Here is a 72089-nt window from a genome sequence, read left to right on the forward strand (position 1 = left end):
AGTTAATTACATAGATTTAACAAACTTGACTTAATTCATTTGTAATTAATTACTTAGATTTATTAAATTTGTCTTATTACATTTACAATTAGTTACATACATTTAATAAATGTTTATGATTACATTTATATTTTTCATAAATGGTGGCAAATGATGATCCCAATAATCCTTGAAATAATGGACGAAAATATTGTGTTTTTCATCGAAGGTGTATGTGTTGGTCATATTACGGTAGCGGCAGCGGTTCGTTGTTTCGCCTTAAAATTAAATTCCACGCAAGTGTGTGTCCTTGTATGAGTGTGACCCCGCTTGTTGGGTGCACACAATCAACGTAACATAAAGGGTAGGGTTTTTTTTGTGTGTGTATTTGTTGTTGGACAAGCGTGCGTGTATAGTGACGTGTAGATCCGTGCCTGTTTGTTTTGTTATTTACAGACAGTTTGTTTGCTTTTATATTTGAAGGAATGAGGTTCGGAAGAGAGCAACGGAAAAAAATGTGGATAAATGTAACATATTAACACAAAAAATAAAAGAACAAATTGCTGTTTTGTGAAAACTGTGCCAATATAATAGCTTAAGATATAGAAGGAAAATGAATAAATCATTGTAGCAGTCTGCTTTGGGTTTTTAAAGGTGAACAATTCGAACAGAAATGTTATTATTTTACTAACAAATAGCATTTAATTTTCACACAAATTTACAAATTGGACGGAAGTATAAATATATTTCCATAACGACTTTTATCAAAAAACATCTAACTTCTTTTAAGACTTTTGGCGTACCGAATGCAACTAAAACCAGGAATCGTCATTTCAGATAAATTCTACAATATTTAAATTACTTTTATTATTTTATAGTTATTTCAATCAGTTATTATACCCACCACCGAAGGATGGGGGTATATTCATTTTGTCATTCCGTTTGCAACACATCGAAATACCCATTTCCGACCCTATAAGGTATATATATTCTTGATCAGCGTAATAATCTAAGACGATCTAGACATGTCCGTCTGTCTGTCTGTTGAAATCACGCTACAGTCTTTAAAAATAGAGATATTGAGCTGAAATATGGCACAGATTCTTTTTTTGTCCATAAGCAGGTTAAGTTCGAAGATGGGCTATATCGGACTATATCTTGATATAGCCCCCATATAGACCGATCCGCCGATTTAGGGTCTTAGGCCCATAATAGCCACATTTATTATCCGATTTTGCTGAATTTTGGGAATGTGAGTTGCGTTGGGCCCTTCGACATCCTCCGTCAATTTGGCTCAGATCGATCCAAATTTGGATATAGCTGCCATATAGACTGATACTCCGATTTAGGGTCTTAGGCCCATAAAAGCCACATTTATTATCCGATTTTGCTGAAATTTGGGACAGTGAGTAATGTTAGGCCCTTCGACACTCTTCGTCAATTTGGCCCAGATCGGTCCAGATTTGGATATAGCTGCCATATAGACCGATCCTCATATTTAGGGTCCTAGGCCCATAAAAGCCACATTTATTATCCGATTTTGCTGAAATTTGGGATAGTGAGTCGCGTTGGGCCCTTCGACATCTTCCGTCATTTTAGCCCAGATCGGTCCAGATTTGGATATAGCTGCCATATATACCGAACCACCGATTTAAGGTCTTGGGCCCATAAAAGCCACATTTATTACCCGATTTTGCTGAAATTTGGGACAGTCAGTTATGTTTGACCCTTCGACACTCTTCGTCAATTTGGCCCAGATCGGTCCAGATTTGGATATAGCTGCCATATAGACCGATCCTCAGATTTAGGGTCCTAGGCCCATAAAAGCCGCATTTATTATCCAATTTTGTTGAAATTTGGTTCAGTGAGTTGCCTTAGTCCGTTCGACATCGTTCTTCAATTTGGTTGGATCGGTTCAGATTTGGATATAGCTGCCATATAGACCGATCTCTAGATTTAAGGTTTTGGGCCTATAAAAAGTGCATTAATTGTCCAATGTCGCCGAAATTTGGGACATTGAGTTGTATTGGGCCCTTCGATGTTTGTCTTCAATTTGGCTCAGATCGAACCAGATTTGGATATAGCTACCATATACACCGATCTCTCGGTTGAACAATGGCTTGTACTTATAAGCATTTGGTCTAAATCGGATGATATGTCTATATAGCTGCTATGGGGCATAAGGCATGAATTTTTCACTGGATTTTGACGAAAGGTTGTTCACATATATACCCGAGGTGGTGGGTATCCAAAGTTCGGCCCAGCCAAACTTAACGCCTTTTTACTTGTTTTGTTTTCATTTTAGATATTTTGCCTGGCAAATAAAAACTGCGGCTAATATTTTTGAAACCTTATGCAGCCATTGCTTTTTGCAGCACAAAAATATCTAAAGCAGCAGGTAAATCTCTACTTCAGGTAAGCCCTGTTTAAATTATTTTAACTATTTTACAATGACTTGAACTAATTGATTTTTTTTTTGTTTTCACTTTGAACATTCGAGGCAGCAAGTCAAAACTACAAGTAATGGATGGATTTTGCATGAAGTTTGCAGTATATATATCCAAATTGCCTAGAAGAATGGTCAAAATGTGTTAAAGGATATGGATAATAACTCTTCCGTACAATAAACTAGCTGGACCCGGCTCGCTCCGCTGCTCCTTCTTTAACTTTATATAGACCAAAATTAGCCTTTGAATATTTATTTTCGACAATTAAATAGCTTTTAGTGAAATACCATGCTACGAAAGTAGTATATGTATGTATATCGCTTGACTAACAGTTTAACAATATAACCGCCTTTATCTAAATCTCATGTGACCTTTATTGGTCTATGAATTCGCTCGGAGGGATATGGGTCATTCAAGTTTGGGTGTTAGTTGCACTCCACTCTTAAATTTTTTTATTAGAGTGGTAAGGCCCCCAGGGTGTTGATTGGAGGGTTTAAGGATGGTGTGGACGCCTAGAAACATGATACCGAAAGTGGGTATGAATTTCCTGCTCTACTCCCAAATACCTCTCATTTGAGCCCCATATTGCCATGATCGCCAAATATGTATGTCCGATTTGGGGGTGGTTTTCGGGGTGAGGTGATCCCCAGACACTTAGCCCTGAAAAATATATCAGGATCGTGCTCTACTCTCAAATATAATTTGTTTAAACCTTATATTGCCATTGGTTTAAGAAGAGTCTATGGGATGAGGCGTCCCACAAAAACATGGTCCGAAAGTTGGTTATCAAATTCATTTTCTAATCTCAAATACTTTTCATTTGAGCTACATATTGTCATGGTCGGTAAATTTATACTCTTTGGGAGTGTATTGGGGAAGGTGCGGTGCCCCAAATACATGCTCCCATATTTGGATATCACATTAGTATTCTACTACCAAAAACGTTTATTTTAGTCCCATATTGCAATGGTCAGGACGGGGTAGACCCCAGGAAAATTGGTCCCGAAAGTGGGTATCAATTTCGTGCTCTACTCCCTAATACCTTTCAAGTGAGAACGACCTTAACATGGTCGGTAAATATGTCCGATTTAGGGATGAGCCCTAAAAACTATTAATATCGACCCTTGAAGACCCAAATTGTCTTGGTGAGCAAATACGTCTTATTTGGAGGTTGTTATGGTAGTGGGACGGCCCCTAGACAGTTGCTCTCGAATGCTGATGTCAGATTCATGGTCTACTCCCAAATACCCTTCATTTGAGCTCCATTTTTTCATAGTCGGCCAACATGACCGGTTTGGGGAATGGGGCGGCCACTCAGTGACTTGGCCTTGAAAATATATATCAGTTTCTTGTTGTACTCTAAAATACCTGTCATTTGAGCTCCACAAATAATACTTCCTGGTGTATGGGGCTGGGGTGGCCCATAGACACTTCTTCCCGAATGTTGATATCAGATACGTGCTTTACTCCCAAAGACCTTTCATTTGAGCCCCATATTGCTATGGCTGTAAATTTGTCCTCTTTGGGAAATGTTTTTGGAGAGGGGCGGGCCCCCTAACACTTGGTCCCACATTTGGATATCAGATAAGTATTCTACACTCAAATTCATTTTATTTAAGCCCCATATTACCATTGTCAGTATATTAGTCCTGTTTGGGGGGTGTTTTAGCGAAGGGGTGGACCCCCAGAAACTTTGTCCCACAATCGGATATCAGATTTGTATTCTACTCGCAAATACCTTCACTTGAGTCCCATATAGCCATGGTGGGTAACTATGTCCGATTTAAGAGTGCTTTGGGGGGTTGGGGTGGTCCCCCAAACACTTGGTCCCACATTTTGGTATCAGATTCGAATTCTACTCGCAAATACCTTTCATTTGAGTCCCATGTTGTCGTAATAGGTCCATAAATATATTTCGTTGGTTTTGGGGGTGGGGCGGCCCCCTTAGGTACCCCATCGGAAATTTGGATACCAAATTTTTTGTTTTAGTTTACTAAAACAAGGGCCGCCCCCCTTAGATATCGAACCAGATTAAACCTTCAGATATTATGCACCATCTGTGAAATTTCAAGAAAATCGGTACAGCCGTGTTTGTTTCTATAAGGAACTCTAACTTTTATTTATTCTCCTTACACCTCATACGTTGAAATTAATTATTATAAAACCGGAAAAAGGAATAGAATTTTAAGGAAAACATCACTATTTCCAAATTTATCTTCTTATATACAAAAATCAATTTGTGTTTGTTTTTTGTTTGTGTGTTCCTTATAGACTCAGAAGCGGCTGTACCGATTTTCTTGAAATTTTCACAGATGGTGCATAATGATCCCGTGGTAAAAATTGGGTACTGCAATTTTTGATATCTGAAGGGGGGCGGATCCTCCCCCTTACCCTAATTTTCAGAAACGCCAGATCTCGGAGATGGGTGGTGCGATTTAAGGGAAATTTTGTATGCTCTCATATAGTACCCTAAAAATAAAAATTTGGTATCCAAGTATGGATGGGATACCTATTTAGACCAATCACGACAATATGGGACTCAAGTGAAAGGTATTTAGGATAAGAAAACGTATCTGATATCCAATTGTCGGACCAAGTGTTAGGGGGACCACCCCAATCCTCAAAACACCCCTAAATCGGACATATTTACCGACCATGGCAATATGGGACTCAAATGAAAGGTACATGGTCCTCCAAATGTGGGACCACGTTTCTGGGGGTTCATCCCTTTCCCAAAACAACCCCCAAACAGGACTTATTTACTGACCATGGGAATATGGGGCTTAAATAAAAGGTATTTTAATGTAGAATACGAATCTGATATCCAAATTTGGGACCAAGTGTTTGGGGGGCCGTCTCTCACCAAAAACATCCCCCAAAGGGGACAAATTTACGACCATAGCAATATGGGGCTCAAATGAAAGGTCTTTGGAAATAAAGCACGAATCTGATATTAATATTCGGGAAAAGTGTCTATTGGGGCCACCCCACCCCCACAACCACACCCAAATAGGAAGTATTGGCTGACTATTGTAATATGCGGCTCAAATAATAGGGCTTTTAGAGTAGAACGCGAATCCGATATATATATTCAAGGCCAACTCACTGAGCCCATCCCACAAAACACCCCCCAAGCCGGTCATGTTTGCTGACTAGTAGTAGTAGTAGTAGTAGTAGTATTTATTTTCATAATTCTTTATGTATACAATGTGTGGTAAGATTTTGTACAATATATAAATAAATACTTAATATTAATCTCTAAGACATGACATATTGTCGTTAGTCTGCATATGGGGTTTTGCTATTGTTATACATATATATACAGATAATATTCAGTTTAATAGTTGAATTCATTTATCAGATTTAGCCTGTATCTCATAGCCATTTTGGTGTATTTTGCAAGCCGTGTCCATTCTACAACTGCGCCATCAAGAAGACTTATTACTTCGTTTTCTGTTAATATTTCCTTGTTAAAATATATTTTCCTAATTTCTTTTAACACCGGGCACCGGCCTATGAAGTGTTCCACGTTTTCTATCTCCATTGTGTTGCAGAGCGAACATATTTCGGATCCATTGTTCCTGTATATATTACCATTTAGAATCGTTGTTTCTGTTCTGATCTGTAGTATGCATCTTATGTCTTCGATCTTATATGATGTTTTTAAATAGTTTGCTCCTTGCATAGGATCTAAATTTCTGTATATCCTACTTGTGCTCTGCTTTCTCGACATATATATATTATAATTCTTTACTCTTAGTGCTTGTAGCAGTTTAGTTCCGTTTTCTTTCCAAGTTGTTTTGTTCAGATTGTTTATTGACCACTCAATATCATGTTCCGCTCCCATTTCATTTAGGCGTTTTACCCAGGATAATTTGTTCTGCAGTATTTTCTTTGAAAGAAGAAATGGTAGACGAGATTCGTCGTACTCAAATAGAGTTTTAAACACATATCTTATGTTTAAATCTAGTGTAAATATATGTCCATTTTCGATGGAAGTTTCTAGCATTATGGCGTATGTTGGTATGCAATCTGGGAGATTAAGCATTCTCTTGATGAAATATGTCTGCAGCTTGTCAACTTCCTCAAAGTGTTTGTAACCCCATACTTGCGCAGCGTATGATTGTATTGATCTGCTAACGGCTAGAAAGAGTTTCCTGACTATGGAAAAATGGGGCTCAAATTAAAGGTATGTGGGAGTAGACCACGTATCTGATATCAACATTGGGGACCTATAACATATTTGCTCACCAAGACAATTTGGGTCTTAAAGAGAGTGGAACTTAATATTCATAGTTTTTAGTGCCAATACCCCAAAACGGACATATTTGCTGACTTTTGCAATAAGGAGTTTACATGAGATTAAAAAACGAATTTGATGTCCAATTTTGAGGCCAATGGCAATATGAGGTTCAAATAAATGATATATAGTGATATGAGAATAGAGCACGTTGCTGACATATTTTCAGGGCTTAGAATTTGGGGGACCACTCCAACCACCCATAAATCGGACATATTTACCGACCATGACAATATGGAGCTTAAATGAAAGGAATTAGGGGGTAAAGCAATAATTGATACCCATTTTCGGTACCAATTTTCAGGGGGTCTACCCCTTTCCCAAAATACCCCACAAACAGCAATTTTTTACTGACCATCGCATTATGGGGCTCAAATAAAGGTATTTGGGAGTAGAATACGAATTTGATATCCAAATGTAGGACCATGTATTTAGGGCATCACCCCTTTCTCAAAACACCCCCAAAGGGAAAAAATTTTTCGATCATGCCAATATGTGGCTCAAATGAAAAGTATTTGAGATTAGAAAACGAATTAGATAACCTTTTTTGAGCCTTGTGTTTGGGGGACGCCTCATCCTGTAAACTCCTCTTAAGCCAATGGCAATATGGGGTTTAAATAAATGGTATTTGAGAGAAGAGCACGATGCTGATATTTTTTCAGGGCCAAGTATCTGGGGGACCACCTCTCTCCCGGAAACACCACTAAACCAGACATCATGAGAATATCGGGCTGAAATGAAGTATTTTAAGAATGGAGTACACCTTACATCCTTAAATTCGTATACCAATAAAGATCATATGGGATTCGGACAAAGGCACTTATATTGTTAAACAATTAGTCTAGCGATATACCATTTTCGTAGCATGGTATTTCACTAAAAGCTCTTTAATTGTTGAAAATAAATATTCCAAGGAAACTTTTGTTCCATATAAAGTAAAAGAAGGCGCAGCGGAGCATGAGTTTTATAATGGGCGTCCACCTCACCACAGCAGTATAAGGCTCAGTATAGGACTCAGATAAAATAAGAGAGTGAAAGAAGGTGCAGCGGAGAGGGCCCTGTCCAGCTTGTCTTATATACAAAAATCAATTTGCGTATATTTGTTTGTTCCGGGTTTTGGGCAGGTGCCTCGGGAACTGCCCAAAACCCGAAAAATGGATATATAGCCTTATGACGACAATTTCGAATTCAAACAAAAGGTGCTTGAGAAAAAAAAAACTCATTTGGTATCCAATTGAAGGGCCTTGTGGTTGGAGAGCCGCCCCACCCCAAAATATCTCCCTATTATATAAAAGCAATTTGGGTGGAAATTGATTGATTTTCGGAAAATTGATACTGATCAAACAGAACCGACAAAATGAAGCACGGCGTTGACAAAAGGAACCACATTCGTTAATAAAAGTGAATCAACGCACAGATGTTATCAGTTTGTACACAAATCTTCATCAATCCACAACAGTATATGTGAATGAAACGTTTACACAAACGTTTCACATCTGACAACGTCTAGTGCATAGTTTTTTAAAGATTGCAAAAAGATTTTGCTGGTCTTGAGTATCGAACCTGCGATCCATTCATTCCATTGAATATTTACAAATGCTTTACCACATTGCACCACAGCCGGCTATGTACATACAATATTTTGAATGTCATTTAAACTTAGAGTTGGTATACATACACATTTTGTAGGGATGATGTTCACAACTCTCGGGGAGTATGAAACAACAAAGGGTGTTCACAGAATCATCCCCGCTTGTTAACAATATTGCAACAACGTCTGTGTATGATAATGAGAACATTGGTGTATGATTTTGCAACGTCTTTTTTCTATCAGTGCGTGCCAATATGGGGCTCACATAAAATGTATTTGAAAGTAAAGCACGAAGCTTACATTTACTTTAAGTGCCAAGTGTCTGGATGGCCACCCCACCCCCGAAATACAGCCTAAACCGGAAATATTTACCAATATGGTAATATAGGACTCAAGAGAAATGCATTAGGGGGTACAGTAAAAATTTTCCCAGGAACCGTCTTGAAATTTTCACGGATGGTGCATAATGATCCCGTGTTGAAAATAGGGTACTACATTTTTTGATATCTGAAGGGGGGGCGGACCCTCCCCCTTACCCTAATTTTCATAAACGCCAGATCTCGGAGGTGGGTGATGCGATGTAAGCGACAGTTTGTGGGCACTCATATAGTACTCTAAAAATAAAAATTTGGTATCCAAATTTCGTATAGGGTACGCCTAAATCGGACATATTTACCGCACATGGAACTCAAATGAAAGGTATTTGCGACTCAAATACGAATCCAATATCTAAATGTGGGACCACGTTTCTGACTGTCAACCTCTTCCCCAAAACACCCCCCAAACAGGACTTATTTACTGACCATAGGAATATGGGGCTTAAATAAAAGGTATTTAAGTATAGAATTCGAATCTGATATCCAAATATGGGACCAAGTGTTTGGGCGGCCGCCTCTCCCCAAAAACATTCCACAAGGGGATAAATTTACGACCATAGTAATATGGGGCTCAAATGAAAGATATTTGGGAGTAAAGCACGAATCTAATATCAATATTCGGGAAAAGTGTCCATGGGGCCACCCCACCCCCACAACACCACCCTAATAGGAAGTATTCGCTGACTATTGCAATATGGAAATGGAAATAGAGCACGTTTCTGATATATTTTCCGGGCTTAGAATTTGAGGGTCCCCAAATTTTCGATCATGGCTATATGTGGCTCAAATAAAAGGTATTTAAGATTAGAAAACGAATTTGCTAACCTATTTTGGTGCCATGTGTTTGGGGACGCCTCATCGTGTTACCTCCCCTAAACTAATGGTAATATGAGTTTTAAATAAATGGTATTTAAAGAAGAGCACGATGCTGATATTTTTTCAGGGCCAAGTGCCTGGGGGACCACCTCACCCCCAAAAACACCCCTTAATCAAATATCATGAGAATATCGGGCTGACATGAAATATTTTAAGAATGGAGTACACCTTACATCCAAACTTAAATTCGTAGACCAATAAAGATCATATGGGATTCAGATAAAGGCACTTATATTGTTAAACTGTTAGTCAAGCAATATACTATTTTCGTAGCATGGTATTTCACTAAAAGCTCTTTAATTGTCGAAAATAAATATTCGAAGGACAATTTTGTTCCATATAAAGTAAAAGAAGGCGCAGCGGAGCGGGCCCGGGTCAGCTAGTAATTATTAAAAATTAAAAAAGGAATAAATTTAGGTTTTAAAATGAAATTGATTAAAAAGCAAAATACTTCTTACATATGCATCATAAGGGCTTGGAACCACCAAAGCGCAGGGGTTAACATGTCCGCCTATGACGATGAGCAAATGGGTTCGTATCCTGGCGAGAACATTTGAAAATTTTTTAGCGGTGGTTATCCCCTATTAACTTTGGCGACATTTGTGAGTTTCTATGCCCTCCCCAAAGAGATGTCGCTCTGCGGCACTCCGTTCGGACTCGCAGTTCCCTTAACATTGAACTTAAACTTGAATCGGACAGCACTCATTGATATGTGAGATGTTTGGCCCTGTTTTTTAGGGGAATATTCATGGGCAAATTTGCGTTTTCATCATAAGGGCTTACAGCATTCATGCCAGGCCTCACATATATTTATATGTACACATATATGTATTTAAAAAGAACTTTTAATAGAATAATTACTATTTTATCTACTAATTTATTGGATTATGTTCTTGAAAATACACATACATTGATATATCATAATAAAATAAAAAATAAAAAAATATACTTTCAGCCATATTCGTAGTATACTCTGGAATAACTTGCATTGATTCCCATATTGTCAAGATCGGGAGAAAGTACGTAAACCTGGATTTCAGACACTTAATCCGCACGTCCGTCTATACGGAAGCCATACGGCAATCGGCATATAAGTCTATGTATCGGTTATATCCAAATAATATCCGATTTGATCTGTTCAAAAACTTAACGTGCGCATCAAAAAAAAAAGTAAGAGCGTGATAAGTTCGGCCGGGCCGAATCCTATATATACCCTTCACTATGGATCGCATTGGTCGAGTTCTATGCGCAGAATCTCTTTTTAGACAAACAAAGAATATTGAATAAGAACTGTTGTGCTATTGGAGCTAAATATATCAAGTTATAGTCCGATTCGGACCATAAATGAATGCTGAACATTGTAGAAGTCATTGTGTAACATTTCCGTTCATTTGGATAAGAATTGAGTCTTGTAGGGGCTCAAGAAGCAAAATCGGGACATAGGTTTATATGGGAGCTGTATCAAACTATTGATCGATTCAGACCATATTAGACACGTATGTTGAAGGTAATGAGAGAAGCCGTTGTACAAACAAATAAACAAACAAATTTATTTATTGGAAGTCATAACAAAACACTTCATGCAAAATTTCTGCCACATCGGATGAGATTTGGGCGCTGTATGGGCTCAAGAAGTCAAGATCCAAGAACGATTTGATTCATACTTTACACAGTTATTGGAAGTGACAACAAAACACTACATGCAAAATGTCAGTCTAATCGGACGAGAATTGCGCCCTCTAGAGGCTCAAGAAGTCAAGACCCAAGATCGGTTTATATGGCAGCTATATCAAAACATGGACCGATTTGGCCCATTTACAATCCCAACCGACCTACACTAATAAAAACTCCTTCGAAAGTTAGCGTGCTTTCGACAGACAGACGCACGGACGGACGGATATGGCTAAATTGACTTAAAATGACATGACGATCAAGAATACTTATATTTTATGAGGTCTCAGACGCATATTTCGAGGTGTTACAAATGGAATGACGAAATTAGTATATGCCCATCCTATGTCAGAGGGTATAAAAGACACATCTGTGCAAAAAAAAAAAACAAATTCAAAAATGTTCAAAATTCCTATTAGCTCCAGGCAAAATCATCAAGATGGTAGGTTTAAATAGTTTTCACTAGGTTGTTGTAGCGGTAAACTAGCCACCAGTAGCTACTAAGAATGCATTTAACCTTCCACGGTATGGGATTGATTCCAACATCATAGTCGTTTGTCTCTACACAACATGTGTAAAATGCATGACTCTCTGGTGGATATGAGGATACCTCCTGAATTTAGTTCGTACAATGTCGATGGGCAGAATAATTAGTGTACCACTAGCAAAGGGCTGCAATAGGAATATTGCGACTAAAGCTCAAAGACAGTTTTTGTAACCCTTTTTGGGTTTCTTGAATAATTGTGGGATTTTTAGGTTATTTGAAAAGTAGGTGGCAAAAGTTTGTTGGCTACGAGGATGACGTTTTCATCTTGGTGTGTGGTTGTTCAGAGAGCATATAGTATGCTGCCAAGATTGGCAAATGGGCTTGACGTAAACCCCCGAAAGAAAAATTGGTGCTATTCAACAATATGAAGTAATTTGGTATGTTCAGGGGACCTCTCCGAGATGGGGTGGAGCTATCGCTCTCACTACTGATAGGGCTTCTAACAAGCAATTGCAATGTCAGGTAAAACACGGCGGACATACGCTTTATAGACGGTTGAGCACCTATTGTGGCACTGCCTGAATTGGTTCGGGAGAATAGCTAAGTGAACACCTTTTTTCCAGTCTAAATTATTTTCAGGCACATAGTCTTTTCGCTATTTTTGACTGCAATAGGGGCTTGAAATGGCAGATGGGAGGAAACTTCTTCAGCCGCCTGACCGCCATTATTGTCATGCATCTTGGCTCCTTATCTTCTTCATTCTTATATCTGGCATTGTACCGCCGTAAATTTTGTCTTTGTTCTTCAGCGCTTTTTGAGTCTATTTCGGGGGCGACGCAATAAACCCAAGTTTCCTGAGTGAAGCTGATAGCGATTGAGGTTGTTAGACGATTACTATTATATAACCAAAGTTTAAGAACCAAAATAGCAGCAAACACAAAAATCAATTTATAAAATATTTATTTTGGAGTTAAATTTTTATAAGGCGAATTCAAAAATGATTTGACATATCAAATTCCATCCGCTGTGCTGATGCGGCCACCTTAATAAATACGCCTTGATATGCATAATAACTAGTGAATTTTAATAGTTTTTCTTTCATTTCTACCGTGAAATAATAACAAATATTCATTTTAAAAGGAAAACAGAAAAAAGCTTGGCAACCCGTAAACATGATCACTCGTTGCCTCTACAACGACTGAAGTGACGAGCATAAGTGTACCTGTGATATGAGCACAAACCGCTGCGTAAAGGAAACTTTAGTTTTGTGCACTACTGGATTAATGATTTTCTCAAGTGTTATGAACGAAAAGCTTTAATGAAATTTGACTAGTCAAATTCTATGTTTACAACAAATTCCAAACTCCCTAAGTAAGGAAATCTGTTATATAGGAAAGTTTTTTATTGAATCCTATTAGTCATCAGAATTTTTTGTGAAAGCCAGTTTGTGGACATATTGCACCCTGAAAAATAAGTTTGCAAATGTCAGCAAACATTGTCTGCTGATTTTCTATAAAAATTTGTCACCTTTTTATACCCACCACCGAAGAATGGGGGTATATTCATTTTGTCATTCCGTTTGCAACACATCGGAATATCCATTTCCGACCCTATAAAGTTTATATATTCTTGATCAGCGTAAAAATCTAAGACGATCTAGACATGTCTGTCCGTCTGTCTGTTGAAATCACGCTACAGTCTTTAAAAATAGAGATATTGAGCTGAAATTTTGCACAGATTCTTTTTTTGTCCATAAGCAGGTTAAGTTCGAAGATGGGCTATATCGGACTATATCTTGATATAGCCCCCATATAGACCGATCCGCCGATTTGGGGTCTTAGGCCCATAATAGCCACATTTATTATCCGATTTTGCTGAATTTTGGGAATGTGAGTTGCGTTGGGCCCTTCGACATCCTCCGTCAATTTGGCTCAGATCGATCCAAATTTGGATATAGCTGCCATATAGACTGATACTCCGATTTAGGGTCTTAGGCCCATAAAAGCCACATTTATTATCCGATTTTGCTGAAATTTGGGACAGTGAGTTATGTTAGGCCCTTCGACATCCTTCGCCAGGATATAGCTGCCATATAAACCGATCCTCCAATTTAGGGTCTTAGGCCCATAAAAGCCACATTTATTATCCGATTTTGCTGAAATTTGGGACAGTCAGTTATGTTAGACCCTTCGACACTCTTCGTCAATTTGGCCCAGATCGGTCCAGATTTGGATATAGCTGCCATATAGACCGATCCTCAGATTTAGGGTCCTAGGCCCATAAAAGCCGCATTTATTATCCAATTTTGTTGAAATTTGGTTCAGTGAGTTGCCTTAGTCCGTTCGACATCGTTCTTCAATTTGGTTGGATCGGTTCAGATTTGGATATAGCTGCCATATAGACCGATCTCTAGATTTAAGGTTTTGGGCCTATAAAAAGCGCATTAATTGTCCAATGTCGCCGAAATTTGGGACATTGAGTTGTATTGGGCCCTTCGATGTTTGTCTTCAATTTGGCTCAGATCGAACCAGATTTGGATATAGCTACCATATAGACCGATCTCTCGGTTGAACAATGGCTTGTACTTATAAGCATTTGGTCTAAATCGGATGATATGTCTATATAGCTGCTATGGGGCATAATACATGCATTTTTCACTGGATTTTGACGAAAGGTTGTTCACATATATACCCGAGGTGGTGGGTATTCCAAGTTCGGCCCGGCCGAACTTAACGCCTTTTTACTTGTTTATAATTTTTTTTTTATAAAATTGTACTTTTTGAAGTATTTTTGACATTTTGAGGCTTATGGAAATAAAACTAATTCAAAACCAATAGACCGGCACAAACAATAGTCGGTTTAAATCATAAAACTAATTTGTGAGAAAATAAAAATGAGCGCAGATGAAAAAAATTTCATCAAAATTCTGAAGCTGATTCGCCGAAACTGTCGCTATAAAGCTAAGATATTAACAAAGACAAGCACATTTGAAGGATTTGAAAGACTAGGACCCTATAAATAGCTGTACAAAATTTAGCTCTGACTTTATGACCAAATGTCGCCGCTGATGGTTACGTCCCTGGCTCCCAATTTTTTCCCAACTTGGCTGAAATTTTGAATGGAGTGTTTCATTATGACTTGCAACATCAAAAAAGTATAGGCCAATTTGGTGTATAAACTGTACAGCTTCCATATAAATCGATCTATCCATTTGTCATATTTGGTTTCTGCCACGCGTGCTGTGTGGCATATGGCTTGTTGAAACCACATGTCATGCAAGCCAATCTCTTGCATTTTGCGCAAAAAAAAGTTGGATATCATCTCACGATAGCGCTCACCATTCACAGTTACGTTGCGATTTGCATCATATTTGAAGAAGTTCGGTCTAATGATGCACCAAACTGTGACTTTTTGCGGATGCATTGGAAGCTCTTGCAATGCTTCATGCTGATCTTCATTCCAAAATCGACAATTCTGCGTATTTACGTACCCATTGAGCCAAAAGTGGCGTTTTTTGCAAGCGTTGTTCGTTTGTAAGACGATTCATGGTTAAATTATAGACTTAACTGAAGATGTTTGACAGTGAAACAAAACACGAAACGTGTGTGGCCGGTTTACCCAAATATTGCCATAAAGATAATAGCTAAAAAATCACCCTTTATATACAATTTGTTGAGATTACAGACTTTTACTATTTTGCTGCGTATAATATGTGGACTAAATCTTACAAAAATTATTTGTATAATATGTTACGAGTGCTTCACTTATGTGGTCTATATGCAAAAACGGACTATATCGCTAATGGACCATATAAAAAATGACTCGAAAACGAATCATATTGGACTATATCTTGAATTCTACTATAGCGGTGTGGACTATAAATCGATATTAACTGGACAGGGCTCGCTCCGGTGCGCCTTTTTTCACTCTCTTATTTTATCTGAGGTCACGTCACGAAATAAGTCCTGTTTGGCGGTGCTGGTACGGCTTTTCACCAATATAATATCCCCAATGTGGATATTATATTGGTGCTCTTCTCCCAAATACCTTTCATTGGAGCCTTAAATTACTATGGTCGGTATGGGGTGTTTTTGGGGGTAAGGCGCATCCCCATGTATCAAATTTGTGCTCTGGCCTCAAATGCCTTTCATTTGAGTCCGATATTGTCATTATTGGTTTATATTCCATTTGGCTGGCTTTGGAGGTGGGGCGGCCCACTAGATATCCAACCCTAAATAAGGATACAAATTTCTCTATTTAAGTTATTATAAAAAAACTACATTTCGCTTAAATCGCCACACCCATCTCCGAGATCTGGCGTTTTTGAAAATAGGGTAAGGGGAGGGTCCACCCATTAAAGTTTGGATGTTAGATCTACTTCTTTCCCTTGGATTTGGTGGTGCATTGGAGCAGCCAAACTCTTTGCCCCAAAAGTGGATATCAGATTCATCCTCCACCCCCAAAACCACATTGGAGCTACATATTGCTTTAGTCGGTATATATGTGTGGTTTAGGGGCGGACCTGAAGTAATATCAGCATCGTGCTAGATCACGAATTTGTTTGACCCCCATAATGTCAAGCATTTTAAACGTGGCTATCGAGATATTCAGGGTTACGGGTCTCGTTCAGATTCACATTAATTAATTCTTTTGTATTGGTTATCTACATTAAAAATCATATGGCAAAGCGACCACTTGGTATACCAAATTCTTAAATATCTACAGGTCCTCCTGTGCCCACCCCAAAGGCCTTTTATTTCTGTCCTATTCTATCCTTATCGGCGTTCATATATTATTTTTAATTCCTTTTTTTTTGGGTAGGATAGTGAGAGGGGGATTGCCCTCTGATACGTCCTTTCATTTGAGTACAATATATTCTCGGTCATCCTATATGACACTTTGGCGTTGTATTTACTGGGAGGAGAGTGTCGCTCCCCCCGACGCTAAGAACCGAAAACTTATTTGAGCCAGAGGAATTTGTAGCTGCAGTTGTTGTAATGTGTGTTTGAAGCAATGTAGCTGTACGAATATGGAGAGCAAAACAAAATGGAATCGAATCTATCTATTGTGAATAACACGAAACATAGCACAAATAAGGGACAAACAAATCTTAAATCGACAACACTTGTTGAATATTCAGTTAATTGGAGCTACATCTGCCACCCAGTGCAACTCTTTGTAGGCGTATGCATAATTGATAGTACATGGGAAGACGATTCGGCGCACTGATTTTTTTCATATTATTCAACCTTGACGCCATTTAACAAGAAAACCTATTTTTATAGTTCTTACCACAGAGAGATTTTCCGCCAATAGAGTACGTTTCCCACTACCATAAGCATCTCGTGGTCTTTTGGATATAGTTTTTGAATCATCGCTCTAAAGTTTTAAGTAGCAGTAAAAATGTCGTTCTTTTCTATTCTAGTAAACGTTAGACAAGCAAAAACTGCGCATGAAGAAACCATTTCAAAGGTAGGGTATTTTCACAATCGTTGCTGGCACGTATGCCGATGTTTTTTTTTATCATTAATCGTTCATCATTGTTCATCCGCAATGCAAGTCTTAGTAGATAAAGAGCAACTGATGCAAAGTTCGATTAGCGATGCTTATTTAATCGACAGACAATCACGCTTCATTCTCAGATATTCAAACCCAGTGTTAACGTCTAAAGTATTTTCGGAGCCCAGCAAAAACTATCAAATATATAAATTGACATTAACACGCTCCAGAACCATGTTGGCGAACAAACTTTGTTGCTTTGTGATACTGAGTGCATTCATGCCAGCTGTTGTGTGTGTAATCTACAGTGGTGGTGATAATCACGTCCACCCGACATACATGCAAGACTATCAGCAACCAGAGCAACACCTCCTTCACGATCAACTCCAAACAGTTCCCTATGGTTCACACTTGTCGGAGCAAGGTCAAACTCCGCAAGTGACTGAATTGTCCCAGGGTGCCACTGCCATGTACTTTGAAGATGGACAAACAGAAGGTGTGAGCAATCAGCAAAATTTGTATGGTCACTACCATCTTGACGATGACCATCTTAAGGAAACCGCAAAAGATCCGAAAAATCTTAGAAATCCAGTGTATCAGCACGGCGCTGTTACGTACGACTTGGGGATGCCACACTATGAAGTCTTAAATCCTCACGATCGGCCGGAGATAATTACCTCTGATCACCCCCAATATCACCAGCAATTGGAGCAACTGCATAGAACTCAAAATTATACTCTTGAAAATTTCGGAGCAACACCTACACCCATAATTGAGTCGATTACGAAAGCCCCAGCAAATGAGCGAACAACCGAAAAATATACTGCAGGCCAAACGGATTCCCCAACAACAGAGCCACCTACCACGACGACTGAGTCATCCAAGGATCTGAAGAGAAGACAGGACCGTATCGAGAAGGAGCTCTCTAAGACTAAAGAAAAGCTTCAAAGACTCAGCGAGGAAATAAAGACAAAATGTGACAGAAATAAGTCCTATACATCGCGTTCCAAGGGAGAAGATGTCAACTTTGTCGTCGTTCGCAAACAAGAGAAAATTAAATCCAATCCATCTCCTTTTAAGCCTGGTTCATACCAGAGACAGTCAAATAACGTGAACAAACATAAGAGAGTGGAAACGACTGCGGCCCCCAAGAAAATAGCCCCTTATAATTTCTATGAAGAAATCCCCAGAGAGCCACCACTGAAATCATATGCAAGTAATCAAATAGATCCTAAAGCAGCCTACACGCACCCAACTTCATATTCAAACGCACTCCATTCTCATAATGAAGCAAGTCAGCAAGACGGGCAATTGGCGCTTTATTCTCACAAGCCCGTAGTCAATATTCACAGCCAATATCCTTCTCCGAACACCCAAGCATCGAACAATGCTCTGGCGCCAACAAAAATTGCCCCTTACAACTTTTATGAATTAGCTCCTAAGAAGGAGGAAAATAACTTGTATGTAAATAAACAGGTTGATGCACAATCCATTTACAGCGATCCCACTGCTGCCACCAATCATGGTAGGAGCGAAAACGACAATAGTCACCACTATGCTTACAAACCAGTTGAAGTCTCCACCCAACACTCCTCTCAATACTCTCATAGTCAAGGCAACGAAGCAGTGGTGGGACATTATGATAGTTCCTCAGTGAACGATCAAAACGTGTATGAGCAACCCCTTTCACTGTCAGTCCAACCCAAGTATCCCACTTACCAGTCCTATCAACCTGCAGCGAATCATTACAATGAAATCTACGGCCTACCGTCAACCGAAGAACCTATGCAACTGAGTTTGAATAGCGTCAATCGCTTGTATCGCTCGGCCGCATCACTAACTGCAACAGAGAAGAACAAAACAGAAACTTTTGCATCCAAAAAAACGTAGCGCACGGAAAGATCTCTACAATGTAATCATTGGTCTGCCCTAAATTAAATTATTTATTTATGTATGTATTCGTATTTATTCAAAATTAATAAGAATGAATAAAAATAACAATTTTTAGTTTTTTACATTATTTTTAAGAAACTTTAATTTTTTGGCAATACGATATTGTCTCGTGGCTGGATTACGAGTGTTATGATTTTTATAGTTTTCAACACTTTAATTTAAAATTGATTTTTTACTATTCCCCTCAATGGCAATGGTTTGTCGACTTTAGTTTCCCAATGAATTTCCACCATTCTACTGTTGTTTGCATTTTGCTTTAATTGCAATTGTGCAATTTCACGAAAAATAATCCCAATAAGCAAAAAAGTCTAGAAATAGATTTCTTAATAAACTAATATTGAACGACTGTTTTTACCATCGGTAGGTCTGTTCGCGTACCTATCCAGTCGCAATTTACCAGTAAAAATTTGCAGGAGAGTACACTCAGAGAAATTTGTTGGTAAAAACAGCAAAAATGTTTGTTGAAACAGCAGGAAGTCTGCTGAAAATGGGACAGCAGAAATGTTTGCTAAAGCAGCATATAGCGTGCATTTCTTACGAAATTCTACAATTTAATCGTTTTTTAATAATTTTGAATAACAGCGGACAAAAAAATCACGAAAGTCATATCTAAATGCTTCAACTGCTGGTTACACTCAACCAAATTTGTCATTGAAAACAGCAAACAGTAGTTTTTGTCTGCTGAAAATTGGAATGCAGACATAATTGCCGTTTCAGCAAACATAGGGCTGTTGTATTAGCAAACATTTCGGTCAGCTAAATCAGCTATTTTTTATGTTTGCCTGTTACTTATTTTGATTATTCTAGTCATTTTTTTGAAATTTTGTTGGAAGAGTTGATTTTAATTTGTGGAATATTACTGTAAAGAAGGTACCTGTTCCATCCATTGGTATTCATTTCGAAATGTGGCTGAACTTGTTCGCATTTTTTTGCCTTTTGTACCTATCTGTATTTAAAGAAAAACAAGCTATTGATCGATTCAGACCATATTAGACACGTATGTTGAAGGTCATGAGAGCAGCCGTTGTACAAAATTTCTTCCAAATCGTATGAGAATTGCGCCCTCTAAAGGCTCAAGAAATCACGACCCAAGATCGGTTCATATGGCAGCTATATCATAATTAAGCAGCAGTCATTTTCGGCAAACAACAGACTTTTCAGCAGTCAGCATGACGCTCTGAAATTGTAGAACTTCAGCAGAACTACTGCTATAATAGCTTCAAAATTAACTACTTATATTCAGCAGACAGTGTTTGCTATTTTAAACAAACTTTTTTCTTTGAGTAAAGAAAGGTTGAAAAGTTTTAGTTAAATATCAGCAGACAGTGTTTGCTGATATGAGCAGACTAATGTAAAAACTACCTTTAAAAATTTTTCCAGCAAAAGTACGCGAACGACTTCCAGCACAAATTTGCAGAACAACTGCTGATAAGGTAAATTTTCTGTACCAGAATTATGGTTGTTGTCTGGACTCTTATTAACAAGTCAATTATAATGAAATAAATTTAAACATTACCAATAAATTTAAACACTACCGATTTTGCACAACATTCCTCCTGTGACCTTCAAAATACGTGCCGAATATGGTCAGAATCGGTCCAAAACCTGATTTAGCTCCCCTATAAACCAATCTCCCTGTAATTATGCACAGTGACTTTCTCTATGATCGCTAACACACGTGACTTTATTTTGAAAGGAAGAAAGAAGGAGGTCAGTGTAGCTTTCGGTATCATAACGGGACACATAGGTCTTCGAGCTCACTTGTGAAAAATCGGTACGGCAAGTGAAAGCGTGTGTAGGGCATGCGGGGAAGATGATGAGACGTTGGAGCATTTCCTACGACATTGCGCCATGCGAGGCTAACAGACACTGAAAGTTAGGTGGGGACACAATACCAGACAACGAACGAATTTGTTGCAACTTTAGACGCTTTTTATGGTAGACTCGATAATTCTTTAAAAAGCAATGCGAAAAGTTTGTGTTTGTAGGTGCTCTTGCCTTTCGTCTGAAGTTTCTATTGGTCTTGAAGCAGTGGTTCGTTCCTTTTTCGATTCTAAACGTTCTCTTTGTTGGTATGTTGATTCGGAAATTCTAGAAGCTATTGTCCGATTTCTTTGCATCTCTAAGCGTTCTTCCTGGTTTTCTACCATTCTAGAGGTAGTTGCACAATGCCTTTGTAAAAGAAACCGCAGCTCACTTTGATGTTGTGTCTCTGCTAATCTGTCAACGTCTTATTGAATTCAGTCCGAATTTTCACCGCTCTGAAGTCCACAGCATTCTTGTTGCCAGACCCCGAAATCTTAGTGATTGTATGCGATTTTGTCGCTGGTCATAAGTCTCTGCAAATCTTGAAGTGCTGGCCCTTAAGCTTGCCGCATGAAAACGTCTTTCACGTTGTTCCGGGGTTTCAGTTTTCCTTCTTGCTTAAACTTTCAAAGATTTTATGGTTTTTTATCGAGATTGATGATCTTGTTAGTGGCATTATTACGTTCACTTCACTGTAGCACAACACAAATTTAAAATATTGTTTTTATACCCTCCACCATAAGATGGGGGGTATACTAATTTCGTCATTCTGATTGTAACTACTCGAAATATTCGTCTGAGACCCCATAATGTATATATAGTCTTGATCGTCGTGAAATTTTATGTCGATCTAGCCATGTCCGTCCGTTTGTCAGTCCGTCCGTCCGTCTGTCTGTCGAAAGCACGCTAACTTCAGAAGGAGTAAAGCTAGCCGCTTGAAAATTTGCACAAATACTTCTTATTAGTGTAGGTCGGTTGGTATTGTAAATGGGCCATATCGGTCCATGTTTTGACATAGCTGCCATATAAACCGATCTTGGGTCTTGACTTCTTGAGCCTCTAGAGTGCGCAATTCTTATCCGATTGGAATGAAATTTTGCACGACGTGTTTTGTTATGATATCCAACAACTGTGCCAAGTATGGTTCAAATCGGTTTATAACCTGATATAGCTGCCATATAAACCGATCTTGGGTCTTGAATTCTTGAGCCTCTAGAGTGCGCAATTCTTATCCGATTGGAATAAATTTTGCACGACGTGTTTTGTTACAATATCCAACAACTGTGCCAAGTATGTTTCAAACTGGTCCATAACCTTATATAGCTGTCGTATAAACCGATCTTGGGTCTTGGCTTCTTGAGCCTCTAGAGGGCGCAATTCTTATCCAACTTGAATGAATTTTGGCACGTAGTATTTTGTTATGATATCCAACAACTGTGCCAAATATGGTTCAAATCGGTTCATAACCTGATAAACAGATCTGGGGACTTGACTTCTTGAGCTTCTAGAGTGCGCAATTCTTATCCGATTGGAATGAAATTTTGCACGACGTGTTTTGTTATGATATCCAACAACTGTGCCAAGTATGGTTCAAATCGGTTTATAACCTGATATAGCTGCCATATAAACCGATCTGGGATCTTGACTTCTTGAGCCTCTAGAGGTCGCAATTATTATCCGATTTGCCTGAAATTTTGTACGACGGATTCTCTCATGACCATTAACATACGTGTTTATTGTCTGAATCGGTCTATAGCCCGATACAGCTCCCATATAAATCGATCTCTCTATTTTACTTCTTGAGCCCACAAAGAGCGCAATTCTTATTCGAATTGGCTGACATTTTACACAGGTCTCCAACATGTAATTTAATTGTGGTCCAAACCGGACCATATCTTGATATCGCTCTAATAGCAGAGAAAATCTTTTCTTATATCCTTTTTTTTTTGCCTAAGAAGAGATGCCGGGAAAAGAACTCGACAAATGCGATCTATGGTGGAGGGTATATAAGATTCGGCCCGGCCGAACTTAGCACGCTTTTACATGTTTATCTTTATTTCACAAAGAGAATGAACGGAGAAGACAGCTCGTACATCACATATAATTGTACATTTGACGTTCAATCACAGGTATGCCATGATAGTACACAGAAAAAAAGATCACGGACATTTTTTCAATTAAACAACAAAACAAAAGTGTTCCCAATTAAAAAAACAATTGAATAAATTTAATTGAATCCGCTTTTTTTCAATTACGATAGAGGTTGAAATTTAGCCAATTGTCGTTTAAAAGATTTATTGATTCAATGATTTTTTTAATTGAATCTGAACTTTTTCAATTTAGATCGTGATTGAAATATTTATCACTTTCACACAGAAGACAATAAAAATTGTTTTCAATCACGAAATTAATTGAGCCAATTATTTTTTCAATTGAAATTGCATCAATCACAAAAATGACCAAACTAATCATCGTTTTTGAAAAATTATTTTAAAAAGTTTAATAAAAAACTAGCATATTAAATAAAAAAAAATTATTGAAGTTTTCAATTAATTTTTTAATTGATCCAATTAAAAAAACTATTGAAATTTTGTATTAATTTTTTTATTGATCCAATTAAATTATGATTGAAATTTGTTGAAATCCCTATTAATTTCTATATTAAGTATATGGATGTTTACCTCCAGAAACATGAACTTGAGGTGCGTTATTTAGGTAAATGTCCGTGGGCACCCGCAAAAAAAAGCTCCTCCCATGTTTTCTTCAAATAATTCCGGGTGTTAGGTAGTGGTGCCCTATTCTTGTTATTGTTGTTGTTGTTTTCGTAGCAGTGTATTGTGCACAGAGGCGGCAGTCCTTGGACGATGAAGAACTACATCGGGTTAATCCGACACGTAGAAACGGCTGCCATGGCATTGCTATAGATTTGTCGAAATGTGGGACGCATGGGCTTTGAAATCTCCTTCCATTTATATATTTTATGATTCTATTAGAAAATCCAATAATTTTTTTAATTGAAAACTACAAACTACAAATTTTTCAGGTTCAATTAAAAATTAATTAAATTAATTAATTTTTTAATTCAAAATGGCAAAAATTTCAATAACGTCTGTAATTGAAAAAAATAGTTTTTAATTAAAAAATTATTCAATCAATTAATTTTTCAACCGAAAAACAATTTTATTTTCAATTAAATTTTTAATTGAAAATTTGTTGGCTTTTTTTTCTGTGCAATTAAAAAGTTAATTGATTCGACCAGTTTTTTAATTGAATCAGAACTTTTTTTCAATTACGATCACGATTGAAATTTTTGAAATTTTCAATTAAATAATTAATAAATTCAATAATTTTTCTTAATTGAATCTAAAAAAATGTTAAATATAAAATGTTGTTGAAAATGTCATCTTTTGCAATTAAACATTAACAATTACCTAGACCACCAATTTTTTTGTTTTTTTCCTTTTGTTATTTGATTCGTTCGCCAATTAATTGAAAAAGGAAAACAGCTGTTTTCATTGAATTGGCAAACGAATCGAAAGACAAACAGAAAAAAATGTTTATGGCCTAGGCGGTAAGTTCTTTCAAGCTTTTTTTATTTGAATCGGAAATGGAACCCAACAGAACTATTATGATTTTTCGACAATCTCTTTAAATTTTTCGACACAATTGCATAATGGATTCTTCAGAATCAATCCAATTGCTGAACACTTGCCTGAGGAACTATCGACCACATCACTAAAGTCTGGTGGATTGCAGCAGACTGAAAATTCTCCTGCCACAAGGAAGGCATCGAAACGAGACTCGACAAGTCCTGTGTAGGTGGGTCATCCGGTTGGACCGGGTTCAAGGTGTGCGTCAGCGGGAAGTACGGTACTCAGAAAGTACTCCAACAGCAGCAGCTGGTGAAGCATTTAAGGAGAAATCGTCCACAACGCAAGTGTGCAGTGTCCTGAGGAAGAGTGGTTCCACTGCTTTCTCACCTGCCCCTGAATGCGTACGGAAGCTCACCATGACAAGATCTAAGGAATCTTATGAGTATTAACTCCTGGTGGAATCAGAAGAAGATTTCTGCAGATAAGTCTCCACCATTGTAAGGACGCTTCGGCGATAGTAAATGTCCTCCTGATGGCAGGAGGATTTGAAGTGCTTTTTATCCAGGAACCATGGGTGTGTGGAGGAATGGTTCTGGGACTAAGAATTCCGGGATTTAAACTACTCAAGGGCATGGGAAATGGGAGACACAGAATATGTATTCTTGCAAAGAGTATTCTAAATGTTTTTCTTCTTCCGTCGCTAAGCACGGAGAATTCTTTAATAGCCAGCCTTGAAATAAATAAGTATGATTACTGACTGGCTTCGCTATATATGGCAAACGATTAAGTTCTAGGTCGGAGATGCTTCTGTAGGGAAGAGGAGCCTCATTGAAGGAAGTGATGCTGATGCACATCACCAGATATAGGGAAGTTCAACGTCCAACGGGGGGAAGTGTCAACGAAAGGGATAAGCTGCTTATCGAATAAATTATTATCTGGCGATTTGTAATAAAGGGGATAAACTGACCATTATTACCAGAAATGGGCAGGAGGTACTAGATATTACCTTTGTATCGGAAGATATAAGTGGAAGAATATGCGACTGGGAAGTGTTAGATGACCACAGCTTCTCTGATCATCGTTATATTAGTTTTAGCCTTGGAGAAAATAGTGAAGTAGTGGTCCCTCGGCCAAACAGAAGAAAAGCGGATTGGAAAAGTTTTCGTCAAAAATTCTGCACGTCTATCCCTTCTAGACAAGAAAAGGAGTGTGTCAGCATGTCCTAGTGCCAAGCCAATGGGCAAACAGCGACCGCCATGGTGGACCCCAGAGCCGGTTGGTCTAAGGAAGGATTGCAGAAAACTCTTCAACAAAGCAAAAGCCACAAGAGGAACACACGATTAGGATATCTATAAGGCTGAGCTAAGAAAATATGAGCGTGAGCTGAGGAAGGCTCAGAACCAATACTTTCTTCTGCAGCTCCGATGATACATCTGAGGTCTCTAGGGTAAGGAAGATTCTGTCCTCGAGACCTATTACGGGGGGTATATTCAGAAGTTAGAGAATGTATGGACAATGTCTTGTGGGGAAACACTAGAACTACTTTTTGATACACATGTCCCGGGAAATTCTCCAACGGACAACGTGGCGCCAGAAGAGCTTGTCACTTTTATGCATTCATCGGAGGTTATTAGGTAAATTGTGTCTGAGCTGAAAACCCAGAAGATATTGAAAATGCTTTCAATAACGTAAAACCGACGTCAATCATGAAGTAGTTGGAGTTTCTAGGCATCAACTCTACCGTGAGAAAGTTTATTAATACCTTACTTACTAAAGGATGCATTACGGCAGGCTTGGGATCTGTGGATCTAAAAAGATGGGTCAGCAGAGGAACGCCTTAAGGATGTGTACTGTCTCCTCTACTTCGGAATATAGACATGAGCAATATATAATTGTCTCTGGGGGAAAAGGTATAAAAGTGGTCGCGTATGCTAATGACGTGGCAATTGCGGTCAGGGGAAAGGTTCCCAGTTCTCTCAGAGATATACTTCAGGAAGCTCTAGGAGCAACAGCGAAATGGGCTACCGAAAGTAGTCTAGGTATAAATCCGTGCGAAACATGTATTTCTTTTCAGCAGGAGATACAAGTTGCCTACAGTGGCACCTGTCTTCTTGGAAGGAGAGAATGTTCCAATTACGGAAAGTGAAAATATCTGGCTGTTATGCTGGACAGGAAATTTAACTTTAAATCCAACATTTTGGAAAGGGCAAGAAAGGCAACTCTTGCCTAATACACCTGCAAGAGATCCATTGGCAAAAGTTGGGGGTTTAGACCGCGTGTCATGCATTGGGTATATACTGCAGTTGTTGTTGTGGTCAGTTGAACGGCGCTTCAAAATTTCTTACTGTTCAATACTCAGCCGGATGCCTTGTTTGTGCATCATAGCCGCACTGAGGGCGACACCATCTGATGCACTTAATTTAATGCTACATCTTATGCCTCTGGACATTGTGGCTAACCAAATTGCGGCGACCACTTCCGTAAGGTTAAGGGAGCTTTCTCGTTGGTCATGTGGCGGCTACGGACACTGTGCTATCCTTAAAAAGGAAAAACTATCGCGTCTTAAGAAATTCCCATAGCAGTTGCGAATGTGCAATTTGAACGCCGGGGAGAACGCACAATTGACTCTTTCGATATTTTCCGGAGTACTGATGGTCCGTTAAAGTCCATTCCTGGGTTAAACGGCACTTCCGAAATGAGTTAACCCACAACAGAATTGAATAACGGCCTGATACTAGTCTGTGAAAAGGTATTTCAAAGCGAGCGCCGAAGGATCTTTGCGTAACAACAAGTGAGCGACCGCTAGAAAAGTAGCTCTCTCAATTGAATCCAGAAAAACACTTACAAATCAGCACTGAGACCCCACCATGTTTCATGGCTGTCTAGGTATACTTAGGATTATATTTTTGGTAAATATTTTTCTTAGTAACAAAAAAGTCTATTTTAAAAATGTTTACTCTTTGACATGGCATATTTCCTACTATTTATTTATTTTGTCTATAATTCCGAAATATTACGTTAGTAAGTTCTCCTAAATATGAAAATCGCTAAGACATCAAAACACAAGACATGATGTCTTCGCACTTTTCTCAGTATCTTCCGGATATTACCAATTTGTCAATTTGATTGATTGAAAGTCAATCAATTCATGTTTGGGCTCCATGTGTATCTTAGCGACATGGCAGATGTATCGTGTCACACAAATCACACTTTATTAGCGAGAGTCGGTTAGATTTCGATAACGTTCTCAAATCGATCTACATTTTTAACTTCTTAAGCTCCTAGAAACCTAAACTTTTATGTAGTTTGATTGGTACTTAGGGTGCACTGTGCCCGCCAATACTTAACCACATGCTGGCCAGATGGGTCCATAAATATGTAAAGGAACGTACAAACCGCTGCCAAAACTGAAATACAATTTGTTTATTGGTGCAGCATAATTTGTTTTCTCGTAATAGGTAGTTCATCAATTCAACATACAATTACTGAGAATTATTTTTCAGTATTGCAATAAGCTTCTATTGTTTTATCATCGACAAATATTTTATATTATTTCATTAAATATTAGTAATAGCACTTTTCTATATATAAAAGTTTGAATTATTAAAATGAAAAATTATAATTTTTTGATAAAACTGCTAAAACAGATTTTTTTCAGTAAAACTTTAAATTAATATATTATTTTTTTAATTTCAGTTTCATTCGCCAATTTTTGAGTCAAAACGATTTATTTTTCTTTTGGTCGTAACAGGTACTTAATTCACTTTTCGTTCCAAGCAATTCGTAACGATAAACATGACTCATAATGGCAAACGATTAAGTATTTGTTAGTGTAATAAATTATGTTATCTATTTGATAGACTGATCATCGCCCAAACCAAACGGCTAAAGCTAGAATCATGAAAATTTGCACGAATGTTGGTCTTGGGTCGAAGGCACGGGATAAGGCTGGATTTGGTGATAATTGTATGTTAAGGTACTAAAAAGTACGAAATGATACATATTTGCCCAGCGCAAACGAAAGGGCTAGAATTATGCTTTTGGCCCCAAATTAAAGAGAGTTCCGAAAAAATAAGGTTTGGTGAAAAATTTTGGAAAATCGTACCGGAAGTAGGAGAAAGTACGTTTATTATCGCAATTGGTACCATTTAGTACTTTCTTTGCAAATTGAGCTAGAGCTCGGAATTTTGAAACTTAGATACACTATGACAACCTTAATTGGGTGATTTTAAGAGATTTTGGCAATTTGTACATTTAGGTACTAAAAAAATTACCAAGAAGGTACGAAATAAGTTAACTTTGTACAGGGCGGATGGATAGAGGCAGAATTTTGAAATTTGACTTAAAAGACATCTAGAGGGTGAAAAGAAACAATTACGAGCGTGAAAAGTTCGGCCGGGTCGAATTTTATATACCCTCCACCATGGATTGTATTTGTCGAGTTCTTTCCGCGGTATCTCTTTTAAGGCAAACAAAGAATAAAGGATAAGAATTGTTATGCTATATCAATTTATAATCCAATTCGGACCATAAATGAATTGAATGTTGAAGGCCATAGAAGAAGGCATTGGCCAATATTTCAGTCCATTCGCATAAGAATTGCGCCTTGTAGGGGCTCAAGAAGTATAATGGGGAGATCGGTTTATATAAGTGCTGTATCAGGCTATAGACCGACTCAGACCATATTGGACACGTATGTTGAAGGTCATGGGAGAAGCCGTTGTACAAAATTTCAAATCGGGTGAGAATTGCGTCCTCTAGTGGCTCAAAAAGTCAAGATCTAAGATTGGTTTTTTATTGCAGCTATATCAGGTTATGAACCATACATAGCACATTGTTGGAAGTCTTATATGGCAGCTATATCAGGTTATGGATCAATTTGACCATACTTACCATATTTGTTAGAATTCATAACAAAACACAAAACATGCAAAATTTCAGCAAAATCGGATAAGAATTACACCCTCTATAGGCCTAAGAAATCAAGACCCTATAACGGTTTATATGGCAGCTATATCAGGTTTTGTACTGGTTTAAACTATACTTAACACAGTTGTTGCAAGTCATAATAAAACACCTCACGCAAAATTGCATCCAAATCGGATGAGAATTGCGCCCTCTAGTGGCTCAAGAAGTCAAGATCCAAGATCGGTTAACATGGCAGATATATCAGGTTACGGACCGATTTGAACCATACTTGGCACATTTGTTGGATGTCATAACAAAACACTTTATGCCAAATCGGATAAGAATTGCGACCTCTAGTGGCTCAAGAAGTCAAGATTCAAGATCGGTTTATATGGCAGCTATATCAAAACATTTACCGATATGGCCAATTTACAATCCCAACCGACCTACATTGATAAGAAGTACTTGTGTAAAATTTCAAGCACCTTGCTTAACTCCTTCCAAAGTGAGCGTACTTTCGACAGACGGACGGACTTTGCTAGATCGACCTAAAATGTCATGACGATGAAGAACATATATACTTTATGGATATTTTGAGGTATTGCAAACGGAATGACGAAATTAGTATACTCCCATCCTGGTGGTGGGTATTAAAATGGAAACATAGTACTGGTAACGGAAGAAAACGTACTTGTAGTACCGCAATTGCTATAATTTGGTACTTTTCTTACAGTTCTATGGTGAAATGGTAACAAAAATTGGTACCATTTGGTACTTTCTTCTTAGATAGAGCTTGAGGTCTGACATTTGGCATATAGGAACAACTAAGAAATATATGATTGGTGACTAACTGATCTATTTTGAAATTTGTCATGTAGATACAAGAATGAAATATATGATGGGTTACTAAATGATCAATACGTACATTTAGATACCAAAAAGTGCAAAATAGTATGAAACAATCTATCGGGGACTACTAAAATTAAGCAATTTGACAAACATTATCGCAGTCTTGACAAATATACGACATGTGGTGGTACCTTGAAGGAACATATTGACCAACAAGAAAATATTTTTATTCGTTTATTTAAGTACTCAAGACGTACAAAATGGTACTTTCTTAGCGGAGTGAGCTGAAGCTTTCAAATTGGTATAGAAGTACACCAAGACTATCAATTTAGGGTGACCAGAAGATTATTCAAAATCGTAAATTTAGGTACTATTGCCAGGTTAGAAGATTTGTTTTTAATTCTTGCATTTCGGTACTAAAACTAACAAAATTGTACTTTCTATACAGAATGATCTTAAGCTCTCAAAATTTGGATACAAATACACCTTGGGTACAGATTTTGGACAACCAGAAGATTTTTTTTTTTCCAAAATCATACATGTAGGTACTAAAACACACAAGTTGGTACTTTCTTCACGAATTGAGCAAAAGCAAAATAAATTCTTGAACACAAAAAAATTTCTTTTGATCAATATTGCGATTGCACTCCGAATATCCATATTTATTCAATTTGGAAATATGCTTCATAAAAAGGGTAATATCTTAAAATGTAATAGAAACTTGACTTTTGTGATTAAGGACGTAATCGCTTCCTCAATATTACGAAAAAAAATCTTTTATATTAGGACAAAAACTTATTCAGTGTAGCACGCTTTTACTTGATTTTTTTTTTTTTTTTAAATTTGCCTATAAACATTTTATTTAGGAACGGGGCAAACTTCTCACGTATCAATGACTGCTATCCGATTCAAGTATTAAGCTAAATGGTAACGAGCCTCCTTTTTATAGCGGAATCCGAACGGCGAGTCACCCTACATGCAATTAAATACTTGTTTAACTAACGTCGTTTTCACCAATCACATGTCATGATTCAATGCAAAATAGAATCTCAATGTAAAAAAATTATCGAAGCAATATCAATTTGCTAAAAATTTTTATTTTAATTAAACAAAATTTTTTGTGCTGAGAAAATAAATTAGTTTCGCCCAAACGATCTAATTAAAGTAATTTACACTCAAATGCATTTTATGGTTGGCTACGGAGGCCACCGTAGCGCGAGGTTAGCATGTCCGCCTATGACGCTGAACGCCTGGGTTCGAAACAAATTTTCAGCGGTGGTTTTCCCCTCCTAATTCTGCCAACATTTGTGAGGTACTATGCCATGTAAAACTTCTCTCCAATGAGGTGTCACACTGCGGCACGCCGTTCGGACTCGGCTATAAAAGTGAGGCCCCATATCATTGAGCTTAAACTTGAATCGGACTGCACTCATTAATATGTGAGAAGTTTGCCCCTGTTCCTTAGCGGAATGGTTATGGGCAAAAATTTGCATTTTATCAAAAGTTTGGATTTGCCCGACTTTAGTCCATTGCAATTTGTTACAGATTCGTTCAATATAGACTAAAAAAAGGAAAAAGAAACTACTTTCAAATAAAGTTGAACTTCATATAGCGCTTAAGACATTTTTATCCGTTTTAAGTTAGTGCAGAACGGAGGTCACCGTAGAGCAGAGGTTAGACTCGAACATCAGAAAAAAATTTTCAGCGATGTTATCCCCTCCTGATGTTGGCGACATGTGTGAGGTACTATGCCATGTGAAAATTTCTCCCCAAAGAGGTGTCGTACTACGGCGCGCCGTTCGGACACGGCTATCAAGAGGAGGGCCCTTATAATTGAACTAAAAATTTGTCCCAGTTCCTTAGTGGAATGTTCATAAGAAAATTTAGATTTTTTTATTTAATTTTCAGTTAGTGTAGATCTAAAATATAATTACATCTAATGAACTTCGTTATGTTTTAACGTTATATAAATGGAAATAAATTATACTTTATTCCGTGCATATGATGAACAATCGTGAAAGATTTGAACTCAAATCAACACAATTGATGGAATGCAATATTCGAAATATTTACTGTGTGGTAATACTTCTGAACAAAATCTTGGCCAAATCTCGGCTTCTATTCCGTTCAGTTTTCACCAATGCTCATGAAATAATTCATTTGATAGTAGATGTATTGTTTATTCTCATATAAATCCTTTGTTTTATTTTATTAATATTTTTCAAACTTACACGTTGCTTATATAAATTTCATATATATTAACTATTAAAATAACAAGTAAGAGCGTGCTAGGTTCGGCATGGTCGAATCTTATGTACCCTCCACCATAGATCGCATTTGTCGAGTTCTTTGCGTGGTATCTCTTTCTAGGCAAACAAAGAATACTGCATAAGAATTGTTATGCTATCAAGTTATAGTCCGATTCGGACCATAAGTGAATTGAATGTTGAAGACCATAGTAGAAGTAATTGGGCAATATTTCAGTCCTTTTGGATAAAAATTGCGCCTTGTAGGGGATCAAGAGATATAATGGAGAGATCGGTTTATATGAGAGCTGTATCAGGCTATAGATCAACACGTATGTTGAAGGTCAGGTAGAAGCCGTTGTAAAAAATTTCAGCAAAATTGGATAAGAATTGCGCCCTCTAGATGCTTAAGAAGATCCCAGATCAGTTTATATGGCAGCTATATCAGATTATATTCCGATTTGACCCATATTTATGGTAGTTCTTGGAAGTCATAACAAAACACGTCACGCAAAATTTCACCCAAATCGGTTAATTGCGTACTCTAGATGCTCAAGAAGTCAACACCCAAGATCGGTTTATATGGCAGCCATATCAAAACATGGACCGATTTGGCCCATTTACAATCCCAGCCGACCTACACTAATAAGAAGTATTTGTGCAAAATTTCAAGCGTCTAGCTTTACTCCTTCGTTAAGTTAGCCTGCTTTCGACAGACGGACGGGCCTTACTAGATCGACTTAAAATGTCATGACAATCAAGAATATGTATACTTTATGGGGTCTTAGACATATAGAGGTGTTGTAAACGAAATGACGAGGGAGGGGTATAAAAACGTTCACACTTTTAGTTTTCAAAGGCTTTGAAAAAATTCCCAAAGTCGCAAAGGAGTAAGCACCATATTTTCCCAGAAATTCCGTTACACCACATTCACAATATTTTATAGACTGTTGTAAGAGAAATGAAAGTGTTCAGTATAGATACGTAAATTTATTTTCAATCTAATTCTTACCATCAAAGTTATTCGTCCTTTTGTAATTAGTACTATAAATCCTTTGTGTAACGCTTGCATTAAAATATTCCATTGCTGCATAAATTGTAGATCGCATTTGAATTTTAAAAGTTCCTGCAAACAAAGTTATGTAAAGATCAGTAAAATAACGGAATAATTTTTGTTTTTTTTTTTTAATTGTTAATGCTTACCCGAATTTCAGGCCGTGTCACGCTGTATGTTCGGCGTATTTTGAGCGGAAGCGATGAGAACTATTGGGTTGCCCAAAAAGTAATTGCGGATTTTTCATATAGTCGGCATTGACAAATTTTTTCACAGCTTGTGATTGCTGTAATTGCATTCTTTCTTCTGTCAGTTATCAGCTGTTACTTTTAGCTTGCTTTAGAAAAAAAGTGTAAAAAAAGTATATTTGATTAAAGTTCATTCTAAGCGTTATTAAAAATGCATTTACTTTCTTTTAAAAAATCCGCAATTACTTTTTGGGCAACCCAATAATTTCTGCTATAACACTGCAGCATATTAAATTTCTTCCTGTGGTTATATTCTGAGACGAGAATGGAAAACATTATTTGAACAGAAAGACGAAATGGTATCACGACTCACCAAAGCTACCTTTGTAATTTTACACTTTTAATTTTTTTTCTTGCTACCGCTCACGACATTTCATGGACAATGCATACATCAGGCTGAGCGCCGTGCGACACGGGAATGGTTTGCACGGTCTTCAACTGTTACCTGTGTGTGTGGCTGACGTCATTTCGTCGGCGGCACATGCTCTCAATGGTTCATGGCACAGGTAAATATAGGAAAATGTGAAAGGCGGATTTTCAACTTAAGTATAATTTAAACAAAATTTTATTTGAAACTTGTAACTGAATAAAATTTATTCAATAATACTCTGATTTGGGAAATTCTCAAACTATTTTGAACGAATATTTATTCAAACTGTAGAATATAGGTTTATAGCAAGCATTGAACTGAACATAACAACATGTTTATATAGGGTAAATAAAAACGTTGTTTGCTATGGGAATATTTAACTTGTTGAGAAGAAACTTGGTTAAGTAAAATTAAATCCCAAACCCAAGTTTATTATTATTATTTGCCACTAATTGCAGATAAGTAAAACTTACTAAAAATGTGCAATTTTTCCTTGTATTTTCTGACTATTGCAATACGAGGCTTAAATAAGAGGGTTTTTAAGGTGAAACACGAGTCCGATATATATTTTCAAAGGCAACTCACTGAGTGGCCGCCCATCCCCCAAAACACCCCCCAAGCCGGTCATGTCTGCCGACTATGGAAATATGGGGCTCAAATTAAAGGTATGTGGGAGTAGACCACGTATCTGATATCAACATTAGGGGCCAACTGTCTAGCGGACGTCCCACCACCGTAACAACCCCCAAATAGGACGTATTTGCTCACCAAGACAATTTGGGTCTTAAAGAGAGTGGAACTAAATATTCATAGTTTTTAGGGCCAATACCCCAAACCGGACATATTTGCTGACTTTTGCAATAAGGAGTTTAAAAGGGATTAGAAAACGAATTTGATATCCAATTTTGAGGGCAATGGCAATATGGGGTTTAAATAAATGATATATAGATATATGAGAATAGAGCACGTTGCTCATATATTTTCAGGGCTAAGAATTTGGGGGACCACCCCACTCCCCAAAACACCCCTAAATCGGACATATTTACCGACCATGTCAATGTGGAGTTTAAATGAAGGAAATTAGGGGGTAAAGCAATAATTGATACCCATTTCGGGGACCAATTTTCTGGGGGTCTACCCCTTTCCCAAAATACCCCACCAACAGCAATTTTTTAGTGACCATCGCAATATGGGGCTAAAATAAAGGTTTTTGGGAGTAGAATACGAATTTGATATCCAAATGTAGGACCATGTATTTAGGGCATCACCCCTTTCCCAAAACACCCCCAAAGGGAAAAAATTTTGCGACCATGCCAATATATGGCTAAAATGAAAGGTATTTGAGATTAAAAAACGAATTTGATAACATATTTTGGGGCCATGTGTTTGAGGGACGCTTCATCCTGTAAACTCCTCTTAAGCCAATTGCAATATGGGGTTTAAATAAACGGTATTTGAGAGAAGAGCACGATGCTGACATTTCTTCAGGGCCAAGTGCCTGGGGGACCACCTCTCTCCCGAAAACACCACTAAATCAGACATCATTAGAATATCAGGCTAAAATGAGGTATTTTAAGAATGGAGTACACCTAACATTCAAACTTAAATTCGTAGACTAATAAAGATCATATGGGATTCAGATAAAGGCACATATAGTGTTAAACTATTAGTCAAGCGATATACTATTTTTGTAGCATGGTATTTTTCTAAACGATTTTTAATTGTCGAAAATAAATATTCTAAATAAACTTTTGTCCCATATAAAGTAAAAGAATGCGCAGCGGAGCGGGCCCGGGTCAGCTAATTATGATATAAAAGTACGTTTTTCCAATAAAGATCTTACAGAGATATTTTAGACAGTTCTGCATCCATATACATATACATACAGCTTGTATATATAAGCCCCGCAAACATTTTCGATGGCCAAACAATCTTCCGCTAATCTTCTAAATGGAGGTTGTGATAGCGGATAAACTCGTCTAAGAATCATAGACGATTACCCCGTGGTGAGGAGTTGTTTCCTCGCGTGGAAGAGTTGCGCATTACTCGCCTGGACGACTATCAAATAAGTGTTTTGAAATATTTAATAAATATTGTTCTAAAAGAGTTGCGCATTAATCGCTTGGAAGATCTAAAAATGCATATCAACATAAGTTGTTCGTCGAAAACTTAACAACTACGAAAAACTTAAATAATTAATTGTATTAGTCGTCATATTCGTCATACCAAGTACCAATCATCACATAAGCTAGTTGAGAATTCGGTTTAGTGGTGCGAAAATATTCCACTTAAAACAAAACATCGAATAACACAATTAAATACCAGTCCTAAACGCGCCAGGTATTACAATAAAAACAATCGCGGAAAGTTAGCTTAGGCGAGTATAAACAACAACAGTACTTCTGGGCGATTATTACCCAAAGGGTTGCGCAACAATCGATGCGAAGAGTTGCTGAAACTTTCGCACATGCAATGGATTGTCCAATGATTACCTAGGAGAGTGTGTCACAAGTCACACGGACGATTATAATGAAATGGGTTGTAAAAGAACCAAGACCAAGAGCTGCTAAAACTTTCGCAAATGCAAACAATTACATAAAAATCTTCCAGAAATTTGTTTTATTCATCGCGGGGAAGAACATTCTTCCAAAATTATGAAAGGATTATGAGAAATGTTTGGGGAAAGAGTAGTGTTATTGATTGACATTCGCCCAGAAAAATTGGCTGAACCTACAAACTTGTACAAATCCGGTGCAAATCTCCTAGCAGTGGACTTTAAAATTAGCAAGAAGCTCCCATAATTGAAACGGTAAATCCCAGAAAGGAAAGAAAAGGCCAAGATTTTATGTTGAATAAGTTTATTGGGTTTCTGCTGCTCACCGCCTCCGGTGCAATTGCAAAAGTGCTGTATGAGGCCTGGCAACAGACGAACTATCTTAACAATGTGGTTCAATTCAATTCAAGTTATGTAGGTGAAGGTAAAAAGAGATAGCGTACCTATTATAACTAAAGATAGGGCTATTCTTTACTGGCTAAACTAAGAGTTGCCATATTAAAAATTCAAAAAGGAACATTGTAGGTCATGTTGGAAATTGATGGATATAAATCAGATATATTATTTTATAATTTCATTTAATTTCGTTTGAATTCAATTAAACTTAAAGATTTAGTTCGACAATGAGCTGTTGAACTAGGTTCAACATGGCGCCCACCTTGTATGACTGCAACGATAAAAAGTAAAGACTACAGAAATGACCAAGCCAAAAATTGTGCCCTGGGCGATCGGCATTTTTGACGAAGTTTGGATGAGACCAGCTCGTAGAATTTTAGGCAGCAGATCATTTGCCAAAAGTACTTTCACATTGATTGGTTGGTAAAAATGGGGGTCTGCGAAATGGCTCAGGTGATCGTACACCGATTTAAGTTTTTGGTTCGAGGTTTATTTTCGGCAAATTGGTATTGAACTGTGATTGTACTAAACCATCATAATGTGACTCTAGATTAATTGAGCAATACTCCTTGTTCTTTTGTTTTGTTGTGCAAAGATCTAACCGGGTTCACCGGAGCTCGGTAATAATCTTGCTTTAGTCGGCCCATTAGAGGCCATTATACGAGCGATAGCGGTGGGCATAAATGTGTGAATCTTAGGCCGTCGACTTAAGCGTTCATTGAGTCGACTTTGACTACGATTTCGATCGGCAGTTGATCGGTTGGATGCTGCAGTTTTACTTCTGCTTTCTTGAAATGATGGTGATTATCACCGGAAGAACTGCGCGTGCTATGCTGGACTAGACCATTGGAGTTCTCGTCAACATGGACAAGGATGTGGTGATTATGCCGACACACAATGCACTTATTCCTAAAAGGGCACCAGTGACGTGTATGTGCGGTGCATAAACAGTTGAAGCAGAACCCCTTTTCTCGTATTGTGTAACGTCGTTGCGAAACCGTCATTTTTTGGAAGGTGGGGCAATGCTTGAGAAAATGTCTACCGTGACAGATAGGATATTTAGGTATATTAGAAGTTGAGCAGAAAAGGAAGGTTTACTTAATGTGTGCACGAGTTAGTAGCTCTAACGATTGAGAATTGGGAAGTGTGTAGAGTTTTACTAAGGTGCGAATAAGGGTACCGTTCTGTGTACCTATCTCCGCCACACGAACTTTGGAATCCTTTCCATTGAAAATTTTCAGGACTTTAACTAAACAACATTCAGTGGGACAAATATTGTCATCTCGTCCCTCTTTCAAATCCAGTTGGGCTAACTTCCACTTATATCTTCTATGTAATTCGCAAATATATTTATTTTTCCACCTTTAGCCAAACATTACCTGCAGAGATTTCAGTCTTTGCCATCGATTCATTAACGAAAGGTTGTCAAAATATTCCTCGGGAATGACCATAAGAGAAGCCCCTCTATGCAAAAGCCTGATGCCAGTGAAAGTAGATTCTGACTAGCAGTGTGGAAAATTCTTTAAATGTGAATTTCGACAAATCGGAACAGACCCCTAAGTGTATGGCCCTGGTGGACAAACACACGAAATAACCTTTCTGTTATTTTGGCATTTCGGATTTTGGAAGTTTTGAGCATGAATGAGCCAGAGAAATCTAGGCCAGTATTATTGAAGGGCAAGCAAAAGGTACATCTCTTCACAGGAAGCGCTGCCATTATCTGATTTCGTACCCGCTTGTAAACCTTGCAGATTCTTAAACATTCTGTTTCGGTCAGAATTCAGAAGGTTGAACAAGCCAGTGGGGTCCATGGCTCCACAAAGTACTTGAGTTTAACTCAGACGCAGAACTTTCCCGTGTACCAATATCGGCGGGGTTGTCCTTGGTTGGTACATGCCTCCAAGAAACATTGCTGACATTTTTCAGTATTTCGAAAACTTTTTAGCAACAATGAAATGGTGGTTTCTGCAACCACGCCAAAGTAATGGTGGAATCGGATCATAGATATGGCAAACAGATTTTAGCAGTTTAGTTAGTAAAAGAGCTCCACATTACTTAAGCCTAGGCAGACTGATTGTCTTTAAAGGAGCAGCCATAGTTTACGAAGCCAAAAGAAATGAGGAGGACACATTTTCGGAAGATGTAGATATAACATAAATACAGGCACAGTAGGCTTTCTCCGAGGCGTCACAAAATCCATGGATATGTATCTTGCACTCGGGCGAATATCGTATCCAACGTAGATTTTTTATATATTCTCAATTTCCGAAAAATTCGATATAAACAAATTTAATTTTCCAAGTAGGAGTGTGGCTTGGCCTCGTCGTACAAGTCAATACCATCTAGCCATAGTTGTTGCACCAAGATCTTGCCTACAACAATAAAAGGGGATAACCATCCTGTAGGATCGAACAGTTTTGCAATAATTGAGAGTATCCTTCGCTTTGTTATTGGAGCCGATGGAATACAAATGTTTTGGATTTTGTAAAAGAATAGGTCTGTCATAACATTCGAGTTTCTGTTAACGCCAGAAAGGATAGCATCGACGTAAATTTGATTTTACAAAATGGCTGCCGCAGTTGGTTGCGAATCCTTCCCGTCCTCACTCAACTGTAACAGAGTTTGAATTGCCAGGTATGGTGCACTGTTTACACCAAACGTGACAGTTTTCAAGCAACAGTCCAGAATTTCATATTCAGGAGAATATCGGAACAATACTCTTTGAAAGGATCTCCCTCATGGACATACATTTTTATATCCCCGTTGAAAACATACTTGAAAAAACGCCAGCGTCAAAATGACGTTCATCAATTCATTTTGCAGCGCTGGGCCTCATTTAAAGAAACTACAGTCGAAGTCTTGTTCGAACATACTTCCCACTCGGTAGATGATTCATGATCCAGCTTTGCAGCTGCAAATTCTTCCAGTTCCCAGAATTTTCGAATATCCTCATTCAGGTGATCAGGGGTTATAACCCAAGAGGCTAAGCTCGTTTCAGTGCGACACTTAGGGGGACCGCTAAGTAGCCAACCAAATTCTGTCTTTTGTGTCAACAGAGTTCCAAAAACGTTCTTCTGAGCACCGGTTCGGATGACAGAAGGTAGTACATCACTTCGAATAAACATGTCAACTCGGCCAGGTCTGAGAAAATCAAGATCTGCTAAAGCAAGCCGGCGTAAGTCCGACTAGTCTGAAGTTGGACTTGCAAGACTTTAAGGTTATGTAACAATGATTCGAGGAATTTTCAAGGTCAGTTTCTTCAAGACCAGAAATCCTCATGAAGAGCTTCGTAATGATGGTGAATAATGTCCCTAAGTGGTCTATATCAACCAAGGCTGTTGGTAGAACCGTCCCCTCTCCCAAATCAGAACAATGGGAAAGGACGTCCGTTGTAGCGGGATAAGTAGCATTCGATGTTGTTGGTTGCCCGTCATTTTGTATGTTGATGTGGAAAGATGCGGCATCGTAATCCAGATTGCGCTGATTTTCGTTGCGAGAATTCGTTGGCATTGAATGGGTATTTTGAACAACACTGGACTCAGAATCGGAATGCAAAATCGCATGGTGCGGTTGTTCTCATTTTTGGCATAACTTCTCCCTTTTACAGTCTTGAGAAGTATATCCGTAAGAAAGACAGTTCTCGCAGACTTTAATGGTATGAATAAACTTTTTTTCAGAAAGGGGCCACGTTTTAAATTTAGGACAGGCTCGTAGAGCGTGGTTCTGTTTGCAGAGTTGACAGGGTCTATAATTCATATCCGACAGTATGAAAACTCTGAGACTTGTGAACAGTTTGAGATGTACCCACAGGCTTTCTCATAACGCAAATGGACTCTATCATATCAAGTCTTTTGGAAATAAAATCGTCCAGATGACCTCAACTTGGCATATGTTAATGATATCTAATTGAGTTTTCCCTAGCGCTTAATGTCCACTCCGGTTACCTTGAAGAAACCCAATGTACCCGAAAGGGGTCCCAGGGCATAACAGAGGTGCTACAAGTTTGCAAAATTTATATACAGTTAATAATAGTGTACTGTAAGTACCTTAGGACCTTTCCTCTCTCCGGCACCATGTGCTCGATTTCAAAAATTTTTCGAAGTTGATGGTTTATAAGGATCCGCTTATTCTCGTATCGCTGACGTAGGGATTCCCAGGTCAGTAAAAGCAAATTGCTTCACGATCTAATTTGCCTCACCCCTTGTCTTGGCTCTAAGATAAAACAGTTTCCATGCAGGCGATAGTTTGGGATGTTTACCATAAATCGTAGTAAACATATCCCGAAAACTTGACCACTTATCATAGCCACCACCAAAGAATTCGGTGTTTCAGTGAAAAGTTGCCCTCCTCCGGTATTTTTGAGTCAGATCTATCCATCTGCTTCGTATTTTCAAGCCTCTGCCTCTCAATTTCCATCAGATCAAGTATCGAAGCCTTGCAGTTCTTGTAAGCCTTGCAAGACTTTGAAAATTTGGAGTGACTAGAGATGAGTTTCTACCGGATAAATACCCAACGCTTGGGTATTTCTTGGGTAAATACCCAATAAATACCTTTTATGGGTAATTATGCAAATTTGCAAATTTTGCCCATGAACATTCCATTAAGGAACAGGGGCAAACTTCTCACATATCAATGAGTGCAGTCCTATTCAAGTTTAAGCTCAATGATAAGGGGCCTCAATTTTATAACCGAGTACAATCGGCGTGCCGCAGTGCGACACCTCTATGGAGAGAAGTTTTACATGGCATAGTACCTCACAAATGTTGCCAGCATTAGGAGGGGAAAACCACCACTGAAAATTTGTTCTGATGGTCTCGCCAGGATTCGAATCCAGGCGTTCAGCGTCATAGGCGGACATGCTAACCTCTGCGCTACGGTGGCCTCCGGTGGGTAATTATTGGGTATTTATAATTTTACCGATATCTTGGACATAAAAATTTTTTTCAAACCATTTTTAATTATTTCCTATTCTTTGTATATAAACCTGATCCTCTGATCTTATAAAATCGGATTTTAATTATATATAGCCGCTATATAGACCGATCTCCAGACTTAAAGTCTTGACTCATGGTCAATTTTCATCCGATTTCGATCAAATTTGGCACAGTGATTTTTGGTAGACCTCAACCCATCCCTGTGAAGTGTGGTTCAGATCGGACTATATTTGGATGTAGCTGCCCTTAGACCGACCGCCCGATCCCCCGATATATGGTATAGAGGCCATAAAAGATCCATTTATTCGATTAAATTTGGCACAGTGTGTTCTGGTAGACCCCTACCCATCTCTGTCAAATGTGGTCCAGATCGGACCATATTTGGATATAGCTTCCATATAGACCGATCTCCCGATATAGTGTAATAAGCCAATAAAAGGAGCATCCGGTTTCAATGAAATTTGGCACAGAGAGTTCTGGTGCCCCTCTTAACCTTTTTGTTGCATATCGTCAAGATCGGACCATATTTGGATATAGCTGCCATTTAGACCGATCTTCCGATATATAGTATTGAGCCCATAAAAGGAACATTCTTCATCCGATTTGGATTAACTAAAATTAAATTAAATTAACTAAAATTAACTTCTGGGAGCTCATTTGTGAAAAGAATAGGTATCAAGGTTGTCCAAGAAACAAAAATAAAAACGCGACTCCAACAAAGGGACCTTCGCTAATTTATCAAACCGAAGCCCGTAGAAACAATATTCCAAATCCACAATAAAACAACCAACATAGCCGACAACCAAGAATAGTTTTCCAAACCCAGATTAGCTCGGATTGGACTTTATTTTATAATCCAATGTAGAATTCAATAGATAATATTAGTAAATAATTGTATGTAATGTAGTTCAACCATATGGTGTTAAATCCTGTTCTCTTTATATTACCTCTCTGGTTTTAACTTTCATCACCCCAAAAGGGAATTTTCCGCCGTCTAAGCCAGTGCACTTAAAAAAGAATTTAATAGTTTATATTTATTTGGTCTATTTAGGTTTTACAATCTTTGAGCTCAACTTTATTTAGATTTAAACAGAGTTACGAAATATTTAAATTGTAGAGCGGCTGTTGTCCAAAACATATACAGAAGTAAAAAAACGTGTACTTATGGTTAAGAAACGTGTGCTTATTCATGCACTAGCGACTTACACTTAATACAATGCATATACATCAATTATCAGTATCCACAAATTATCCACTGATTTGGCTGTGTTCATGCCCTAAATGTGTGTTTACGATTGTTACATTTGAATCAGACTTAAATCGTTATATAAAAGGCCAAATGTGATATACATCTATTGCACGCTTTTTTAAATTATTTCATGAAAACCCCATTTCAAGATTTCGCAATGGCTACATATTCTTGCAGCTACTCCCTTCTTCCTATTCGCTTTTTAATGATGGTTCGGACAAACGAGAACGGATGAAACTGCATTGAAAAAATGCAGGTAGTGTTACTATGTTTTTGAACACGATTCTGTTCAACAAATGGAAATTCCATGTGCCCTTCGCAGGGATGGGCAAACATTGCCAGGCGGGCCAATTAGTGGGCAGAAACTAATTCTTGTATAGAGTGTATATATATATTGGGGAAACCAAATCTCAATTTAATCTTGGGATACATGCTATGACACGTATCATGAGTTCAAAATTCAAAGACATTCCATGAACAAATGGACAATGAAATGCATGTAATTAATTCTGTTTCACTTACTTTGCAAGTGCGCCTCTTTTCCTCGTCTTTTTGTACTTGACAGCCCATTGTGATTGATAACACAACTCAAGCGTACGTATATATGTAACTGTGGGTATTACTCCCCTTTGATCTTTGACCATGAACTGCGGTTAGAATTTTATCCACACGTGCCTATTATATGACACCTTCACCCCTCTTCACCAACAGACAGCACCACATCAGGTATGCATTCAAATCAAAGACACTTAAAGGTTGGCCAAACTTTTCCCTCCTCGCACGGATGATGGTATTACAACAAAAGCTGCACTTAATTGCCCCTTTGCCTGGATTATTTTCAAAGCCAGTGTTACACAAAATATTCTTATGAAGAATCTATTGGGTTGCCCAAAAAGTAACTGCGGATTTTTCATATAGTCGGCGTTGACAAATTTTTTACAGCTTGTGACTCTGTAATTGCATTCTTTCTTCTGTCAGTTATCAGCTGTTACTTTTAGCTTGCTTTAGAAAAAAAGTGTAAAAAAAGTATATTTGATTAAAGTTCATTTTAAGTTTTATTAAAAATTCATTTACTTTCCGCAATTACTTTTTGGGCAACCCAATATGTCAACACTAATTATGAGACACAATTTACGATGAGAGGCAAATGACGGTTGCTCGATTATTGACTAACACCGGCTTTGAACCAATTTCGTACCATTTTGATGAAGAGATACAGAGCAACTTAATCATAATGATCCAAGAGAAATGAACAACTTTTGCGTTCCTGTTGCTTTAATAGGCGAAATTCAATGTAAAGAGGTAAGATTGACAAAACTGGCCATTCTTGCCTAATGTATTCTTTTCAACGATTTATTAACGAGAGATATCCAAAGCGTGCCAATTGGATTTATTGTTGCCTGTAGTCGATTTAGGGGAAGAAGAATACTCATACAACTTCCCTGTTACCTTACGTAAATACATACATATGTTAAAAACGTGATTTCTCTTTTTAATTTGCAATTTATAGATGAATAGACGCGAGTCATAAACCAGGATATTTCAAAAAATTCTCTTCCCTGATGTTCTGATGTTCTGTTGACACAATAAGTAAATCAACATACCATTTTCCCATATTGCCTTTGTAAAATTGAAATTCCAATACGATTAGGGGTGGACGTGCTTCAAATGTAATTTCTCTTCCTGGTTCCTCAAAGGTTCGAAAGGACCATGTACAAATCCGGTGCAAATCTTCAAGGAGTGGACTGTAGAATTAGCAAAAAGCTCCCAAAATTTGAACGCTAAATCCCAGAAAGTAAGACAAAAAAGAAAAGGCCAAGATTTAGGTTTATGTTGAATAGGTTTATTGGGTTTCTGCTGCTTGCCGCCTCCGACGCTATTGCAAAAGTGCTGTACAAGAGACGAACTAAACAATGTTTTTCTATTCAGCTATGTAAGTGAAGGTAAAAAGCGATAGCTTACCTATCTATATATATAAAATGAATTTGTGTTTGTTTGTATGTTTGTTTTTTGTGGGATTGTAAATTTGTTTGTTCCGTATAGACTCAAAAACGGCTGAACCGATTTCTTCAAAATTTTCACAGATTGTGGGGAGTGGTCCGGAAGGAGCAATAGGCTATATAATTTATTGATATCGTTAGGGGGCCGGACCCTCCCCCTTACCCTAAAAGTACGACCCTAAAATAAAAGTGAATCGATCGGGACAATATGGGACTCAAATGAAAGGTATTCAGGAGTAGACTACGAATTTCATATAAAAAATAGGATCCAAGTAACTAGGGGTCGTCCAACCCCAAAAACAACACAAAACAAACATATTGGACGTAAATATCAATATGTGACACAAATGAAAGGTATTCGGGACTATACTATAAATATGACATAAAAAATGAGGTCCAAGTAATTGGGGGTCTCCCCACCATCAAATGGGAATATAATTCGATCCTTGCTAGATTAGTCTCAAATAAAAGGTATTTGGTAACAAATTACATTAAACTTTGTGTCCAAGATTCTAGGTGATGCTTTACTTCCTAAAGTCGCCTCCAATAATTTATTGGAGTGAGGCGCCCCCCACTAATCGGCTGTATACACCAATTATCACAATATGGGGTTAATTTCAAAGTTTAAGGTTGTGGACTTTGAATATGATATCTTTATTCCGCTCATATATCTAGCGGACCACACAAATTTAATTTGTGTTTGTTTGTCGGTTTGTTCGTTTGTTCCGTATAGACTCAAAACGGCTGAACCGATTACCATGAAATGTTCACAGATTGCGTAGGTTGGTCTGGAAGGAAACATAGGTAATATAATTTTTTGATATCGGGAGGGGGCGGACCCTCCGCCTTACCCCAAAAGTACTACCCAACAATAAAAGTGGACCGATCAGGACAATATGTTCAAATGAAAGGTGTTCAACAGTTGAGTACGAATTTCATAAAAAAAAATGGATCTAAGTACCTAGGGGCCGCACCAGCCCCAAAACCCCCTAAAATAGCGTTATTTGACAATCATGACAATATGGGACTATGGAATATGGTCAGGAAGTAGGAATAGGCTTTATAATTTGTTGATAACGGAAGGGGGCGGATCCTCCCCCATTACCCTAAAAACAGCACCCAAAATCAAAAGTGGATCGATATGGACAATATGGGTATCAAATGAAAAGTATGCGGGAGTAGATAACGAATCTGGCATACAAATTCATGTCGACGTATAGGGGATCACCCCACATTAGCCAATCACGAATGTATGGGAATCGGTTTGTTTGTTCCGTAAAGACTGAAAAACGGCATAACCGATTTTCTCGAAATTTTCGCATATTTTGTAGGTGATCTGGATTGAAAAATAGAATATATAATTTTTCGATATCGGACAGGGGACTGACCCTCCCCCTTACCCCAAAAGCGCCACCCATATCCGAAAATGGTGCGATGGGCTCCACAAGGGTATCAAATGAAAGGTATTGGGGCGAACATAGTATTGAAATATGGGTCCATGTACTAAGCGGGCCCCCCAACCCCAAAACTCCTCTAAACAGATATATTCGAAGTTCATGTCAATATGGGACTCAAATGAAAAGTATTAGTCAATAGATTACAAATATGGCATAAAACATTAGGTCCAATTAATGGGCCGATATGCTATCCTCCGCGCCACTAATCGGGCTCTGTTGAGGATTAGGATGATTATTTCAAATTGTTAAGAAAATTTAATATAAAAAATTAATTAAATTAAATAAATAGTTTTGTTTTTCAATAAAAATAAAAAAATAGTTTATTATTTATATATATATTGCAGCTATAGCTTTTTAAATATTTTTTAAACTAAAATATCAAATAATTAAAACTCTTTTTCAAATTGCACCAAATTTAAAACTTAAAAAAATATATATATTTCAATTGCACATTTTTCATAGCTCCCTTGCCTTCTCTTCTCAATTAGTCTTTGGTTACTCGCATAATAGGAAATTGATTTCATAACCCACCCCCAAATACCTTCAAATGCGCATATTAGCCGACCATGGCTATATGGGACTCAAATGAAGTGTATTTGGGAGTAGATTACGAATATGACTTTAAAATTTGCGTTCAAGTCTAGGTGGCGCTTTTCCTCCTAAAGATACGTCAAATAGGTTATTTGACCCATTATGATAATATGGGACTCAAATGAATGAACTAATTTGATACTCAATTTTGGAGCCAAGTGTTTTGGGGTACGCCCTAAAGCACCCCCTAAACTGAACTTCATTTCCGTTGGGAATAAAGAACGAATCTGATATCTATTTTCAGTGAAAAGTGCCGGTGGCCGCCTCAACCCCAAAACATCCTTCAAACGGTTCATATTTACCGGCCATGGCAATATGGGGCTCAAATTAAAAGGGATTTGGAAGTACAGAACGAATTTGATATCCATATATAAGTCGAAATGTCTGATGCACCATCCCTCCCTTAAAAAGCACTAATTTTTAAAAACACCAGGAACCTCATTCAGCGTCATAGGCTACAATGGCTCGAATTCGATATCCGCATTCAGGGCGAAGTGTCCCCACAATCAAAAGATATTAGAGAGTTAAAGAAGGCGCAAGCGGAGCAGGCCCGGTTCGGCTAGTTATAACTAAAGATAAGGCTATTATTTACTGGCTAAACTAAGAGTTGCCATTTTAAAAGTTAAAAAAGAAAATAGAGTAGCATAATATGAGAACACTAGGTGAGAGTATGAGAGATAAAAGTTGGATGTGTGGTGGCGGCTGATGTGCTCGGTTTGTACTACACGGATGTCGGCCAATAGAAAATACTTCTTCTTTATACAAAGCATTTTGCAATTATTGTTTGATTTGTATTTACTGTTTGATTTGTGTTTGTTGTTTGTAATGTTTGGGTTTGTTTTTATGATGTTGACAATGGCTAAGCACAACTATGGCAGATCATTTACTGTGTGTAAAGATTAAAGTGGAAATTAAAAAAAAATAGAGTTACGAACGAACCTGCTTAGTCTCTCAGTGCAATATTTTTGTTAATTTTAAGCGATAGGGCCCATGTATTTTTTCATCTGTAAATACCTGTTTGTTTTTGATGGTATAGACTCAAACACATTATATCTTCTTCCGCGATCTCATTATGGCAAAGAGTTGATTTGGTTTATAGTTTGTATGTTGCTAAGTTACATATACGCAAGAAAAATAATTTGTTTCACATAAAGGTAAACGTTTTTTGTAATAAACATCGGACTTTGTTTAAGATGAAAGTACATTTTTTTTGAGATAAGTTCTTGCAATGCGTTTTCACACATTTCAATTCATACTTTGGGATGTCGCATAAATTTTACCGAACAATGTATATGCCTTAGAAATTTTTATTTTGTTTTCTTGTACATGGCAGCCATTTGTCTGTGGCTCTAATGATTTTTGCCATTGGACATGGACTTGCTTGAGTTTATTTTCTTGTAATGTGCACCCTTTCTCTCTTGTGGGGTACACACAGGAGAATAATCATTGGTCGAGTAACCGAATAGCCGTTTGCTGCTATCGAAATACTTTTGCCATTAAAGAGTTTTGGGTTTTACAACAAAATAAAGGTATTTTTACTGTAGGCAAAGCTGCTGCAAGGTTTACAATAAACAAAGTTTGTTTCGTTCAATGTTGCTACGTTATGGTTAACGTTTGATACGTTAAAGCGAAATTTACACAGTTACTATAAAAGAAAGTCTTCATAATAAAAGTATTTTGTCTGTCGAAAAAATGTCCCAAACGTTTTTTGTGTAGAGATTCAAAAACGGCTGAATAAATTTTCATGAAATTTTCAAAGAAAGTTGGATACAAAGTGTAAATAGTGTACTTAATTTTTGATTTTCAATGGGATGGACCATTTCCCCTTTCCCTAATTTTCAAAATCTGTTTATCTCGGGTTTAAGCCATATTTTGTTTGCTCCATTATGGTAAACGCGACACTGATTTAAAACTTTGGGATAGCGTCCCAACTACAAAATTTTCGTGCAATACAAAGATATGCTTAAAATGTTTGGCAATATGGGAATCATAAAAAATGTCACCCGAAATGTTTGAGAGCCGTCCATCTCCGAAAACAGACATGTGTTTGTGTATATCGATTGGTATTAAAAGGGTCTCAAATGAATGGACTTGAGAGTTGACTACAAATATTGTATGCAAATAAAATAAATATTTTTGGCAAAGTATCTGGTGGCCCAAAAAACCTCAAAACAGGACATGTTGGCCTGTCGAGACAATATGAAAATCAAACGAAAAGTCTTTGATAGTAGATAACGAAACCAATATTAATATTAGGGATCATGTATCTGGGTGGCCGTTTATATATATATTTTCATACCCACCACCAAAGGATGGGGGTATATTCATTTTGTCATTCCGTTTGCAACACATCGAAATATCCATTTCCGACCTTATAAAGTATATATATTCTTGATCAGCGTAAAAATCTAAGACGATCTAGACATGTCCGTCTGCCTGTTGAAATTTTGCACAGATTCTTTTTTTGTCCATAAGTAGGTTAAGTTCGAAGATGGGCTATATCGGACTATATCTTGATATAGCCCCCATATAGACCGATCCGCCGATTTGGGGTCTTAGGCCCATAAAAGCCACATTTATTATCCGATTTTGTTGAAATTTGTGGCAGTGACTTGTGTTAGGCCCTTCGACATCCTTCGTCAATTTGGCTCAGATCGGTCCAGATTTGGATATATCTGCCATATAGACCGATCCTCAGATTTAGGGTTTGAGGCCCATAAAAGCCACATTTATTATCCGATTTCGCTGAAATTTGGGACAGTGAGTTGTCTTAGGCCCTTCGACATCCTTCGTCAATTTGGCTCAAATCGGTCTAGATTTGGATATAGCTGCCATATATAAAAGCCACATTTATTATCCGATTTTGCTGAAATTTGGGACAGTCAGTTATGTTTGACCCTTCGACACTCTTCGTCAATTTGGCTCAAATCGGTCTAGATTTGGATATAGCTGCCATATAGATCGATCCTCCGATTTATGGTGTAAGGCCCATAAAAGCCACATTCATTATCCGATTTTGCTGAAATTTGGGACAGTGAGTTGTGTTAGGCCCTTTGACATATTTCTTCAATTTGGTTCAGATCGGTTCAGATTTAGATATAGCTGCCATATAGACCGATTTCTTGATTTATGGTTTTGGGCCCATAAAATGCGCATTTATTGTCTGATGTAGCCGAAATTTGGAACAGTGAGTTTAGTTAAGCCCCTTGACATACTTCTGCAATATCGCACAGATCGGTCCAGATTTGGATATAGCTGCCATATAGACCGATATCTAGGTTTTAGGTGTTGGAGCGATAAAAGACGCATTTATTGTCCGATGTCGCTGAAATTTGACACAGTGAGTTTGGTTAGGCTCTTCGACGTCCTTCTTCAATTTTGCCCAGATCGGTCCAGATTTGCATATAGCTGCCATATAGACCGATCTCTCGATTTAAGGTTTAGGGCCCAAAAAAGAGGCATTTATTGTCCGATTTCGCCGAAATTTGGGATAGTGCTTTGTGTTAGGCTTTTCAACATGTTTATGCAACTTGGCCCAAATCGGTCCAGATTTGGATATAGCTGCCATGTAGACCGATATCTCGATTTAAAGTCTTGGCCCCATAAAAGGCGCATTTATAATCCGATTTCACTGAAATTTGACACAATGACTTATGTTCGGCTTTTCGACATCGTGTCGTATATAGTTCAGATCGGTATGAGGTATATGAGTATAAGGTATGAAATTTTCACCGAATTTTGATGAAAGGTGGTTTACATATATACCCAAGGTGGTGGGTATCCAAAGTTCGGCCCGGCCGAACTTAACGCCTTTTTACTTGTTATTTGTTTGTTTGATCTGTATTGTCTCAAAACGGCTGAACAGATTTTCTTCAAATTCTGGACAGAGTGATAGGCTATATAGTTTTTTGATGTGGGAAGAAGGGTGGACCCTATCCTTGCCGTGAAAGCACCACCCAAAATTAAAAGCGGACCGATGGGAAAAATATGGGACTCAACTGAAAGGTTCTTTGAGGTAGAATATTAAACATGTAACGAAATATGGAGCCGTCTCGCCCCAAAAACCTCTCAAACAGATATGGAGATCGATCGAGACAATGTGGGATTCAAATGGAAGGTAAATATCTGGAAGTAGAACATGAATCTGATGTCCAAATTTGCCGAAACGACTCAATAGGTCCACCCGTCCCTCCTAAAGCCAATCAAACGGGACAATAGATCGATAGAAACGATTAGAGACTCGAGTGGAGCGTATGCAGTAAGAATATAAATTTGATATAAATTTGGTATCTCCCCTAAAAACCTCAAAAAAGAAAACGTAGTCTAATCAGGTTATTGTGGGACCCAATTCAAAGGTTTTTGGGTGGAGAGTACAAATTTGACTTTTAAATTCGGAAGCAAGTGTGGGAGGCCGCCAAATTATCTTCAAAAGAACATGTCGGCCGATCGAGACAATGTGGGGCTCAAAGAAAGTGTTTGAATTTTTGACACCAAGTGTATAGATGCCGCCGACAAAAAAACCAAAAAGGTCACGAATAATCGAATAACGATCATTCGAGAGTAGATCCTATTTTTCGCGTTGAAAATCGATTTTTTCGCGATTATTTTTTAAAGCACTACAAAAATTTCAATGACAACATAACACTCTTGTTAAAATTTTATCATAAGTAATAAGTAACTGTCCTATTGAATAAAATCACCTAGTATTTTTTGCTCTTATCTCAAGTAAGAAGTAATGAGGACTAAAGTCGGGCAAAGCCGCAGAGAAACCTAAGGTCTGCAACCGGATAATGTACGATTGTATGAGTTTTTCAAAGAAATTTTTCTAAAGACCAAATTTCAAAGAATTTTTGCTACAAGAATTGTCAATTACATTTTTTAAAAACAAAAATTGTTCTATGAATAAATTTCATTATATTTTTCTAAAGATAAAATTTTCATTTTCAAACTTCATCTAAAGTCACAATCCAATGAGACTTTTTCTTGAGTCTAAATTTCTAAGAAATTTTACTAAAGACCAAGTTTCAATAACATTTTTTCTTAAGACAACATTTTCATAAAATGTTCTCCAAGACCTAATAAAAAAAGGGAATTTTTTCTCTAGATAAAATTTGGGAGGCATTTAAACAAAAAAAAATTGTATTAAAGGTTCCTTTAAAGACAAAGTTGTCATGAAATTTTCTCGAAAAAAAATTTTATCAAAATTTTTCTTGAAAGACATTTAACCACATTTTCTCTGGAAATCAATTCTACAACAATCTTTTAATTTGCGTTCAATTAGTAAATATAAGTCCATTGACAAAATTGTATTTAAAATTTTTTACTTTTTAATATATTTCGTTTTAGTCATTGTGTGCGTCATGACAGGTCACTGTCTAATCGGAAAACATGCAGTCAGAAGGAGCTAAACTTCAGGTTCTCATTTTTTTGAGAATCTGACTGATGTAGCGGATGTGAACATTCGCAAGTTATTGGGCTTTTTAAAGCATGGTTCAATGGTAGGAACTTCATCTGTTCCTGTGTTATCACAATGGACGAAAGCTTCAAAGTGAGTCTGATGGCAGACTGCCACTTGAACCTAACCTAACCTAAGTCTGAAATAGTTTACTTATTAACAAATATGTTGGGTGAAAATAAATAATAATAGTGTATTTTAGAAACGAATTATATTAGCAATGTAATGAATTAATGATATTTTAAAAATAAAAAATTATAAGTACCCGGATACCCCAATTTTAAAACGAAATTAATCATTCAGTAACAACTTTGGCTGTCGTAGAAAACCTTTTTCATTTTTTTGAGACAACATTTCTATGCAGAATTTCGACCAAAATCCGAACATACTTAAAGAGTCATAGAGCAAATACTTGTGCAAAATTTTGGCAAGATCGGTTGTTAAATGCGCTTGCCAAGGCTCTGGAAGTAAAAATCGGGCGGCACATATACATGGGAATATCTAAATCTGAACCGATTTCTATGAAATCCCCTAGTGATCAGAGGAGTCATAAGAGAAACCTCCGTGCCTTATTTCGCGAGGATCGGATTGACAAATGACGACAAACAAACATACGATAGCTATATCCAAATCTAAACCGATTTCTTCCAATTTCAATAGGTTTAGTCTCTAGGCTAAAAAAGATGCATGTAATAAAATTGTACCAAAAATTAAAATGGTTAGGAAGATAGTCAAACACGCCATCAGACAGACAGACAGATGGACGGACATAGCTAAATCGAATCAGAATGTGATTCTGAGTCGATCGGTAACAGGTCTATCTCTCTTGCTTGTACGACAGTAGTGGTATAGGGTATAAAGATACTAAAACTTGCCCCCGTTTTTTGAATAAGCTCAGTTTTCTAACTGTTTGAAAGTCCGTACTCAGAAACGTAGTACGAAACAATTTTTAAGTATTTTAAAATTGTTAAGTATTATAAACTAAAATTAATCTGGACAAAAGGACCCATTTGCAACTGTCAACGACTTACATCAATAACTTGTTTGGAACATTTCAAGCGGATAGCCTTATTTGTTCGAAAGCTATCGCGATTTTGGCTAACTGTTTAACGGATGGACGAATATGGGTAGACTGATATAACTCATTAATGACGAATGGGTAGAAAAATATCTAAGAATAGAACTGTCTTAGAAAAATTCTAATTCTATAGCTCAAAAAATCAAACAAAATTGTTTCTCAAAATTCTGAGGAGTGAGATTTCCGGAAACCTTTTGACAGAATTGCTGCAATTGATGGTTTCTATATAGAAAAATAGTAATTAAAATCCACTTTTCTTCGCTAAATGGTCGTAAAATATTAGGTTAGGAAACGAGGGAGCGGATATTAATTCCCCCATGCCACTGTGGACATACACCTAAGTGTTTTTTTGTACCCTGCGGCCGTTTGTCCCTTGTTTTTTTTTGTCATTGGACATACCAGCATTTTTATACCTTCCACCATAGGAGGGGGGTATGCTACTTTCGTCATTCTGTTTGCAACACCTCGAAATATGCATCTAAGACCCCATTAAGTATATATATTCTTGATCGTCGTGACATTTTAAGTCGAACTAGCCATGTCCGTCCGTCCGTCTATCTATTGAAAGCACGCTATCTTTCGAAGGAGTAAAGCTAGCCGCTTGAAATTTTGCACAAATACTTCTTATTGGTGTAGGTCGGTTGGGATTGTAAATGGGCCAAATCGGTCCATGTTTTGATATAGCGGCCATATGAACTGATCTTGGGTCTTGACTTCTTGAGCTTTTAGAAGGCGCAATTCCTATCCGATTTGGCTGTAATTTTGCACGTGGTGTTTTGGTATCACTTCCAATATTTATGCGAATTATGGTCCAAATCGGTCCATACCCTGATATAGCTGCCATATAAACCGATCTGGGATCTAGAGTTCTTGAGCCTCTAGAGAGTGCAATTCTCATCCGATTTGGCACAGATTATGTACAACGGCTTTTCCCATGGCCTTCAACATACGTGTGCAATATGGTCTCAATCGATCTATAGCTTGACACAGCTCCCATATAAACCGATCTCCCGATTTTGCTTCTTGAGTCCCGAATCGGACTATAACTTGATATAGCTCCTCCTCCGTCCATATTCATTATTCTTTGTTTGACTGAAAAGAGATATTGCGCAAAGAACTCGACAGATGCGATCCATGGTGGAGTGTATATAAGATTCGGCCCGGCCGAACGTAGCACGCTCTTACTTTTTGTTCCTAAGCCCTAACTTTAAACATTTTCATTTTCCGAGTTTACCATCCAAACTCGACCGAGCTGCCAAACATTCTGACTTTGGTCAGTGAAAAATAGGAAAACATTTTGTGAGTGAGCATGCGTCTATACCAGCGACGCTCAAAATGAAAATATGACTGTATGTGTGAAGTACTCTCTTTACGTATTTTAAGTTCTCTCAATATGTAAAAATTAATTTTTTGGGCTGAATGATTGGCGTTTTGCAAAACTTAACATAAAACAGGAACACGTATGTAAAGAGTTTGAGCAATAAAATTCATTATTTTTAAAATTTTTATTTAGACTGACGGACATGACTAAATAGACTTATGGCCGTTTTCTCATTCTCCGGTTAGAGTTTATCGTATCAATATTCTTCTGGTTAAAGGAACTTTGTTTTCTGAATATATGGTTGTTGCTTATCTTAACGATAAGCCTTAACCAACAAAAGGGTACCTGTTAGTGACTTATCGAACCGATAAATAAAGCTGTTTTTTGTGTTTAGCGACTGCTGCCTAATATTAGGTGTATTCGGGTACTTATCCAGTAACAATTTGCCAAGAAAAATATGAAGGAGAGTAACAAAAATTTTTGCGGCAGAAATTTGCAATCTCTCATTTGCAAAACTCTTCAAATGTTTTTCACTCTCACACGATATCTCTTAAGCAGGTAATTCTGTTCGCCTTTTCGAGTGAAATGCTGTCAAACTCCACACAAAAAAACTTCCGCGAAAAGTAAAAAGCTTTTAGTGAGAAATATGGCAAAAAAATATACTGGCCACCCTTGAAACCATTGCCGACATTAGTTCGTTTTAATGGTTTCAATGATTGGCAGATAAAAAAGTGTTTTGTTATCCAAACATACACATTTGATTGCTGTCAAATTTCGCTCGCTCCAAACTATTCAAAATTTCCGGGACTATTTCGAAAGCATTTTGGAATACCCACTCCTATTGGAAAACCAACGACTTTTCGTAAAAGTTTGTTAAAATTTTTGAGTACGCGAACACTCTGTTGCGTAATGTTACCATGTCTTCTAATTTGCCTTAAAAGTGTATGAGAAAACCAAATTTGTTAACAGGAGGTCTGTTAACAAAGATAAATTAATGTTCCGATCTTTATTTTTTCCACGAGAAAATGACTCTTAGAATGTCAACGCGATCAAGAATATTTATCTTTGATGGATCTCGGATCATTATTTCGATGAATTACAAACGGAATGATGATTTTAGTATACCCCATCCTATGGTGGAGGGTATAATAAATAATCTATAATTACCGATCGAACTATTCAAATAAATTTTGTACGTAGTACATAGATAACGAACTTCTCAACGTTATCCTATTCAGGTCCAATGCATTGTTGAAGAATAAAATTAACACAGTGTTGTGTTCCTAATAAACGTTTAGAGATATGTATATAGTTTAGGTTGAAAAGATGGTGCAGATATTAATCCGATCCATGCCACTATAGACTTACAACTAAGCCAATAATCGGCTTGGTATGAGCTCTAAAAACTATTAAGTAACCTCTTTGAATTCCTTGTTACTTACAAAATCCATAATTATTTTCAATAGCACTCCCCTAAGTTGGTTCATGTCTGATATCGTGTCCCCACCTAAGAACCGGTGTCTGTTAGCGGCGAAAGCCAGGCAATGTCATAGGAAATGCTCCAACGTTTCATCATCTTCTCCACATGCCACCACTTGCCGCACCGATTTTGCGTAGTCCTATGTGACCCGTTATGACACCAAAAGATATACTGACCTCCCTCTTACTTCATTTCAGTAATACCCTCGTCCTCTAACGATCCGGATCACCCCATAGGATTATCGCCGTCCTACCGACTGTTTCGTTGTTCCACAGTGTTACAAACGCGTTTGTCGTCCACGCTCTTAAATCGGACTGCGTCGACCCGAAAGGCTTCGGGTTTAGCAAGTTTATCGACGGCAGTTCTCTGGTTTCCACTGCCAAATCGTCTGCCCTTTCATTCCCCTTTACTCCGTCAGGGCCCGGCATCTAAAACGATTCGGATTGTACCATCCTCAGAAAAGCGTTAATCTCCTTACTCTTTAAGGCTGTTCGCGATTTTACCTTCCTGGTTGTTATTGCCCTTATGGCCATTTTACTGCCCGTAAAGATATTCACACTCGACGTCCTCGCGTTAGTACCACACCAACTCACGCATTTCGTGATCGCTCGGATCTCCGCCTGCATGACCGTATTATGATCAGGCAGTCTAAACCAGATCTCAGTCCCTCGGTTCTCAATGTAGACCTCCAGCACCGCTCTGTCCCTTAGCTTTGATCCATCCGTGTAACATGATCGTCCAGACGGCAATATTAGGGTTCCGTCAGTCCAAGACTGTGCCGATGGCAGCAGTGCCTCGCACTCGAACTCAAGTGTCGTCTCATGTATCCGATCGGATACGTCCCTCGATGTCAATGTACGTCTTGGCATCGAAGTATTCTTTTATTTTATGCACAACCTCGTGCAGGGCAGTCTCCACCGACCTTCCTTTGACATAGGCATGCTGTTTGTATTTAGGCAGTTCGTTGGATGTCTCGTATCCACAATGCGTTCAATGGTTTTGAGTAGAAAGGTTTATATGTGTGTAGGCCTTTGATGTCGCATAACATTCTTTGCCGGGCTTGGGTGTAAACACCACCCATTTTTGGTTTTCAACTTATTACGGAGGGTTATCAGATTCGGCGTGCTAAACCTAATGTAGCGATAGGCTGAGAAGGAATGGTCCAGGGAGACCCTCCAATCCTGAATCTCATCGATTAGATTTTCCGAACATATTGTCACATCTAATACCTCCTGCCTAATCCTATTAACAAATGTAGCTGTGTTACCAATATTAAGTGCTATTAGGTCGTTAGTATTCAAGAATTCTGCCAGGGCTTGGCTCCGCTAATTAATGTTGGTACTACTCCGCGAAATGTGGTGAGAGTTCGCATCGCACCCTATTAGTACCTCATTTCCTGTCTGTTTTGCTTTTCTCACCAACCGTTGCAGCTCCGACGTATGTGGCGGTGTCGGAGAGTCGAAACGCATATAAAGTGATTCTAGGTATGCTCTATCACTGTAGAATCCGATGTTGACAACTCTGGGGATAATACTACATTTAAATTTGTATGACAAATAACGCAGGTCCTCGGCCGAGTACCGGTGTTAGCAAAGAATAATTGGTAGTTGATATGGTTCAGTCCAGAAACTTTGTTCCGGGTCGTCCATGGCTCCTGAATTAAAGCAATATGAATCTTGCCCTTGCTGATTTTCTCCATCCGAGCGTGAATAGCTGCCTCGCTCCGGTGGAGGATTATCTGGATGACCTCAATCATTGGTCCTCCATTAGATGGGCTTCTTGGGAGTGGGTGATGATCGCATCGTCTGCTCCCTGTTCCTTGCAGTTTTTGAGTTTCCCGTCACTGCCCAAAATTGGAAATGACGGCCATGGCCCCGTAGTACGCCATGCCATGTGCCCTAGCAAAACTTGTCACGGAGACTTGATCATTCTCTCCCTGCGGGAAACCTGCCACTTCTCCATGGCCAAATCGTGGTTGTGCTTGTGTAAGACTTTCATCATGCGTTCCGTCGCGATTTCGCCGCCCACATCCTTGATGAAGACTGTCGCCTTTCTGAGCTGTGGGATGTCCATATTTCTCAAAAGGTCGAACTTTGCGCCTCAGGAAGTGTGGATACTTCCAACGAGCGTTTTGACGGTATCAATACATTCCGCTGAAGCAAAGGGCATATTTCGTATGGGTGGACCCCCTTCAGACTTCAATACATGTTCGATAACCCGATCGTTTACCAAATGCCTCACCTAAGACCGACGATCTGTTGGAATCCCACCGGATGTATTCCGATATCGATGACTGCATGAGTCATCTCATCTCTGTTGTCCTTCCTTGCATCCTTTTGGAAGTCACAGTCCTCCCTCCTCAGGGGCCGTGCGCGCTACCTTATGTCCTGTTCCGACTTTGTCTTCCTCCACAGAACACTGTCTGGTGTTTCCATTGCAGGGGTGCTGGCTTAGTTTTCCCAGAGTACTTGGAAGCGGGGAGCTCTTTTTCCTCTTCAGCATTTTGGCAGTGTTATGCTCCTCGAGAGATCTGATTCTCTGACGGTACACACTCATCTGTCTCCTTCGTCGTGCTCCGAATCGCTTTCCCGGTCTGCTTGTGAACTTTGCAAAGCCATCGCTCACTTCTCCCGTCATCCCGCTGCCCTCATCTGTCGATTCGGCTGCGATGACTATTTCATTGACACTGTCGCTATCTGAATCCGAGTCCGAAACGACACCTTTACTTAAAGTCTGGGGACAAACTATGCATACCTCTGGTTTATCCGTCTCTTCCTCATTAATTAGTCTGGCGACTAATATGTCCCAGGAGCTAGTAAGATTTTTGACATAAGAGATGTGAATTTTGAGGTTTATAGAACAGAGTTGTATAATGTAGTGGTTGTGAATAGATACGCTGCAGCGCGCTGGTGCAATTCAATTTACGTGCGAAGATTAAAAGCTGCATACACACACTTATTTATTTGTTTATGATTCAATGATAATATTCTTAACAAGTTAGGGCGGTGCCGACTATATAATATCCAACAGCAGCCCTAAATGTGGAAATTGGGAGCTATAATTAATTCTGAACCGAATTTGACAGAATTCGGAGGAGGTTTTCGAAAGGGTTATAACACAACTCAAAAATCAAAATCAAATTTTCAACATGTGTTCATAATTTTAATAACTATGGCTCCAATAGGTCCATGTATTAATTTCAGTGGCGGGCAAATGCACACACACTTGCAGTGTTTTATTTTAGTACTGGGCAAAAATAAAACGCAAAAAAAGTTTCCAATGCAAGTCTTTTTGTTTTACCTTGAGGTAGTAACGCCATTTGCAAACTTGTCAAAACAATACGAGGAAAAAGTGAATATATTTGTAAAATGTATTCATAAAATTTGCAAAGCTATGCCTACACATGCATAGAAGTCAAATAAAATTTATTAAGATTTGTGCACGTAATTTTGCAAATAATTGGTTCTAAGTTTATTTTGCCATTCACAATAGAGGTATTTCTGCAAGTGGCCACACTTTTTTGTGAAAAACATATCATGGCAGTCCTTAGCCTGCACGAAACTTCGTTGTCCTGGATAGTTGTCATTTTCATATAAATTTAATTGCACTGCAGTATATAGTACAACAAGTAAAAGCGTGCTAAGTTCGGCTGGGCCGAATCTTATATACCCTCCACCATGGATCGCATTTGTCGAGCTCTTGCCACGGTGATTCTTCCTCTAGTGGCTCAAGAAGTCAAGAACCTAGATCGGTTTATATGGCAGCTATATCAGGTTATGAACCGATATCAACCATACTCAGCACAGTTCTTGGAAGTCATAATAAAACACCTCATGCAAAATTTCAGCCAAATCGGATAGGAATTGTGCCCTTTAGCGGCTCTAGAAGTCAAAACCCCAGATAGGTTTATATGACAGCTATATCAGGTTATGAATCGATTTCAACCATACTCAGCACAGTTCTTGGAAGTCATAATAAAACACCTCATGCAAAATTTCAGCCAAACAGGATAAGAATTGTGCCCTCTAGCGCCTCAAGAAGTCAAGATCCCAGATCGGCTTATCTGGCAGCTATATCAAAACGTGGACCGATATAGCCTATTTACAATCCCAACCGACCTACACTAATAAGAAGTATTTGTGCAAAATTTCAAGCGGCTAGCTTTACTGCTTCGAAAGATGGCGTGCTTCCGACAGACAGACGGACGGACATGGCTAGTTCGACTTATAATGTCTTGACGATCAAGAATATATATACTTTATGGGGTCTTAGACGAATATATCAAGGAGCTACAACAGAATGACGAAAGTATTATACCCCCATCCTCTGGTGGAGAAAATAAAAAAAATTTAAACAGTCATAAGAGAACTATATGTGCGACTTTTCGTGACAGAAACCTTCGTAATATTGCAGTATTAGTTCATATAGTTCCAGTCTGAACCGATTTTTTCCAATTTCAATTGCGAAATGCGATACTTTGTGCACGAATTGACATGGACATGCCGACAGACAGACGTACGGACGGAGAGACGGACATAGCTAAATCGAATCCAAAAGTGATTCTGAGTCGATCGGTATACTACTTTCAGGCCTATTTCTCTTCCTTCTGGGTGATACAATCAAATGCATTAAGTTCTTATACCCTTTACGACAGTAGTGGTGCAGGGCATAAAAACATTATTTTATTACGACATTGCCATTTAAAAGTTGATGATAAATCCTTCAATTTCGAAAGAAATTGGGCTCGCCTCGAAAGAGAAACAAAGGTAAATGGAACCTGGGCACACGGAGCAACAGCAGAAAATAAAGTCTGTCATTTCACGAAAACGAATGCATTGGGAAAAAGTACAGCTAATAGATGGTGTTGTCAAGCACGCCTAATGTAGTAATTGTATCATAGAGGCGTTTTCGCAATAAATACGATTCAAATACAACATACCAACGCACGTCCCTTGAAGCCATCGCACCTAATATGGTTGAAAAGTCTTGTAACCAAAGACGAAACGCGTCCCATAGTGGTTGGTGAGTGTTGCTATCTCTAGCTTTCCTTTTCCGTTTGCATAGAAAATCTCCGAACATTGAGCTCCTCTCGAAAGAGAAACAAACAAAAATTAGTAAATGGTTTTTGTTAGAGACATTTCCTACCACTGTGTGAAATATTTGTTGGACGGCGTCGGCATCGGCAATCATTCGGCTTCTATATATGTTAATGATATCTTGGTACAGTTAATTTGTCTTTACTAAACAATTGCTTTTAAACCAAGCTATGGGTGATTTTCATGAAATTTTAATTATTTAACATACCGTGGCGTGTTTTTGCTCTGGCGGAAATATCAAAAATTTGCATAGCGAAAAAGTTACAATTTGAAACAGCAAAGTGTAAATTTTTTCTCACCAGTGGTCAAGATATATTCATTTAAAGGTAATGGCAGTTGCCCAACAACAAAATATTGAGTGCACTATCTGCTAAAATCAGTGACTTGTGCAGCTCTGATTTTGCGTATGTTACTAGTTCGCACTATTTTTCAGTGTTTGTGTGTGTTATAGTTCTAACTTATAACACACACTCACACAACCAAAACTATTTGACAGATAGTGCACTAGGGATACCAAGTTGGGACGAGAAGTTGACTTTTCGACTTTCATCAAAATAACAAAAGTCGATTTTTCGACTTATTATTGCAAAAAGTCGACTTTACGACTTAGTCAAAGTCGACTTTTGCAAAAAGTAGACGTTTCGGCTTTTTGTCAAAAATACCCAAAAGCCTTCGTAGACTTTTGTCATGAAGATATAATTATTTCTTTGTATTTTCATAAAGAGAAGTTATTAGGAAGAATTTAAAATGCAAAATTGCCGCATTTTTATATCAAAACCACCTCGCTATCTTAAAGCCAATATGGCTTATTGCATAAGTTTCCACATTATCCCCTTTTTGTAATTGAATGAAGCTTGAAATGGTCTATATAACCTAGCCGACTTACAACTCGTGTTATTCTGAATATTACAACCCAAGTAGAACATCACATTTTACTGCACATATGAGTAACGAAATTTTATTCTCTATCACTTCGTCTAAAAAACCCTAAAAGAAACACATAGGGATATCTATTCTATCCGATTTTATGTATCCGGCATTTTTCAAAAATGAAATTAAACATGAAAACAGACCGCCTTTACCAAATCGGAGTCTATGTATTCGAAATTTCATCTAGACTTCGCTAAATTCTATTTGTGAAATGAACCCTTATATGGGTGCTACTATGGTCCATGGTTTAATATACTTTTACCATGCCGAGGAAATTTTGCTTGCTAAATTTTAGACAAATTGGAACAAAAACGTGGGTTTCGGAGCAAGAATACCGAAAATTATGGGTACGTTAGTATGGGGCCAACACTTAAAGTTGGATCCATATCGACTACATTCGCATTTTATAAGCTTTAGATTTTTAATCTCGGGCATTAAATGCTCCTTTTAGGACCTAAAGATTTCGAATGTGGCGCCCAGTCTTTACGGGTGCAATAGATATAAATATATAGTCCTATACAGCCCATTCTCGAACATAAGCGCTTAATGGATAAAAGACACATTTGTGCCTAAATTCCATAAACATAAAACTATTAAGCCGTTTCTTACATTTATAAGGATGTTATCCCTAAAATTTTGCTTGGATATGGCACGAATTTTTATTACCATCTGAATACTGCTGCCGAAGATCATCAAATCGATTTAACTATATAATGCTATTACCAAGTTTTACCTTCCATTTAAATAACTATTCAATTTAAAAAAATAATATTCATGGCAACAAGAATAAACTAAAGAGCGATGAATTGTAGCACTCAGAAAAATTGGAAACAATTTAGCAAAGCACAACTTGCATCTCTGTGCAGCTTTCTTTTCGACTATTCGACTTCAAAATCGATTATTCGACTTTTTATTTATTGAAAGTCGATTTCGACTTTTTTACACAAAAAGTCGACTAATCGATTAGACGAAAGTCGACTTTGGGATCCCTATAGTGCATTTTGCGAGAAAAAATTGTACTCAGCTGTTTACGGTGCACTACCTGGTAATTATGTCATGTCAGTGGTGCAAAGGTTACCATGTAGTTAATGCCCGAGATTAAAAATCTAAAGCTTATAAAATGCGAACTTCTATACGGACGATTCCAAACTAAACGACCAGGTGGGCTTTGGGTTGAACTCTGAAGAACTTGGACTGGTCATATCGAGAAGGTTACCGGACCACTGCAGTGTGTATCAAGCGGAGATCTTAGCAACTAAAGAAGAGTTGGAATGGCTAAGATGTAATGTCATAACGACGATTGGCATGAATATCTTCCCGGACAGCCAGACAGCCATTAAATCCCTGGATAATGTATTTCTGAACACAAAAACCGCTCTCGACTGTCGCAGATCTCTCAACAAGATGGCTAAGCAGTTCAAAATTCACTTCTTCTGGGTGCCAGGCCACAGAAATATCCCAGGGAATTGTAAAGCGGACGAGCTTGCAAAGACTGGGAACCACCCTACACATTCCAGGGGGACTGAAGTCTGTGGGTATGCCTCTAGCGTTATGTTAGATAAGTCTTCAGTACCTGACCCGAAAGGCAATGGATAATAGATGGTCCCAAAGGGAGCTTTAAGGCATTCTTTGGAATGCGTTTTTGGCCTGGTCCAGCCTTGAAGAGGTCTACTGCTTTGTTTCGCTGACTAGAACGGACGTCTCAGTCATTTCTTTAAGAACTTGTCTGGTTTTGTGGATTTGAACATTCGCAAGTTGTTGGGCTTTTTAAAGCGATCTGGATGGTTCAGCGGAAAAACTAGAAGGCATCTTCCTTCTCCTGTTCCTGTGGTCCCACAATGGATGAAAACGTCAACGTCAACCTAACCAAAAGGGTTCGAATACCCTACACTTTGTGCAAATTTGAACTAATTTTTACTGGAAGTCGTTCGCGTACTTTATTTGGCAGCAGAAGTGAGCGGGTGTGTGCGTGAGAGCGAGCAAAAATTTAAAAATTTGATAAATTTTTGATGATTTTCCTTTTCTGGCAAAAATTTGCAGCATCGAACAACTGTTTTATAAAAACCAGCTGTTTAATTCAAATACATAGCAAAAGAGAGAAAAGGCTGTTGTACTCTCCTACAATTTTTTTTTTGGAAAAGTACGCGAATAGGCCTACATATTCTGTATTTGAACACTTGTGAAACATGTTCGCAAGAGATTTTTGCGACAATATAATAAAATGTTGTTTTTTTCTAATACAAGTCGTAGCTATTAAAGTTAAAGCTCGATGATAAGAGTCTCCTTTGTTATGCCGAGTTCAAACGGCGCGCTGCTTGGCGACTCCACTTGGTAGAAAAGATTTAACATGTCAGGAAACTTCACAAATGGAATAACCACCGGTGGAATAACCACCGCTGAAAATGTTTTCTTTATGTTCTCGCCGGAATTTGAACCTAGGCGCTCGATGTCATAGACGAACATGCTAACCTCTGCACTACAATGACAACCAAAGAAAAGAAAGTTGCACAGAGAACACACATCTGCACAGAGATACAAGTTTTGCTTTGCTGATGTTGCTCTTAGGTTAGTAGTGCGTTTTAAAAAATTGCGACCTGTTTCCAATTCTTCTGGGATGCACTTGAGAATAAAGCGAACATTGCTCTTTGGCTTATTCTTGTTGCCATATCATAGTACAATTAAAAGGTAGTGCCATTAAAACAGTAACAAAAATCTACCCCCAACGAAACTTTTTTGATTGGCAAATACCACAACTTCAAATGTCAAAGTGGTTTTAGAAATAAACTCTGTTTTACAATTTGTCTTCTTCAAATGTGTTTTATATTTGCACTTTCATCATTATTAAAACACTGTTGCTTAAGCCTAGTACTGACTTCATTCGCAGCGAAAATGCCAATTAAATTATGGCGAAATCCGACGGATTCTATTCTTCACCTGTACACAAACAAAAGTCAAACTACTGCAAACAAATTATAAATCTCTTTTGTAATTTAATGAAGCGAAATTTATGCTGACGCAGTAACAATCCGCACAGTGGGAAAAATCGAAAAAAACTAGTAAAAATGTGCCGTATGGGAACAGGTAGAGATATCTCTCTGAAATTTGGAATAGATAAAACAGAGGTGTTATCAGGATCGTGTGCCATCTCGGCATTTCGAAAAATTGTTAGGGCTGCCAAATCCTCATTTTTAGTCCGATTTTCAAAAAATAAGTCCGCTTGAAGTAGTTTTGAGTTTAACATTTTATTTGTTAATTTTCACCGAGAAAGGTTCGATTTTAATTTTTATACCCACCACCGAAAGATGGGGGTATTTTAATTTTGTCATTCCGTTTGCAACACATCGAAATATCCATTTCCGACCCTATAAAGTAAATATATATATATTCTTGGTCAGCGTAAAGCTCTAAGATGATCTAGCCATGTCCGTCCGTCTGTCTGTTGAAATCACGTTAGAGTCTTTAAAAATAGAGATATTGAGCTGAAACTTTGCACAGATTCTTTTTTGTCCATAAGCAGGTTAAGTTCGAAGATGGGCTATATAGGACTATATATTGATATAGCCCCCATATAGACCGATCGGCTGATTTAGGGTCTTAGGCCAATAAAAGCCACATTCGTTATCAAATTTAGCAGATATTTGGGACAGTGAGTTGTGTCAGGAACTTTGACATCCTTCTTCAATTTGGCCCAGATCGGTTCAGATTTGGATATAGCTGCCATATAGACCGATCTCTCGATTTAAGGTTTTGAATATATCTCCTATATAGAACGATGGACTAAATTTTCCAGTGTGTTCTGTTATGACTTCTAACAACTGTCCCAAGTCGGTCTATATCCTTATATAGCACCCATATAAACCGATCTCCCGATTGCACTTCTTGAGTCCCTTAAAGCCTCAGTATTTGTCCGATTTGGCTGAAATATTGCTTGCGGTTACGGTTTCCAATAATTGTGCCAAGTACAGTCCAAATCAGTCTATAAGCTGATATAGCTCTCATATTAAACAATTTGACTTCTTGATCCCATAGAAGCCGCAATTTTTTTTCCGATTTAGCTACACATTTTGTACATAGTGTTCTGTTATGACTTTCAACAACAGATATATCTCCCATATGAACCGATCTCATAATGAGTCTTGTTCAGTTCCTAGAAACGTTAATTTGTGTTGATTAGGCAGTAGTTTGGTATGTAGAATAAAATTATGCCTTTCAACTAAATTTAGTTTGTATAAATTTTTAGCAGAATCCATGGTGATGGGTTCCCAAGATTCGGCCCGGCCGAATTTAGCACGCTTTTACTTGTTCTTTTTTGCTTGTAAAAAGGATATATTATAGATGGGTTTTAATTAAAATTGGATGAAGATACATTAACTTAAATGGGTACTCTATGTATTTCAAAAAAAAAAAAAAAAAAAAAAACAATTTATGAAAAAAAATTGGAAAAACTCCTGGTGTTCAAAAATTCAAAAGCCAAGATTACCCCAATTGGGCACATGTTTTTCTTACTCCATATATCTCCTAAACCTAGGCAAAAAATTTTTTACATTCAACAATATTTGTAGCCATCCAAACCCATAGTGGTCCTGTTTCTTAACTGCTTGCTTTTGAAGCATATGTTTGCCATTATTATTCCTCGCTTTATATCAAAACTGGTGTCATTCATTTCGGTTACGGTGCCGCGAAAGATAAAGTTTCCCAACTATCTCTATTTTCTTTATCTGCCCGGATGTACAAGGTGTTTTGAGAGTTGGTACTATCCATTTTGTCGTATCTCCATTTACTGCCAGATCCACTTTCACTGATTCTCTTTTGATTCTTTCAAAAGTTGCAGTTACTACTTCTGGTGACCGACCCATGATATCAATGTCGCTGGTATAAGCGAGTAGCATGTATTTTCTTGTGTGCATGGTGTCATATCTATTCACATCTGCATCTTGTATAATCTTCTTAAGAAGGATATTATAAACATCACACGATAATTAGTCGGAAATCTCGTTTGGCATTCAATGGTTCGGAGAGATTTTTTCCTATTCTCACTGAGGAGCGTGTATCAGCAAGTGTCATCCTGCAGGGTCTTATTACTTTTGTAGGAATACCAAACTCAAACATCACTTAACGTACCATTGAAAGTATGGGGCTATCGAAAGCGACTTTGTAGTCAACAAAGAAATGGTAGATGTCGAGTTGTCCTTCGCTGATTTTTTCCAGAATTTGGCGCAGGGTGAATATCTGGTCTAAGGTGGATTTACCGGGCCTTAAGCCGCATTGATAGGGTCCAATTGCTTCATTTACTTTTGGTCTTAATCTTTCACACAGTACGCTCGAAAGTATCTTGAATGAATTGAATTTCTTTGTAGTTGACACACCGTCTTGTCCCATTTCTTGTGTGCGGCACATAGTATGCTGAGGTTCCAATCATCGGGCTAGATCGCGCAGACAAGCTGATGCATACGCTCTATCAGCGTGTTGTCTCCGGTTTTAAATAGTTCAGCGGGTAAACCGTCGGTTCCTGCTGCCTTGTTGTTCTTCAGCCGGGTAACAGCTACGTGGACGTCATTCTGACTAGGAGGTAAACATTCTATACCATCACCAGGGATTGGTTCTGCGGTATCCTCTTCGCCGCCATCGTCGGACACAAGCAGCTGGGTAAAATGTTCTTTCCATATCCTCAGTACACTAAATTTATCAACCACCAGATTTCCTTCTTTGTCTCTGCAGGAGAATGTTCCTACACCATCGCCATCGGTTTGATGTTTGATTCTTTGGTAGAATTTTCCGAATTCATTCTGAATCCTGTTCATCTCAATTCGCTAACACTCACGTCTTTCCATTTCCTTTTTCTTTCTGTGGAATAGACGTTTCTCCTCTTTCCTTTTCTCTCGATACCTTTCCTTCATCTGGCGCGTTGCTACTGATTGATGGCTTCCGAGGAGGCTTCTGTTACCCAAGTATAGATTTCGCGGTATTTTTCGTGGAGTGGGCAATTGGCTCTTCACTTTCACTGCATGTCATACATATATTACATGCCCTTTGTTTACAATTGGAGTATATTAAATATATCACAATAAAATATGGCAAAATTTTAACTGTTCAGTGTAAACATAGGGCTTCAACAAGCTCTCTCCATCGAGCTCTATCGTTGGTCAATGGATTGGCTTGTTTCCACGATATATGAGTTGATTCCAACTCTCTTTTCATACAGCGGATCCATGTGTTTTTAGGGCGTCCCGTCACTCGCTGCCATTGCGGGATCCTGTCTAGGACATTTCTCGCTATATCATCGCGCAGTCGGCGTAGGATATGACCCAACCAAGTCCATTTTCTCTTCCGGATTTCTACATCGACAGGGGAAGTGTTTGTTTTTATTTGCAATTCTTCATTTGAAATACGGTTTGGCCACAAAATTCAAAGTATTTGCCGAAGCTAGCGATTTATGAAATCGCTTGTGTTAAGCTCCAAGTTCAAAGATGCTGACTTTTGTATTATGCGTGCTCTTTAAAATATTATGAAATTTATCGTAAGGATTATTCTTTCATTAGCGTTAAAGTGAATGGAATAAGGCATACCTATGGTGTAATAATCGCGTGAGCTCGTGTTGCAAGATTATCTAAGGAACTTTTTCTTTTACAACTAATTTTGTAAAAAAAGAAAAGCTAAACTGATTTGTACATCCTTTTCCATCATATGTAAGGTTGCAGTTAACAGCCAAACCTCTTTTATATGAATAGTGTCAACTGCTTTAAACCAATTCATAACACATTAAGTCAATGGCATAGAGGTTTAAGCCAGCCAAATTCGTACATGCGAAGAATGGAATGCCGTAAAAAGAAACAAGTCCCCCTAGCAATGAAATTGCATTTGCGTAACACCAAGCCCCTACAAAGTTGTGAAAACAAACATTGTCGGCCTTAACTCATTGTTCATTTTTGAGATCTTCTCACTCATTTTGTAGTGCAACGTTCTGTAGTCCGGTGGTTTATTGAGTGCTAGTAGTTGGTGCATTTCGCATTTGTAGGTCTTTTAATGCGGGCGGACGGCGGTGTAAGACGGAAATTTGCAAGCGGTATTGAGTGTTGGCGATGCATGGCTGGATGGAGTGAGCGCATCTCCATCACGTTCTTCCGCCAAGAAATTTCATTTATAAAGAACGGCGGCTGACATAACAACCATCAAATTTGGAATAATGTTCGAAGCATTCGAAAGCTCACTTTTCGCTCACCAGATGGGAAATACAGCAATCAGGGAACCCTCGCGACCGTGTGAACTCCAACCCCCAAACCCCGCTAGTGGGAGAAGAGACAGATGAGATGGTGACCGATCAGCTGGGGAGGTCAACAAAAAAAACTCATATTCGCAGTAGATCTTGCGCACACAGCCACAACACACTGTGCGTTAAACAGTCAAACGTGCTACTTGACAAAACTTCCGTCCATATTCGGCCAGAGTTGAGTGACTTTTTTGTTCGATTCTTTGCGAAAAATCGTTGGCCATTATAAAACGTCTGCTTTTGTCGTCAACTTAGTTTAGAACACATTTGGTAACCACTTGTTAACATTCTTCTTTCATTCTTCGTCACCGGACCTTTGTTTTATTATCTGCAGAAGTTGTTGTGTGTGTGTGTGTGTGCTTTTTTTTTTGCATAGCCTCAGATTTGAAACTATTTATGGAACGTGCAAAATGCATCTAAAGGTGAGTGAATGACCACTGACCAGACTGATTGATGGCTAACAAAAAATCTTTTAATACGATTTGCAGATAATAACTGCCCAGTTTTTCATTGTGTCATGCCTACTATTTTCGGCTATGGTTTCTGTCAATGCCCGCAGTTGTTTCGAATGTGAAGAAGAGGTCTGGGAGGAAGTTCCTTGTGACGAAGTGCCTTCGAACAATACGACCAATGCACCGCCACCCTGCCATCAAACACCACCTGCGTGTGTCATCCCCTCGACGCCGACGCCTGAGACATCGACCGAAGCAACAACTATAAGCACAGATTCAACTACCACATCAAGTACTTCCATGGTGACAGCAGACATTGAGACATCAACCCCGCCAACAACCGAAACGACCACTCCCAACTACGATGTCTTCAAAAAGTGCTATTGTGAATGCAAATCAGGCTGCAAGGAATTCTGTCACAAGGTTGTCCATCCCGGGAACAAAAACCACATCGTCCAAGTATCTGAAATTTCTGAGCCCGTGCCCCAGGGTCGTATTGAGTCGACCCACTACCATCACAGAAAACTAATACCCGCTCCAACCTATCACAGTTCACCGCCAGTTTATTCCCATGCTCATTCGAGTTCATACAATATTCCCACGCAAATGGAGGTCAAAAAACCATTGGAAGACTACCCCACGATTTATAACACAATCCAATCGTACTACAAAAGTCCGGTGATTGCTCCTCACTACACATATGCCCACGCTAGGGCCGGCAGCGACAGCCTTAAACCAGACTTGTCCTATGTCAACAAACACCAAACATTCTACTTCTCATCGTCTCCTTCGGAGATACATGATTTGCCCAGATATTTCCATAGTCTTCACTCGCAAGAAATGAATAACCATGATAGGGGTTCTTACAAACATAGCTATGCTTCAAGCCCAACAGCTTCGTTTTCATCCCCAGTTACAATAAAAAACTCCGAGGGCTTGGATGAGTACTACGACCCCAACTTCTACAACCACAATTCATATGACAACTACCGAACATATTCCGATTCACCGAACTATTCGATATCGTATAGTCGGTGATACTGGCCTACATAGAACTTAACGCTATTTATAACTAGAATCGTAATCACAATGTAGTTGATAATTATTCGAAATTAAATTTGTATACAAAAAAATCTTTTCGACGTTGTTTGTGACGTTTCGGTGATAACGGCTTATCAGTATCTTATTTCCCTCACGTTGGCGTTGGTTAAACATTGCAAAAATTATCTTCTATTCAGAGATAAATATTTTTGCTTCTGAAGTTCAGTGTGGAATTCCACCCAAAGATATGCATACACAAATATGGAAATATTTTTCTCTTTGCAATGTATACAGTGGCATAGAAAAGTTTACATACCCCGCTCAAAAGCCACAATTTTCAAAACGATTATAAAGTTTTTCTGCAAAATGTTGAATGTAGTTAAAATAGGTCCTCATTGTTACCAGTATCAACATGCAAAGTAAAGCTCCATGATAAGAGGCCTCCTTTTTACAGCCGAATCCGAACGGCGTGTCGTAGTGCGGCGAAGTTTTTGTGGAGAAGTTTTTTTATGGCTGCCATACCAAATGGTGCAC

At 38.2% G+C, this 72089-nt stretch overlaps 2 protein-coding genes and 1 long non-coding RNA gene across 3 annotated transcripts; 2 read left to right on the top strand and 1 right to left on the bottom strand.

Annotated features, from left to right (window-relative positions):
• Positions 1-32630: 32630 nt before the first annotated feature.
• On the bottom strand, positions 32631-34401 carry LOC106081141 (uncharacterized). The gene is made up of 4 exons (XM_059365816.1): positions 34330-34401; positions 33786-33807; positions 33595-33708; positions 32631-33529 (listed from the first exon to the last, which is right to left on the bottom strand). Exons 1-4 carry the CDS (start codon positions 34365-34367, stop codon positions 33323-33325), a joined length of 381 nt encoding a protein of 126 aa, XP_059221799.1. The 5' UTR covers positions 34368-34401; the 3' UTR covers positions 32631-33322.
• Positions 34402-44428: 10027 nt separating this feature from the next.
• On the top strand, positions 44429-53150 carry LOC131996315 (uncharacterized). The gene is made up of 3 exons (XR_009397770.1): positions 44429-44689; positions 44898-45320; positions 52782-53150. It is a non-coding gene; the product is annotated as an uncharacterized LOC131996315 (long non-coding RNA).
• Positions 53151-69847: 16697 nt separating this feature from the next.
• On the top strand, positions 69848-71639 carry LOC106081140 (uncharacterized). The gene is made up of 3 exons (XM_059365138.1): positions 69848-70332; positions 70397-70484; positions 70551-71639. Exons 2-3 carry the CDS (start codon positions 70473-70475, stop codon positions 71550-71552), a joined length of 1014 nt encoding a protein of 337 aa, XP_059221121.1. The 5' UTR covers positions 69848-70332; positions 70397-70472; the 3' UTR covers positions 71553-71639.
• Positions 71640-72089: the final 450 nt, after the last annotated feature.

The sequence above is a fragment of the Stomoxys calcitrans genome, chromosome 3, assembly GCF_963082655.1.
Source record: "Stomoxys calcitrans chromosome 3, idStoCalc2.1, whole genome shotgun sequence".
Classification (NCBI taxonomy): domain Eukaryota; kingdom Metazoa; phylum Arthropoda; class Insecta; order Diptera; family Muscidae; genus Stomoxys; species Stomoxys calcitrans.

What these genes read in the sequence shown, in the direction of transcription:
- LOC106081141 (XM_059365816.1), bottom strand. Translation starts at nt 34,367, where the DNA reads ATGTGCCGCCGACGAAATGACGTCAGCCACACACACAG. An exon ending in GACGTCAGCCACACACACAG is followed by an intron (nt 33,808 to 34,329) that starts GTAACAGTTGAA and finishes CCGAACATACAG; the next exon opens with CGTGACACGGCCTGAAATTC. An exon ending in AAGGACGAATAACTTTGATG is followed by an intron (nt 33,530 to 33,594) that starts GTAAGAATTAGA and finishes CTCTTACAACAG; the next exon opens with TCTATAAAATATTGTGAATG.